Source organism: Gorilla gorilla, chromosome X, assembly GCF_029281585.2.
Source record: "Gorilla gorilla gorilla isolate KB3781 chromosome X, NHGRI_mGorGor1-v2.1_pri, whole genome shotgun sequence".
Taxonomy (NCBI): domain Eukaryota; kingdom Metazoa; phylum Chordata; class Mammalia; order Primates; family Hominidae; genus Gorilla; species Gorilla gorilla.
The window spans coordinates 32435009-32506412 of NC_073247.2; the positions used below are offsets into that span (position 1 = coordinate 32435009).

The 71404-nt window shown below is 43.3% G+C and overlaps 1 protein-coding gene across 3 annotated transcripts; it reads left to right on the forward strand.

Moving 5' to 3' along the window:
* Positions 1 to 1191: 1191 nt before the first annotated feature.
* On the forward strand, positions 1192 to 55595 carry SMS (spermine synthase). 3 transcript variants are annotated; one of them, XM_031005963.3, is made up of 11 exons: positions 1192 to 1468; positions 27938 to 28058; positions 32635 to 32728; positions 33245 to 33309; positions 37809 to 37984; positions 38708 to 38862; positions 39625 to 39714; positions 45061 to 45175; positions 45900 to 45979; positions 53359 to 53474; positions 55075 to 55595. In XM_031005963.3, the coding sequence occupies exons 1-11, from the start codon at positions 1420 to 1422 to the stop codon at positions 55112 to 55114; spliced, it is 1101 nt and encodes a 366-aa protein (XP_030861823.1). In that variant the 5' UTR covers positions 1192 to 1419; the 3' UTR covers positions 55115 to 55595. The 3 variants fall into 3 exon arrangements, with proteins under 3 accessions (XP_030861823.1, XP_030861824.1, XP_004063956.1); XM_031005964.3 differs by lacking the exon at positions 1192 to 1468 and adding an exon at positions 1940 to 1961; XM_004063908.4 differs by lacking the exon at positions 1192 to 1468 and adding an exon at positions 20755 to 20853.
* Positions 55596 to 71404: the final 15809 nt, after the last annotated feature.

Genomic DNA, 71404 nt, shown 5'->3' on the forward strand with positions numbered 1-71404 from the left:
CTGGTGCTGAGTGGGGAAAGGCACACCTGAGGCCCATGGAGCCCTACTGCTCCTGCAACATGCAGGACAAAGACAACTCTATCGTCAGTGACCTGACTCCAGGGGAATGGCAAGAAGTGAAGAACATCCCAGGAAGAAAGAGGAGCTGCAGACTGACATAGCTAACTGAAGGATGAGAATTGCAATAGCTAACAAAATTGAGAATCTAGGACACAGAGAAGAATGGTAAGACATGCAGAATAACAGGTGGCCATGGGTAGACAAAAATTAACGCAGATCCTAGAAAAAGATTCAGTTCTTAACAGAGAAAGTCTGTTCAACAGACCCTTGCTGAACACTTGTGAAGATACTGCCTAGTTTTTGTAGAAAGGTGAAGAACTCAGCAAAACAGCCGTTGCCTGGGGGAAGAGGTGAGTTTAATATCCAGGTTCTTCGTTGCTTTTGTGGAGGCACATGAGTTCATTGATTTAAATTTTGTCTAATCATTACAGCAATTCCTGTGGCTGTGAGAGGCACAAAAGCCTGACACGATGATGGAGGTATTTGCCCAGGGATATTGTCAGTGCAGTAAAGAATAATTTTAGTTCAGACGCTCATGCTGTCTCCCCTTTGCCATCATTTTGTTGAACAGCAGCCATAACCCCAGTGTCAAAAATAAGCCCACCGCAAAGGCTATTGCCATGAATAGAGGCGCCAGTGATGGAGGAGTCCTGCTAGACAAGCAACTCCGGAGTCTGCAGTTTCCTAATTCAATATTAACAACACTGCTGTCCTCTTACTGGCTTCTCCCTCATTTTATTTTGCGTGAAACTGTAGATAACGTAAATGCCCAAGCGCTTTCTATTCAGTCCTCACATGCAAAGCAGACCCTTGCTAATAATGGTAATAATCCGAATGGGTTTAACTGCAGCATTGTAAGAAAAGGCAGGCAGTACTCTTAGACTACAGGGGTGGATCTCATCATTTGATTTTCCCGACTCCGCCAGGAAATAAGAGGGGCCTTGGCTTGGGGAGAGGTGTGTGGGGAGGCGTAAGGGGTGGGCCCCCCGGAAATCCTGCTGCGCTGTTTAAACCTAAGGTGACCTAACGGATGGCGGGAGCGGCCGCGCGAGCCTTGGAGCAGGGCGCGGCCATTGGTGACGCACGCCGGGGAGCACGGCGCCCACGTTTCCACCATTAGCGAGGCCTCACACCCGGCGCTCCAAGTTCGGGGCTGGAGGCGTCCCGGCTTCCTCCCTCCCGGAGGCGGGACCGGCCCCGCCCCCGCGCCCCGGGTCGCTCCCGGCGGCCCCTCCCACCTCCTAGTCCTGGCCTCCCCGGGCGCAGCGCACTCCCAGCCGGCCGCAGCCTGACACGCCGCGCGGCCCCCCAGTCTCCCGCGGCCGCTCCCCCAGGCATGGCACAGGGCCTCGCCTCACTATGGCAGCAGCACGGCACAGCACGCTCGACTTCATGCTCGGCGCCAAAGGTGAGGGCGCCCGCCGCCACCTGCGCGGCCATCCCCGCCGCTCCCGCCGCCTGGCGGGCTGGGGCCGGGGTCGGGCGGGGCGTGCGCCGCGGGCCGAACAATGCGGGCGGCCCGCGCGGCGCCGCACTCTCCCGGACTGCCGCGCACAGCGCGCTGCGGGGCCGCGTGCACCGGCGGTCGGGCGGAGGCCGCGCTCCTGCTGGCTCCGCGCTCCGTCCCGGCCGCAGCTCGGGGCCTGGAGGGGCAGTCCCGGGTGCCCGCCGGCCGCGCCGCCCTTCCGGGCCCTGGCCGTCCACCCGCGCTCCCACGCGGGCTCGCCGCCTTCGCGCTCCCGCTCGGGGAGTCCCCGGGCTGCCGGGCGCGGGCGGACCCCCATGGGACGAGGGTTGCAGGGACTGCGGCGGAGCGAGGCGTTACCCGCGCGGCGAGCCCGGGCTGGGGGCGTGCGCCGAGCGGGGCTGCCCGCGCGACCTTTTCCTGTTCTTGCAGGCGGGTAAATTTCCCTCTTGGGGGCGGGGGTTTCCCCTCGTAGGGAGCTGGGGCTGGGGAAAGGTCTGCGGACGCGCAGCGCTTGCAGAATTCTCAGCCGACTGCGTAGGAGACGGATCCCCCGGAAAGGAACTGGGGGACGGGAAAAGGAAACGATTATTATTATTGGGGGTGGGGAGGCATGAGGTCTGGGCGCGGGAATCGTTTACACCCCGAATCGGGGAGCTATCAAAAGACAGCCGGCCGGGCGCGGTGGCTCACGCCTGTAATCCTAGCACTTTGGGAGGCCGAGGCGGGCGGATCACGAGGTCAGGAGTTCGAGACCAGCCTAGCCAACATGGTGAAACCCCGTCTCTTCTAAAAATACAAAAATTAGCCGGGCGTGGTGGCACGCGCCTGTAATCCCAGCTACTCGGGAGGCTGAGGCAGGACAATCGCTTGAACCTGGGAGGCGGAGGTTGCAGTGAGCCAAGATCGCGCCATTGCACTCCAGCCTGGGTAACAGAGCAAGACCTTGTCTCAAAAAAAAAAACAAAAAAACAAACAAAAAAAAAACCGACCAGAAGAGAGAGGCCTGCTAAAGTCGGAACTGTGTGCAGGAAATTTGAAGGGGAAGGATAATTTGCAGGCTTCTTTTCTCGGGGTGCCTCTGTCGTGGGGGGTGGGAGTCGCGGGAAGGATAGAACTGCCCTTTCTTTTTCTGGTGGCTTTTAAACCTGTGACTGCCGCAGACTTGAATCTGCACTTCCCATAGGTTCCACTTGGAGTGTCTCGCTCATACCTTGCTTTTCCCACTGTTTTCCTCGAATTGGATAGAGCAGGCTTTTCTCTTACCATTTTTAACACTGACTTTTTCTTTCTTTCTGAATTTCTGAGTACTCACTTTGCATTTTCTCCCGCAAATTTAAAGGATCTCCGAAGGCACAAGATCTAGTGAAGACTGAGGATTTGGAGCAACACCTGGGTTTGAGTCTGGCTTCTTCCTGATGGGCTCTGCGTGTGGCCTTGGGTTTATGTTAACCTTTCTGAGCCTTCCCTGTCCATTAAAAAGAAAAAAAAAAGTGTACACCTCTTCGGGCTTTTACTCTTAAGGGGGTAGCTGTGGAGCACACTGTAGGGTTTTTAAGCAATGTCAGTGTATTTAGGTGGTCTGAAGTGACTTAGAGAAAACAAAGCATGTTAATTTTAGTTCCCACATTTCTTAGGTGAGGATGTAGGGCATGGAGACTGCTAGAGATGAAATGGTGCTTGACTGGTGGAGCTGAAGAGCCAAGGTTTCATTGATAACCCTGCCAGCCTTAGGGCTGTATGGTTAATGAAAGCTCTAGCATACTGAATTCAGCGGTGAGGAGAAATAGTGTATTAGGGTCACCCAGCTAGTAAGGGGTGAGTCTGGGAAGTGTCCCTGTTGTGAGCACCTTGTGAACACTCACCTGTATTTATCGTCCATGGATTTTCTTAACTTTTTTTTTTTTTTTATTCTGAGATGGAGTCTCACTCTGTCGCCCAGGTTGGAGTGCAGTGGTGCGATCTCGGCTCACTGTAACTTCCATCTCCTGGGTTCAAACAATTCTTGTGCCTCAGCCTACCAAGTAGCCGGGATTACAGACTCGAGCCACCACGCCCAGCTAATTTTTTTTTTTTTTTTTTAAAGTAGAGACAGGGTTTCACCACGTTGGCCAGGCTGGTCTCAAACTCCTGGCCTCAAGCGATCCGCCTGCCTCAGCCTCCCAAAGGGCTGGGATTACAGGCATGAGCCACCGTGCCGGTGTGTCCATGGGTTTTCTTTTATGCTTTAAGGAGGGTGATCTCAGCATGGAGCCCAAAGACTCTGGCACTTCCCTTTGTCCTTAAACCTCCTTGGCCAAATTTAGATTTAGTCTCTTGAAGTGCTGGTTCACAATAGGATGTTTTTGTTGTTTTGTTAAAGTGGGAAAAGAGCGAATGAAGAAAAAGAGAATTTTAACACTTGGGGCTGACACTGTCTAGGAGAACCAGGATGTATAGTGTGGGAGGGAGGAGGAGAAACTGACGTTTTTGAAGTTGGAAAGGTGTGGAAGTGGCATCTTAATTTAGTTGTGCAAAGAGGAAGTAAAAAGATTGACGATAAAGACGTGTATAGATCAGAATAGAACGTTCTTAAGAGGGAAAGATGAAACAAAAGCTGTTAATATTTTAATTCCCAGTCTGTTCTTAAAGATGAGAAAGCTTTGATGGCAAGGCGAACATTCTAGAAAGAACTATTACGTGTGTGTGTGTGGGGTGGTGGGGAATGTGTGTATGTATGCATCTGTCAGACCTTGAGTCATTACAAGTGTTCTGGGCGTAAGAACTCCGATTCATATTGCATTCTCTTCCATCACTTTATTTGGGGTGAAGCACATCGTCCTGTCAGTATCCACATTTGAAAAATAAAGAGATCCTGGCTAGATTGGGATCTAAGTTCACTTAGTTTTTAGTAAGGGGAACTTGGTGAAAAATCGACTTGTGAGGTCTCCAAAAACACTTAATTGATAATGAGTCAAAAGGCATTACTCTTGGCATGTGAATATTGGATGTGACTCAAGGGTGAGTCAAATGCCTGTGGAGCCTGGATTCATGTTCTTTTCCCCGTTTGTCAGTAATCCTTTCTAATGTTCCAGTTCCATGATGTGATTTTAGTGGAATTAAACTTGAACCACTTAGTTATTATGTTGTTACTGTGTTGGGAACGCAGCAGCCACCAGACCACCAAGAGCAACTGTAGGTTGGGCTTGGTGGTGCTGGTTTAGTGTTCTGGCTGATGAGGTGTAACCCAGGAAATTTTTATTTTTGCTTTTAAAAAAACAACTCATCTGTGGTCATCTTGTAAGTGAAGTATTGGACTATAAGGACTCTTGAGCCCGAAAAACATTTTGTGACTTAGCCTGAGGCTAACAGGAATAAACTTGTCCCATGTTCAGATAGTTTAGGCATATCTGAGTTGGTGGAGGAAATGTGATCTGTTCCTAGCCCTATGTGCTAGGCAGCATGCCTGGGTATCCAGAGAGTGAGTGAGAGGCCGGGCGCGATGCTGCATGCCTGTAATCCCAGCACTCTGGGAGGCGAAGCGCTTGAGCCCAAGAGTTCAAGACCAGGCTGGGCAACATGGGAAAAACCTGTCTCTACAAAAAAAAAAAAAAAAAAAAAAGAAAGAAAAAAAAATTAGCCAGGTGTGGTGGGTTTTCTGCACCTGTAGTCCCAGCTAGTTGGGAGGCTGAGGCGGGAGGATCCCTGAGCCCAGGAAGTGGAGACTGCACTCCAGCCAGCCTGGACAGTGGCGTGAAACTCTCTCAAAAACAAAACAAGGGCCAGGCGTGGTGGCTCATGCCTGTAATCCCAGCACTTTGGGAGGCTGAGGTGCGCAGATCACCTGAGGACGGGAGTTTGAGATCAGCCTGGCCAACATGATGAAACCCTATCTCTACTAAAAATACAAAAATCAGCCGGGTGTTGGTGGCCTGTGTCTGTAGTCCCAGCTACTCTGGAGGCTGAGGCAAGAGAATGGCTTGAACGAGGGAGGTGGAGGTTACGCTGAGTCCAGATTGTGCCACTGCACTCCAGCCTGGGCGACAGAGACTGTGTGTTAAAAAAGCAAAACCCGCACACAAAAACAGTGGTGAGTGAGCTGCTGTAGCCTCTTCTTGCCATGTTGGAGTGGAAGGTCTCTAACAGGCCAGCCAGCTCTGAAAAGGTCTAGCAATCCTATGTCCATTTTTTTCCCCTGGGCTGGGCATATCTTTTGAAGGCAGACCTCCACCAGGGTCTGTATCCTGGAGACAGCTCTGGTACATGGTAGATATTTGGTACACGCTGATTAAATAGACCAAGTTTATGTTACGGTAAAGGTGGAATGCTGGTTCATGTTCATTAGGGGAAAGTGAGACACTCATTTACCTTGTAGAATTATGAGGATGGTCCAGAATTCAGAAACATGGCAGATACTGTTAGGTCTGTCATTTGGACCATTGCTATATGATTTGTGCAGGGACACAAAGAGATTTGTGTCGCTCAAATTCACAAATTCTATAACCTTGTTTAATAATTTAAGAACAGAAGGCTACTTGGGAATTACGGGCTTAGCAGAGAAGGTTTGGGGCAGGGGGTTCTTTTGTACCCTTGACCCTCATCAGGGAAGCCTGTGCACCTCTTCTCAGAGTAAGAATTTTAAATGCGTGAAATAACCCAATCTTCAAAATACAAAACCCCCACCGTGTGGTATGGTTACATGTGCTTTGCTTCCCGCCCCCCCCTCCCCCCCACAATCTCGCTCTGTCGCCCAGAGCTGGAGTGCAATGGCACGATCTCACTGTAACCTCTGCCTCCCAGGTTCAAGCTATTCTCCTGTCTCAGCCTCCAGAGTAGCTGGGATTACAGGCACGCGGCACCACGCCCGGCTAATTTTTGTATTTTTGGTAGAGATGGGGTTTCGCCATGTTGGCCAGGCTGGTCTCGAACTCCTGACCTCATGATCCACCCGCATTGGCCTCTCAAAGTGCTGGGATTACAGGTGTGAGCCACCGCGCCCAGCTCATGTGCTTCTTTATTAACACATCAAATAACAAGATGTGGCAGCAAGGCTAATAACTTTCATAAGTAGAGCTGAGCAAAATTGATATTTAACAAATTGTTAGGCAAGGAGAAAAACCTGATTTTTTGTGACAATGACCAGGTGTAGTTGACCGTGTGTGATTTTTTTGGCCTCCAAGCATAACTGAAGAAAGTGCTAAATTTCTATTAGTGAAAATAAGTCTGTGTGTTTTTTTCCATTCAAGTTCACAATGAATTGTATCCATTGGCCCCTTGGGCATCCATGGACCCCAGGATGAGACCCCCAGGCTGGGGAGGGGGAGGACTGAGACAGCCCGTTCCTTTTAGGGGGTGTAGGTTTCCACCCAAGGCCAATGCTGGAGGCACATGTCCCTAGTTATTCTTCAAAAACAAAAGCGGCTCTTTGAACTATTTGAAAACATAAAAGTTGTACTTAGTAATTGCCACAGGGACTAGGTGCCCTGAGTGCTTTGTGCATTATTTTAGGTAAATCCTCAAAATAACCCTAGGTAGGTCTTGTTATCCCCATTTTAAAGACAAATAAATAGGCGTAATCTTGAGGTTTTTTACTTTTTGAGTGGCAGAGCTGGAATTCAAAGCCATGTTTGTTTGATTGGAAGGCTGGTTCTGCTTCCACGATTCTGAAGCCTCTTAGTTTAAGGCGGTGATTCTCAATGTGGGTGCTTCCCTCTGTGGGTGACATCTGGCAATTTCTGGAGACATTTTTGGTTGTCACAACTGGGGAGATGCTACTAGCATCTAGTACGTCCTGCAGCGCACAGGACAACTCCCCTGCAGCATTGACAGCCCAAAATGTCCATAGTGCCCAGGCAGAGAAACCCTGGTTTAAATTCATACTAGACCATTTCAGTAATTTGGATGACTGATCATCAGCAAAATTTCCCTGGTCCTTCTTGGAAGTGTCAGTTATGCCCACAAATTGTTAGGCAGGGAAGGAGGATGGGCCCTGTCTTTCTCTAAGGTTGGCACTGGGCTCTGTTAGGAGCTTGGTCATTGCTTCCTACTGAACTGAGCCTGTGGTTTGAGGTGACCTTCCCTCCCTGATTTCCTGAACCATCGCTCTTTTTAACCAGCTCCCACGCTCCCCTGTATTTGAGCTGCCTTCTGGTGGAAGCATGTCTTCTTTGTGTGTTTTAAATAGCTATAACTGTCTAAATAATAAAACCTAAACAATGTAGTTCAGATTGCATCTAGCTTTCTCAAGAGTAGAGAAAGCTTCCTTCCTCCCCTCCTTCAGTATTATTATCCTGTCCCACTACACTTTAATCCCCCATTGTGATAACACCGCAGGCACAGACGCTGTTGCTTTAACAATGCAGCCTTTCGGGGCTGATGACTGGGAGTGGGGAATGCATGCTTGGGCCCTACTCTACACGGACTGAATCACAGTTGGTGGAGGGGGCCGTGAGTTCCTGGATTTTGCATTTTTAATCATCTGCCTCACAGTAATTCTGTTGCTGATTAAAGTATGAGAACTCTTCTAGTAGGTTCCTTATTTAAAACAACAACAAAAACTTGTCTGAAACCTTTGGCACACATACCTCACTCAGCCCAACCAGTCAGCCTAGTCAGTCTCATTAAGTCCTGTGGCTTCTGCCTGCCAATGTTCTCAAATTTGTTGCTCATCACCTGTTCCTTACTTTAGTTTCCTGGCTACAGTCTCCCCATTTGTCTCCGTTTGGGGATGGGCTCGATCATTAGGAACTCAACAGGATCCCTGTCCCTTTTCCCATTTAAAAACTCTTCCGTGGGTCCCTATTACCCCATGGATGAAGTCTAAACTCTGTATCAACACATACACGGTCAATTTCTACCCGGTTTTTCCTCTTCCCCCAGTATATTCCTTGTGCTTCCCGGTAGCCAGGAAGCACCTGGACTCAGGATTTGACGGCTTTGGAGAAGACTTTTGTGTGTGCTTTACATAGGAATTCTCATGCGTTAATTGTGTTTGAAAATATTTTATGGGCTGCTTCCGGGAGATCCCTTGTTGGCATTGCCTTCCTTTGGCATGCACTTTTGCTTTGTGATTTTTTTTTAAATGCTCTTTTCCCAATTCTGCAAAAGATTCTTAATTGCACAGGTTATGCTCTATATGACTCCAGGCTGAATAACCTCATGTTGCCGGGAATTAGTTTTGTGGGCTTGCCATTAAAAAATTGAGTAAACCATAATGATTCTTTTTAGATTGTAGTTTCCAAGTTATACCGATTTCCTTAAACCTATGGAGGTAGCATATGGTAAGATTTTAGTTTCTACTTTATATCTGTAATCCTCATCTAGTTCTCATTGGGTAGTTCAGTATTTAAAATGCTTTGGAAGGGATGACAGCTGTTTAAGAAATTGACTCCATAATCAAGGCACTAGGAGTGACCCCCATCCTGGCTAACAAGAGAGGGGTACTTTTTCAAGTAATCTGAAGCCCTGCATGAGACATTCTAATTTAATAACCAGTAGTCAGTCAATGTGTCTTTTTTTTTTTTTTTAGAAAGTCACTTTTGCATTTGCAGTGGAGGAGTTACCAATTGGGAATCTTCTCATCCCCTTAGTATGTAATTTACTCCGTTTTGTTTGAATTGGTAGTTTCAGGCCTTAGCTACCGTCTCAGGAGATAAAGATTGAAATGCTGTGTTCTCTAATAGCTTTAAAAAGTTAGAGCTTTTGATTTTGGATTTCATACCCAGAATATTTGAGATTATGGGCTTTATAATTGCGATCACCATGGTTATGCTAATCTTTCACAGATAAGGATTAGTTACAAAGTTACTAGTATCTGTTTAAAAACATCAATAAAGTTCTTAGTTTAGTTTTTGGAGTCTGCATATTCCAGGTGTTTTAATTGACTATTTCACTGCAGTTGTAACCTAAGCCTGCTGGTGTGCACTGTGGCTCCGACCACCATTTCATGGTATAGACTCAGTTCTTTCGAAAAGTCAGAAAACCTCCTCAATTGAATCTGCAAACCACGTATGTAAACCATGCACAAATGCTCTTTAAAACCCTTACAGCTAGGCACTTTTCCAGACCCCAGGAAAAACAACCCTGCGGCCCTGAGGTGTGGTGGGCCTGGGTTTCATTAAATTGACACCGTCATCTGTGTTCCGGAAGGAGCCACCGAGCTAGCTAGTGGTGATACTGGTGATAAATGTGTTTACGTGCTGAGCCACAGATTCAAAAGGAGCTGGTAAGAGCCAGTAGCATGTTCTAGATTCCTGAACTGACTTGACTCTGGGTAGTTTTACACACACCTTAATTTTTCCCTCTCCATGAAGGTGCTAATGATACTAAAATCCCACACACTGTGTCGTTGGGTGGAATGTCCAATAAAATGTTTGGAAGAGTGTCAAATGATACATAAAATACCTAACACTAATTGCAATACTTAGGGCCGAGTACTTTGAAATTGTGCCAGTGGATAAAGATGCTCAGTTATAAAGAGGTGTGAATTTAACTTACTTGAAGGGTAACGAAAGCTCTGCTGGCAAGAGAAGAGGCAGAAAATAATGGGTTGCCCTGTGTTTTGAAGGTTGGTCTACTTTATTTAAAGGGCTTCCTCCCTAAGTGATTAAAGCAGAATTTTAAAAGGACACTTTGATTTAAGATATCAATTACTTGTGTTGCATGACTCCATTTTTTTCATAAATGAAAATTTCTCCAGTGAGAATCCTGAGCAATTCCTAGAACACTGCTGTATTTAATTCTGAATTCTCCCTTCTAGAAGGACTGTAGATCACAGTGTTCAAACAAGACTTATGTGCCTGTGGGCATTCCAAATTCCTTTGCTGGCCTTAGAGTGCAGAGGTGAATATAGAACTGTTCCTCAGTCCTTTTTCTTAGAGTACAGGTTGAGCATCCCTAATCCGAAATGCTCCAAAATCTGAAACTTTGGGCACCGACATAACACAAAAAAATGCTGATTCGGGATTTCCAGATTAGGGACTTTGAGTCAGTGAGTGTGATGCGGATATTCCAAAGTGGAAAAAAAAAAAAAATCCAAAACACTTTCGGTCCCAAGCATTTTGGATAAAGGATATTCAACGTGTATTTTCAGGGCCAGTGCCTTGGATCATGCTTTGGAAAACAGCAGTGGCATAGTTTTTTGTTTTTGTTTTTCAAAGATGGGGTCTTGCTGTGCTGCTCAGACTGATTTCGAGCTCCTGGACTCAAGGGATCCTCCAGCCTGAGACTCCTGAGTCACTAATGTTACTGGTGCACCCTGCAGTACCTGGCTGAAGTTTTATAAATGGCTTAACACTGAATCTTTTAACTGTATAATGCAGTAGCTAAGTGGCCCAGTTGCATGTGGAATTTTGAGGAAGATGGTCATGGGTTTCTCAGTCCAAGTGTTTGTTCCTACGTGGGGGTTTGTCTAATTTGGAGCTGGAGGCTTGATGTTGAGAAGAGAGAGGAAAGAGCTTACTATTAACTCCCTTTGGTATGAGATGCAAGAATATGAGAGGACTTTTTTTTTAATTTGAGTTCTGGGATGCAGTGCAGAACGTGCAGGTTTGGTACATAGGTATACATGTGCCATGGTGGTCTGCTATACCTATCAACCTGTCATCTAGGTTTTAGACCCTGCATGCATTTGTCCTAATGCTCTCCCTCCCCTTGCCCGCCACCCCCTGATAGGCCCAGGTGTATGATGTTCCCTTCCCTGTGTCCATGTGTTCTCATTGTTCAGCTCCCACTTATGAGTGAGAACATGTGGTGTTTGGTTTTCTGTTCCTGTGTTAGTTTGCTGAGAATGATGGCTTCCAGCATCATCCATGTCCCTGCAAAGGACAGGAACTCATTCTTTTTTATGGTTGCATAGTATCCCATGGTGTATATGTGCCACATTTTCTTTATCCAGTCTATCATAGATGGGCATTTGGGTTGGTTCCAAGTCTTTGTTATTGTAAATAGTGCTTAGTAAACATACGTATGCATGTGTCTTTATAGTAGAATGATTTATAATCTTTTGGGTATATACCCAGTAATGGGATTGCTGGGTCAGATGGTTTTTCCGGTTCTAGATCCTTGAGGAATCACCACACTGTCTTCCACAATAGTTGAACTAATTTACATTCCCACCAACAGTGTAAAAGCATTCCTATTTCTCCACACCTCTCCAGCATTTGTTGTTTCCTGACTTTTTAATAAGGACCATTCTAACTGGCATGAGATGGTATCTCATTGTGGTTTTGATTTACATTTCTCTAATGACCAGTGATGATGAGCTTTTTTCCCACGTTTGTTGGCTGCATAAATGTCTTCTTTTCAGAAGTGTCTGTTCATATCCTTCACCCACTTTTTGATGAGGTTATGTTTTTCTTATAAATTTAGTTCTTTGTGGATTCTGGATATTAGAGCTTTGTCAGATGGGTAGATTGCAAAAATGTTCTCCCATTCTGTAGGTTGCCTGTTCACTCTGATGATAGTTTCTTTAGCTGTGCAGAAGCTCTTTAGTTAAATTAAATCCCATTTGTCAATTTTGGCTTTTGTTGCAGTTGCTTTTGGTGTTTTTTTGTCATGAAATCTTTGCCCTTGCCTATGTCCTGAATGGTATTGCCTAGGTTTTCTTCTAGGGTTTTTATGGTTTGGGGTTTTACATTTAAGTCTTTAATCCATCTTGAGTTAATTTTTTGTATAAGGTGTAAGGAAGGGGTCCAGTTTCTGTTTTCTGCATATGGCTAGCCAGTTTTCCCAGCACCGTTTATTAAATAGGGAATCCTTTCCCCATTGCTTGTTTTTGTCAGGTTTAGGGGCTTTTTTTTTTTTTAAGCATTTTGTGACTGCTAAATTTTTAGTGGAGTTCCTGTAATTTATTTCTTTGAACAAAGGGTCTGGCTTTGCTTCAGAAGGCTGCAGGAACTGTTCAAGTAGTGGTTTGTGCATTTGTCTTTTTACTACATCTGCTCATTTTACACTATGGGGTTAGGGAAATATAAAGAAAGAGGGGATACAACTGTGATACTGTCACAAGTAGATAACCACTTTGATGTGTGGTACAAATGGCTTGCTTATTCTTGTTGCATATATAACAATGTTGTACGTAAAAACACTGGATTTTGGAGCCCAGCTGTTGGGGTTTGAATCCTGGTTCCACTAACTAGTGTGTGTGACCTTGGGCAGGTTGTTAATCTATGTGCCTTACTGTGCTGGCTATACTTTGGTTACCCTTGAATAGCAGCTGTGAGAACAGACATCCTTGCCTTGTTTTTGGACCTTATGGGGAGAGCAGTCTTTTACCATTTTGAGTATTATGCTAACTGTAGGTTTTTTGTAGATACCCTTTATCAAGTTGAGAAAGCTCTCCTCTATTCCCATTTTTGTGTGTTTATCTTGAATGAGTGTTGGATTTTGTCAGGTTCTTTTTTGCATAAATTAATATAAAATGTGGGTTTTTATCTTTAACCTATTATGGTGGATCACGTTTTTTTTTTTTTTTTTTTTTTTGAATGTTGAACTAGCCTTGTATACCTGGAATAAATCTCACTTGGTCATGGCATATTTTTCTATATTGCTGCATCCTATTTGCTAATGATTTTGTCAAGGATTTTTGTGTCTATACTCATGAGGGATATTGGTCCATAGATTTCTTTTTTGGACTGTCTTGGTCTGGTTTTGGTATTAGCATAATACTGGCTTCATAAAATAGGGAGGCCTTCCTTTCTGGAAGAGATTGTGTAGAATTGGTGTTAATTCTTTAAATGTTTGGTAGAACTCTCCAGTGAAACCATCTTTGTCTCAAGATCTCTTTTCTGGAGTGTTTTTTTTTTTTGAGAGACGGTCTTGCTGTGTCACCCAGGCTGAAATGCAGTGGTGTGATCTCAACTCACTGCAGCCTTGACCTCCAGGGCTCAGGCAATTTTCCTGCCTCACCCCCCTCCCCTCCCGCCCCGCAAGGTAGTTGGGACTACAGGTACGCACCATCATCACTGGCTAATTTTTGTATTTTTTTTTTTAGAGACAGGGCTTCCTCATGTTGCCCAGGCTGGTCGCAAGCTCCTGACCTCAAGCAGTTGACGCACCTTGGCCTCCCAAAGTACTGGGATTACAGACATGAGCCACCATGCCTGGCCTCTTTCTGGAGTTTTTAAGCTATAAATTCAGTTTCCTTAACAGTTATAGGACTCTTCAGGTTATTTCATACTCGGTGAGTTGTGGTAGTGTAGCGGGATTGATAAGGCATCAGAGAGACCAATGGGGTTCACGAGGATATTTATTATTTAGGTGCACCGGCCCAGTCGGATTAACATTCAAAGGACTGAGCCCTGAACAAAGAGTTAAGTTACCTTTTAAGCATTTCGTGGGGGCAGGGGGAGATCTGTGCAGGGGGGAGCATATTACAGAAGCAAGAAACAAAGACAGTTATTCAATTAATTGAGACATGCATTACATCATTTCTTACTTTTTAAGGAAAAACATGTTTTACGACTTGAGTTTGTCTGGTGACCTTGCAGCTGCACAGCTAGAGAAACAGGGTCTTCACAATGCCTGGGAAAGGAGGAGAGATAAGGCTCACTAGCCACAGAAAAACAGGCAGTTAATTTTTAAAGGACTCCAGCTCTTTCTCTTTCTCAGCGGGAATTGGGTTTTCTTGCATACAACTGAGTTTCTGCTTACACATTCTTTAAATTTCTTTTAATTCCTATTTCATTAGTTTGTGTTTTTAGAGGAATTGCCCCATTTCATTCTTAAGTTGCCACATTTATGTGTGTAGAGTTGTAGTATTCCCTTATCCTATTGGTGCTTGCAGAGTATCCACAGTGATATCTCCTGTTATTCCTAATATTGGCAATCTGGTTTTTTTCTTTGTAAGTCTTGCTAGAGTTTATCTTAATAATCTTTTCAAAGAAATAGCTCTTTGCTTAATTTTTTTCTCCTCTAGTTTTTATCAATTTTATTGATTTTTTTTTTTATTTGCTGTTATCCTTTCTTTTTGCTTTGGACTTTTCTCTTTTTCTAGGTTCTTTTTTTTTTTTTTTTTTTTTTTGAGACGGAGTCTCGCTCTGTCGCCCAGGCTGGAGTGCAGTGGCGCGATCTCGGCTCACTGCAAGCTCCGCCTCCCGGGTTCACGCCATTCTCCTGCCTCAGCCTCCCGAGTAGCTGGGACTACAGGCGCCTGCCACCACGCCCGGCTAATTTTTAGTATTTTTAGTAGAGACGGGGTTTCACCGTGTTCGCCAGGATGGTCTCGATCTCCTGACCTCGTGATCCACCCGCCTCGGCCTCCCAAAGTGCTGGGATTACAGGCGTGAGCCACCGCGCCCGGCCTTTCTAGGTTCTTGAAGTACTAGTGTGGATTAGGAATTTGAGATTTTAAAGTGGAATTCGGTACTCTTAAGTATTCTTATTCTCTAGTATGCGGTTTCTGTTGATACTAGTTGATAATGTTAGTTCGACGTATTCCTTAAAAAGCAAGAGTCTTAGTTATGTTGGTTGTTAGCTGTTCTTTTTTCAACACAATAAATTGCTAACTTGAATATAGGAAATATTCCTCAGATTATTCTAGTTTCAAATGCTAAGAATGTTCTGAAGTCCTTGGACCAGATTCTGCTCATCTGGCCTGTTTTTGTGTGACCCTCCAGCTAAGAATGATCTTTACATCTTAAAAGGGTTGTAAAGCACACACACCAAAGAATATGTGACAGAAACCTGATTTAGCCAGAACGCTTTACCACGTGGCCCTTTACAGAAAAAGCTTGCCCGTTCCTGCCTTTAGACCATCTAGGTGCAATGATTTTGATTGCCCGTTTCAGAGCCATCTGGAAAAATTTGGAAGTACAGATTTCCAAGCCCTTCGCATGGCTGCCTTCTCATCTGGAATCCATCATAGTGCACGGCCCTCTCCGTGTTTGAGTAGTTTTGACTTGTGTCCTCTGTCTTTCATCTTTATTCTCCAGTGGCACTTACTTGTCCAGCACCTCCTAGGTGCTGAGTAATCTCCTTGGGGGCCCAGTTGAATGTGGACTTGGCTAATAGTACTCTGGTAAAGCCACAGGAAGGGAAGGCAGAGGGACCTCCTCAGCGACATGTGTATCAAGGACGGTCTAATATAAATGTGATATTTTTTTTTGACATCACACAATTCCCAAAGTCCAGACTGTTTTATCTTTGGAAATGCTATTTCATTGTTGATACACATCCTGGCATAGATGCTCAGACAGAACCCTTGAAGTATTGGTTTTTTTGAGACAGTCTTGCTCTGTTGCCCAGGCTGAAGTGCAGTGGCGTGATCTTGGCTCACGGCAACCCCTGCCTTCTGGGTTCAAGGGATTCCCTTGCCCCAGCCTCCCGAGTAGCTGGTATTACAGGCACCCACTACCACGGCTGGCTAATTTTTATATTTTAGCAGAGACGGAGTTTCACCATGTTTGTCAGGCTGGTCTTGAACTCCTGACCTCAAATGATCCGACCGCCTTGGCCTCCTAAAGTGCTGTGACTACAGGCGTGAGCCACTGCGCCCGGCCTTGAATTATTTTTAAACACAAAAATGGTATGACCTGTAAGGGATTCTGCCCAGTTAAGGTTAGTGAGAAGAAAGCTGGATGTTCATGATAGTGCTACAGTGCTCAGAAAGCATATTTCATCCTTCCCAGATAATAAAACTGGCAATCCCATGGTTTCTACTTTGGCAAAGAAATCTTGTTTCCCCTTCTGGACGGAGCTAAAGGAAACCATTGTCATTTGACCAGGGCCAACCTGTGTCCTCTGTTTCAGCCTGCCCCTCTGTGATGAGGGGGTGAATGTAGGTTGGTGGCTGGGTTCGTCTCCACACGTCACATGCCAATTTTGAACTAAAAGTAAGGGCTGGTCACTTTACCTGGTCCAGATGCATTCGTGAGTCATATCCTGTTCCCTGACCTCAAACACTGCAAGTCCCCTCTCAAAACCTTCTTTTTGTTACTTCTCTAACTTCTCCTTTCTGTTGGGTTGTAGCATGACCCCCACCCCTGCTTTTCTGTGGGTTCTGATCTCTTTTCCTAATCCTCTGCCTTGGTTCTCTTCCACAGCTCTGGGCCAGAGTTCCTTCCTCTTCTCAAAAAACATGGTCCTTAAGCTGACGGGGCCCACTGAAGAGCATCGTAGGATACCTTATGTTGTTTGCATGATTCCTTTCAGGAGAGGTCAAGTGGCCTGGTTATTCAGTGTCTCATAGCCACAAACTAATAGATAATATTCCTTCCAGATGAAAGGCAGGCTTTAGTATACTGTCTTTTGTCTGTGCCTTGTTTTCTGAGTCTTGACTCTCATACGGGTTAAATCAGAAGGGTGAGGATGGGTGAGTTTGAATCACTTGACAACCAGCAAGATGCTGCCCTCCCCAGTCCCAGTGTCTGTGGGAAATGCTCTCCCTTGCAGTGGGAATGACAAGGCAGGGCAGTGAAATAATTAGCAACACATTTAAGTTATGCTATAACTTAGCGCATTGAGTTTTAAGAAATAGTCATTGTGGCTGGTACTCTGTAAACATGCCCATATGGCTTCCCTTAGTGCATGTTTGCATGAAAAGAGCTTGGGTGTCATTTCTGTGTTGGTGTTGTCTTTTTCTTCTGTAGTTAATTTTTCTTGTCTGGTTGCTCTTCTCTGTGAACATCAGAAACCATTCTATGAAAAAGTCCTGTAAATTTTTCACGCCACTGTCTCTGTTCTGTCACCCAGGCAGGAGTGCAATGGCAAGATCTCAGCTCACTGCAGCCTCTGCCTCCTGGGCTCAAGCAATTCTCCTGCCTCAGCCTCCCGAGTAGCTGGGACTACAGGCACGCACCACTGCACCTGGCTAATTTTTTTTATTTTTATTTTTATTTTTTTATTTTTTGAGATGGAGTCTTGCTCTTGTCACCCAGACTGGAGTGCAGTGGCGCGATCTCGGCTCACTGCAACCTCCGCCTCCTGTGTTCAAGTGATTCTTCTGCCTCAGCCTCCTGAGTAGCTGGGATTACAGGCATGCGCCACCACGCCTGGCTAATTTTTGTGTTTTTAGTAGAGACGGGGTTTCATCGTGTTGCTCAGGCTGGTCTCGAACTCCTGACCTTGTGATCTGCCCACCTTGGCCTCCTAAAGTGCTGGGATTACAGGTGTGAGCCACCGTGCCCGGTGTATTTTTAGCAGAGACGGAGTTTCGCCATTTTGCCCAGGCCGGTCTCCAGTGATCCTCCAGCCTCAGCCTCCCAAAATGCTGGGAGTACAGGCGTGAACCACCACGCCTGGCCCCTGTCTGTATTTCGCAGCCATACCTCATGGAGGCCTGAGATTGGCTGCAGGCACTTTAGTGTTAGGAAAGCTGTGTGGGAGCTGGGCACCAGCCGCCTCACTGTGCAGTGACAGTGCCTACACACCGCAGCCACTCAGATACTTGGTAGTCTATGATAGATGGGGACAGGTAGAGAAGACCACTCCTTGCAGCCCCTTTACCTGATGCGTGTTGCATCTGAGCCCGTGCCTGGTGGGCAGCTTGTGGTGGAGGAGGAGGAGAAACCAACTACTTTTTTTTTTTTTTTTGCATAAGAATGTATGTATTAGTTTTCTATTGCTGTACAGTAAATTACCACAAATTTAGTCACCTGACACATAATCACAGTTTATGTGGATTAATAATCTGAGAATGGCTCAGCTGGGTCCATTTTTATGTTATTTATTTATTTTGAGACAGAATCTCTTTATGTCACCCAGGCTGGAGTGCAGTGGCACCGTCTCGGCTCACTGCAACCTCCACCTCCTGAGTTCAAGCGATTCTCCTGCCTCACCCTCCCAAGTAGCCAGGGCTACAGGCGCCTGCCACCACACCCGGCTAGTTTTTTTGTATTTAGTAGGGACAGGGTTTCACCGTGTTGGGCAGGCTGGTCTCGAACTCCTGACCTCAAACCTTGGCTTCCCAAAGTGCTGGGATTACAGGTGTGAGCCACCGTGCCCGGCCTTCTTTTTCAAATAATGGCTTTTTTTCCTCTGGGTATATACCCAGTAATGGGACTGCTGGATGCAATGGTAATTCTACTTTTAGTTCTTTAAGGAATCTCCATGCTGTTTTCCATAGTGGTTGTACTAGTTGATATTCCCACCAGCAGTGCAGAAGTGTTTCCTTTCACCACATCCACGCCAACATCTATTATTTCTTTGACTTTTTAATTGTAGTCATTCTTGCAGGAGTAAGGTGGTATCTGATTGTGGTTTTAATTTGCATTTTCCTGACAACCAGTGATGTTGAGCATTTTTTCATGTTTGTTGTCTGTTTATCTTTTGAGAATTGTCTGTTGCCCATGTCCTTTGCCCACTTTTTGATGGGAATATTTGTTTTTTTTTTTTCTTGCTGATTTATTTGAGTTCCTTGTAGATTCTGGATATTAGCCCTTTGTCAGATGCATAGTTTGTAAATATTTTCTCCCACTCTATGGGTTATCTGTTTGATGATTATTTCTTTGGCTGTGCAGAAGCTTTTTAGTTTAATTAGGTCCTATTTATTTATTTTTGTTTTTGTTGCATTTGCTTTTGGGTTCTTGGTCATGAATTCTTTGCCTAAGCCAATGCCTAGAAGAGTTTTTCTGATGTTATCGTTATCTTCTAGAATTTTTATGGCTTCAGGTTTTAGATTTAAGTCTTTGATCCACCTTAAGTTGTTTTTTTGTATAAGGTGAGAGATGAGGATCCAGTTTCTTTCTTCTACGTGTGGCTTGCCAGTGGAGAAACCAACTTCTGAGTCTTCTCCGTTGCCTTGGCAACCTTGCAGTAAGTGGGATTCTGAAGGCTCAGCGTGTTAGTTTGGGATTTTTGGGGAACAGCTTTATTGAGATATGATTCATATGCTATATAACTCCTTTATCGAACATGTACAATTCAGTGGCTTTCAGGATATTTGCAGAGTTGCGTGACCATCATGACAATCGACTTTAGAACATTTTCATCACCTCAAAAACAAACCCTGTGCCCCTTAGCCATCACCCTTATTCCTCCCCGCATTCTTCCCAGCCTCTGGCAACCACTAATCTGCTTTACATCTCTATGAGTTTGCCTTTTCTGTTTTGTTTTTTGAGGTAAAGTTTCGCTCTTGTTGCCCAGGCTGGAGTGCAATTGCGCCATCTCGGCTCACCGCAACCTCCGCCTCTCGGGTTCAAGCGATTCTCCTGCCTCAGCCTCCCAAGTAGCTGGGATTACAAGCATGTGCCATCACACACGGCTAAGGATTTGCCTTTTCTGGACATAACAAATAGAATCACTTATTTCACTTAGCGTAGTGTTTTTAAGGTCCTACCGTGTTGTATGGAGCGTGTATCAGTACTTCGTTCCTTTTATGCCTGAATAGTGCGTGGATAACCACAGTTTGCTTCTCCATCTATAACCTGATGGAAGTTTGGGTCGTTTCTACTTTCTGGCTATTACATATCATGCTACTGTGAACATCTGTGTCAGCTTGGGTTGTGTGTCATGAGCTTCATTTCATCATCATGCAGCTGTTGTAAAAAGGACTAGACATAGGGCTATAAAGCCAGGCTGTTAAGTAAGGCATGCCAAAGGACCACCTGCTTGATCTAGAAATTCATTAAGCTTCTAATATCTGAGAAGTCTAATAGGCAGATCCTTTTTTAAAATTAAGTTAAACTTTTAATTGTAAACTAAAATTTTCATTTGTGAAATTGAAGTCTTTTTTGCATATCACTTGATTTCTGTAATCTGGACCTGCTGCCTGTCAGTCTTCGTGCTTTTGATGGACTTAGCACATTCTGAGTTCAAAAGATGCTCTCAGACCCTTAGGCAGTGCTCAGCCATGGGCTTGGGTGAAAAGGAGACTTGAGGGATGCCGCGCTCTTTGTCATTCTTTTCAGAGGGGTTATGCCAGTGGTGTTGGTGACTCCTGAACAGATACTTCTTTAACTTGGTATAATTTATGTAAATTTTAGTGTACCAGTTCTGAGTTTTGACCAATGCATACAGTTGTGTAACCACCACTAGTATCAAGATTAGAAACATCTGAACGTGGTTTTAAAGCAGCTACCTGATTTCAAATTGGATTGGAATCCAATTTCCTTTCCTCTTTTAGGTTTAGGGGTCTATCAAGAAAAATCAGAAAGCTGCTTTATGTGTGAAGGGAAATTGTGCACAACCTGAGCCTGGCTGTCAGGTTATCTGACGTTAGGATCTGGGGTTTAGGGGAAAGGATGCCTGCGTTTGTGCTTCCCCCTGCGGGGGAGCTGCAGACTGGCTCTATTGCCAGCCAGCTCGCACGCCATCTTCCCGTGGAGAGAGTGCAGATCCCTGAAAGGAGCAGGCAAGAAGGGGCTGGGTATAAGCCTGACCAAAGGTGGGCCCTTGGACTTAGGTGGCAAGTGGTAAGCATGGGTGGGGAAGGCGTGAGTGAGTGTCTGTATGTACCTCTGTGTGTGTGTGTAGGGGCACTGAGAATAAAGTGTGAGTGAGGGCTTGGAGCTCTGGAAATCTCGGCAGTTCTTTGGTGGCTGGGGCTGCAGTTGCTGGAGCAGTAGGTGGGCTTGGAGGTTCGGCTTTGGGTCTTATCACTTGGCATGATGCGATGATGGGGATGACTAAACACCCCTTGGAGCCAGTTCTGGGAGAGACCTAGGAGGGAAAGGGGCTTGATAGTGAGGTATGAAATTTTCAGCCTTCGTAACTAAAAATATGCTTGGCGAGAATAGAAATTCATCTCCCAATTTCACAAGCCAGGTGCTCCTTGACCATGAGAGAGCTGAAAGGAATGTGAATGTAAATCTTCTGTTCCTTTTTTTTTTAATGTATAGATCATGTATACAATAAGGTACATTATCAAACATGTACAGCAGAAGGCTCATTTCAGATCAGAAGTTCTACATTCAGTGAGGGTGGTAGAAATGAAAACATTTTATTTATTTTGCATGTTGCCTATATTTTCTAATTTTAAAAATACACATATTGCTTCTTTCTGTATTAATAAAAGCTTATTTTAAATGACCGTACTAATACAGTTTGTACTGTGGTTAAAATATACATGACCTTGACCATGAGAGAGCTAAATCTTCTGTTCCAACCGCCTCATTTTGCAGAGGACAATGTCAAGGCTCTGGCCTGTGGAATCTGATGGCTCTGCCTGAGGGGAGGGGTGTTGACAACACACAAGACAGTTGGAGTTGTGTAGCCTTCAGAAAGCCCCGTGTGCTCATGGCCTGAGTTTTCTTAGCTAAAGTTTTTGAAGTTGAAAAAACAGCCACAAGCCAAGGTCACAAGTAGAGAGAGGTGTTTTTGTTATTGTTTTTTGTCTTTCTGGATGTGTGAGAATTGCATATTTCCTTAGGGCAGCCTCTAATGGAATTTAGTTTGTTAAGGAGGATGTTAGATTCTCAAAGCTGAAGGAGGAGCAGGAATATTATATGCATGTCTTTTTTTTTTTTTTTTTTTTTTTGGTGCCAGGTTCGATTTTGATTCAGAGTGACTCCCTGGCCTAGTAAGGTTGGCTAGTACAGCTAATCTACTTTATGCACACGGGGCTGCATACCATGTGGATCAGTGATTAAATAGCAGTACAAGACCATGAGGGAAGGAAGGAACTGATGATTCTGGGTTCTATATAGGAACCCTACAAAGTAGTGTTTCTACTTTATGAGGAAGTTAGGTCTGTAAGTGAAAAGTCCTGGCCAGCGAGTTTGGTTGGGGTAGGCTCTGGTGGGAGGCTTGGGGGAGCCTGTTACCGGGAATGTTAAGTGGCTGGTGATGTAACCATCGATGAGAGTAGGGAAGTAACAAGCCTGATTTTGATCCAAGACTTGTGATTGGAACAGTGCTGGAGGCAGGAGGGTGAAGCTTAGGCCTTGATTCTTTTTTTTCCCTTCCTGTCTTCCCTTCCCTTCCCTTTAGTAGTGGTGTATTTAATTTGGACCAGTTTATTCATTTTAAGTTGTTGTTGAACAAACACACAAAGTAGGCAGTGGGCTGGAAATGGGGACATTGCGTTGTTCAGTAGACAAAGGACACGTTTTGCCTTGGGAGAGGTCACTGTGTTTCTGAGCGCTTTGGAAGGCTGACTGATCTACTAGTTACAATATGTTGTTCTTGCCTGGCCATTGAAGTGAATTTTCTGAGAACTTCTGCCAAAGAAGAACATTTCATTGGCCTAATTTGGATGACTATGTCTCCTTCAAAGTAGTGTGATGAGCTCTGTTAGCATTTGAATCTGTCTTCACATTTTCTTCTGATTTGTGGACACTTACGACCTTGCTATCCTGTGTTCTCAAGTTTGGGTATATTCTGACCTCAGGCTCGTTTTCACCTGTGTATAGAGCAGCTAGTAGTTCTCAAGGGATTGTATTGCCCCTCTCCTGCCCTTGGGGCAGTTGGGGTGTGGGGTCTTTTATTGACAAGCAAGGGCATTCCTGACATTTAGTGGGTATGGCTGGGTTACCAAAGTCCTGTGAAAGACAGGGCAGCCTTTCTTACCACGTTGTTAACCTTACCCCTGATATCAAGGAACCCTGATAGAGCAAGTCTGATTTGTTTGGTCATTTTACAAGTTCCATACTAGACAGGCATAAAGGCTGAAATTTGGAATAATTACAAAGCATTTTCTGGGGCATGTGACAGGTTACCCGTGGCTTCAGTTAGTAAAGAGTTCTAACTTTTTTCAGCCCCTCTGTTGAGCATTTTCTATAACTTTTTGGTGAGTTGAGTATAACTGGTATGGAAATGGTAGGGGGTTTCTTTTCCTTTTTTTGTGTTGGGTGATTTGGATTAGTGGTTCTCAACTGTGGCTGGACATTGGAATTTCCCAGGGAGCTTTTGAAAATACTCATGCCTGGGGCCCACCCCCACATTTCTACTTAATTGGCCTAATGTGTGGCATTGGAATTTTTAAAAACTCCTCAGGTGATTATTATTACTTATTTTTTTGAAATAGGGTCTCACTGTTGCCCAGGCTGAAGTGAGGTGGCACAATCATGGGTCACTGCAGCCTTCACCTCCCAGGCTAAGGTGTTCCTCCCATCTCAGCCTCCTGGGTAGCTGGGACTATAGGGGCATGCCACTATGTCCGGCTAATTTTTGTATTTTTGGTAGAGACAGATTTTACCACGTTGCCCAGGCTGGTCTCGAACTCCTGGGCTCAAGCTATCCTCCTGCCTTGACCTCCTCAAGTGTTGGGATTACAGGCGTGAAACACCATGCCTGGCCTCCCTGGGTGAATGATAATGCACAGCTAGGATTGTAAACCACTGGTCTAGATGTTTTTGAACCTCTGCAAAGATACAGTAATAAAGGATGATGAATTCAGCCAAATAAAATAATTTTTTATTTGCCACCAAACATTTATTGAGCACCTGGGATCAAGATGACTAAGTGAGCCACCTCATGCTTTTGCTTTGTTTTCACTTTAAAAGCCCTGATTTGGAAAGAGATACTACTGCGGAGTTTTCAGCTCTAGCTTCCCTTCCTGGAGTGTCTTCCCCAAGGGCTGGGTGACAGGGAGGCCCCAAATCAGGAGGAAGGTGTGGATGAAGGGAGATGAATGGTGGGCAAAATGGTGGTGTCCCCATAAGGCCCTGCAGACACCTTCCTGGCAGGGCTAGCATACTCAGATGCCCACAGGGACCAGGCGGCCGCACAAATGAATAGGGCTTGTGGGTAAATGAGCTTCCAGAAACACGTTCAGCTTTGGCCTGTTTTTACTGAACTTGGCGGGTAAGCCTATAGTGTGGGAACAAGTAATACTTCAAATCGGATTTCTTGTGTAGTTTTTCCTTCAGTTTGAAACCTGGCCGGAGGACTTTCTTTAGCCCACACGGTGCCTTTCTGTTAACTGTGCCAGTTAGAAAAAGGGGATGGCCACTACGCTGGGCTTGGCCAGCAGTCAAAGCCTTTGCATAGATCAGACAAAGATACCCCCTTTCCTTGGCCTAAGGGATGAGGTTCACCCCAGCTCAGCCACCCAGGCCAGGGTCCTCATTCACTGCACAGCCTGGTCAATTACACGCAGGGTGGCCTTGTCTAGATTGTTCGTTCACCAGCATGGGGGTTCGGGTTCTGTTTTGTAATGTGCCAGCAGAACCATCTTGAGGCCATTTACCAGGAGTGATGATTTGTTTTATATGCTTTCAAAACAGAAAACATCTGTTCTAGCCAAAGAGGGATTGCTTAATTTCAGAATGGCTCTTCAGATTCAGGGAAAGTTCTCCCTGGCTCAGTACACTCAAGCCACCTCCACAGTGGGCTGCCCAACCACACTTCAGTGACAAACACAAACTGAACAAGGTTAGTTTATCTTACCAAGTTTGAAATCAGATTTTTTTTTTTTTTTTTTTTTTTTTTGTGAAGTAGAATTCAGTCTTAAATGTTACAGTTCTGGGGATATAATTCAGGCCTTCGCTTTTAATTTCCTGAAACCAATTTCAGAATAGCAAAGCAAGCTAGATTATTTTCTGCCAAACGACTTTCCCAAAGGCACAGTTTTGCTAGGAACAAATGAGAGCTTAAGGATTCATTGGGCCACCACTGCTCGGTGTTTATAGATGCTTGTGCTGCTGTGGGAGTGTGACATGGATTCTGCGCTGGTAGTTTCTCCCTGATGTGGGACTTTTTCTTGGAGGCTCTTTCATTTTGGCCATCTGTAGGGCTTGACCACCCTGACATCCAGCCCTACCCAAGTCCTTGCAAGTTTCAGCTGCATCCTCACTTTGGCTAGCCAGACCCCTGCATTCTGAGGGGGAGGAAACCACTTCTTTGGGGGTGAACACCTGTTGGTGACTTTTGGAAGGGGTTCCTCTAGTTCTTAGGGCTGTCTGAAGTCCCTTTGCTTTTTCTCTTCTTCCTATCTCAATTGCTGATACCCCATGGGTCTCAGGGCTGTGGCCCATTTATTTCTACCTATACCTGTTTGGGGATTTAGGGTTACACTCTGTCATCTAGTTTTGTTCCAGATGTTGTCCATGAGTTTTGGCTGGGCTATCAACTGCTCTGCTTGACAATTCTGAATATTAAATTATGTTTTCACTGCCACTTTTAGTATTCTGTTTGCTATTGTTAAAGTTGAAAACGAATTTTGGGCAGGTGTATTAGCTTGCTAGGGTTGCTGTAACAAAGTACTACAAATTGGATAGTTTACAATGGCAGAGATGTATTCTCTCACAGTTCTGGAGGCCAGAAGTTCCAGATCAAAACGCGACAGGTCCATGCTTCCCCAGAAGGCCCTAGGGGAGAATCCATCCTTGCCTCTTCAGCTTCTGGTGCGCTTCTAGCTGTCCTGGGCTTGGCGTGTTGCTCTTAATCACTCCAATCTCTGCCTCTGTCTTATGTCACCTGCCCCCTTTTCTCCCTGTATCTTCTCTTCTGTCTCTTATAAGGGCACTTGTCATTGGGTTTAGGGTCTGGGTACCTGGATAATCCAGATGCTTTTATCTCAAGATCCTTAACTTAATTACATCTACAAAGACCATTTTCCAAAGAAAGTCACATCCCCAGGTTCTGGAGATTAAGATGTGGATATATCTTTTTGGTGCCACCATTATACCCACTACAGTGGGAGAGGGTGAAATCTTCTGATTTTTAAATGGCAACTGATTTACACTTTTAAAAAGTCTGTGCAGGGACTGGGTGCGGTGGTCCACGCCTGTAATCCCAGCACTTCGGGAGGCTGAGGCAGGTGGATTGCTTGAGCTCAGGAGTTTGAGACCAGCCTGGGCAATATGGTGAAACCCCATCGCTACCAAAAATGTACAAAAATTAGTTGGACATGGGCCGGGCGTGGCGGATCACAAGGTCAGGAGATTGAGACCATCTTGGCTAACACAGTGAAACCCCATCTCTACTACAAATACAAAAAAAAAAAAAAAAAAAAGCCGGGCGTGGTGGCGGGCACCTGTAGTCCCAGCTACTTGGGAGGCTGAGGCAGGAGAACGGTGTGAACCTGGAAGGCGGAGCTTGCAGTGAGCCAAGATCACACCACTGCACTCCAGCCTGGGCTACACAGCCAGACTCTGTCTCAAAAAAAATAAAATAAAATAATAAATAAATAAAAAAACAAATAAATAAAAATTAGTTGGGCATGGTGGTTCGCACCTGTAGTCCCAGCTACTTGGGAGGCTGAAGCAAGAGGATCACTTAAGCCCAGGAAGCAGAGGTTGCAGTGAGCCGAGATTGCGCCAATGCACTTCAACCTGGGCGACAGAGGGAGATCCTGTCTCAAAAAATAAAATAAGTCTGTGCAGGCCAGAATAAGTCATATCTGTCCACTTTGGCCTCTAAACTTCCCGTTTGTAGCCTTCATTCAGTGACCTTGGGAACACAGTTCTAAGTCACTAGAGATAGACTCTTTATGCATAGTGAAAAAATCCTTAACTTCCCAGTTCTAGTTTTGGCACTACTTACTTTATGGCAGAAATTCTCATGTAATTTTCTTGGCAAATCACACTGCAATCAGCTGTGACTCTTTGTTTTTTTCTTTTACCTCTGTTCAGGTCACAGAGATGTTTCATTTTGATATTTACCAGGCTGTTTTTCCCCTCACAGGAGCCAGCCTTCAGAGGGCTGGTGGGAAAGTAAAGAGTAATTCCTCTTGTCATATCTTGGTTCTTTGTTTTACATTTATTAGGGAATGCCTGCTTTGTAGATAGAACTAGAGAAGAAAAAATTGCATTTACCCCTTATTCTGAGTATTGTAATGTTGGATGTTCTTGAAGATCCTGGCTTCAAGTGAACCTGCGGAGGTTAATGTACTTTACCTGGGAACACTGATTGCACTTTTGGGAGTAGGACACTGGGCAGGATGGGAGACAGGAGGATTGGCTTCTGCGACCATGGGGGTGGGGTGGGGAGACCGACAAGCCAGCAGGTTGTCCCATATGGAATCGTTGTCCAGTTTCTACCATTTAGAGCTATGTTAGTGAGGATTACTGTTGGATATTTTTTTCCAGTTATAAAAGCAGCACATCCTTTTTGTAAAACATGGGGAAAAAAAAGCTTGTCATTTATATTACTCATCAGCAGTGGACAGGTATCCCCTTTCTAGTACCATGTGTCCTCATTAATTTATTTAACCGGAAGTGGAATCTCATTTGTTGTACTTGAATTTATTTGCATTTCTTTAATTTCTGCTTAGGGTGAATATTTTGTTATGCTGTCTCTAGGCTGAATATGTCTACATCCTTGGCGCAGCTATTTGTGGTCGGCTTTTGTGTTCTTACCATCGTGTAATCTGGTGGTCTGCGTTGCCTTTCCTTGCAGGGTGGAGAATGTTTATCGCTCATGTCATGACAAGGGATAAATGACACTGACAACTTTGTTCAGGTTTTTTTATTTTTATTTTTATTTATTTATTTATTTATTTATTTATTTAATTAATTTATTTATTTTTAAGCTCAGTCCTCAAACTGTGCCTCATTGGCCTGCCTTCTGAACGTTTCTTTCTGACCATCTTGCCTTCTTCCCCTTGTTCTCCAGCTGATGGTGAGACCATTCTAAAAGGCCTCCAGTCCATTTTCCAGGAGCAGGGGATGGCGGAGTCGGTGCACACCTGGCAGGACCATGGCTATTTAGCAACCTACACAAACAAGAACGGCAGGTGAGCAGTCTCCAGTGCTGTTCTTCATATCTGGTCACTTATGAGCAGAGAGGGTGACAGAGTGGAGGATGGGGGTGGCATCCGGCATTTTTTTTTCTCCTTTGACATCTTTTAGGATGGGAATGGAACTTGGTGCTTCTCAACCATAGCTGCACATCAGAATCTCCTGGTAGCGTTACTGACCACAGGTTCTTAAGCTCTCATGTATATAGAGATTGACAGGAGGCCAAACATGTTTCCCAGACAAGTTTTTTGTTAAGACTGATGCCCAGAGTGGGCATAAGGGAGGCAGCCCAGGAAAAGTTTTGTGGCTTACTCCCCCAAGGGCAGCTGCAGGTGATGTTTTGAAGGGAGTGACGTGAATAGTTCATGAGGTAGATGAGTGTCATTACAGGTACGCACCCAGGGAGTGGTGTGCCGACTCAGTGAGGCCTCCTGCTGATGTATACACCCTGAAGTGGCTGGTGAGCCCCGCTCTTGGCGGGGACTTTAGCGTAATAGTAAGACGGGCAGGATCGCTCACTGGGCTCATGCAAGCGGTAGGTCAACTCCCTGGAGTAAAAAGTTTATGGTAGAACTCAGCCTCTTAAGTCCCTGGAGTAAGACTTACCATAGGAAGCTGCTTATCTTAGTGTTTTCCAGGTCTCTGGTCAGCAGAGATGATATCGGAGGGGCTGGGGTCCAGATGGATGGGTTGGTTGGGGTGCCCACCACCTGTGGGGACCCACTAATTTGCAGCAGAGGCCCGTAGGGGGCATGCCGAGGCCTTCTCGCTGCAGGATGCTGAGCTGCAGATGCCCTTGCTCAGCTCGAAGTAGGGTGGGTGCAGGCTGAGGTTGCCTGCTCTAGGATGGCTAGCAGCAGTGCTGCAGGGCCCCAGGGGCAGCCCGCACAGAGCCTCAAGCAGCGCTTTGCCATCTTCCTGGCTCCTAGAGCCTGGTGTTTCTGTAAGTAAGTGTGTTATTATGGTTGGGGGAAGCCCAGGTCCCTTCTCTACTCTGTTTCTGGAGAGCTTTCACGAAACACTCGTGCATTTCCCCCAGAAATTGAGGTCACAGGGCCTGGACATCTGGATTTCTCCAAAGCCCCAGTGGTTCTATGTGGCCGGGACCAAGAACCCCTGGTGGCATAAGCAGTTTGAAAAGGCAGGCAATGATCTCCTGGGCCCCTACCCTAAGAGTTCTTGAAGCAATAAGTGGATCTGCGGCAGGGCCCAGATTCCATTTCCAGGAAGCTCCCGGGGGATGCTGATGCTGCTGGACAGCTGACCACACTTGGAGTAGCACTGTTATGACTGATTATCAGCTACTGCAGACCATGGTAAAATGCAGAAGAAAACCTAAACTAAGAAATGACTGATAACAAGAAACCAGTCCGTTGAGCTCTTGGTATTTCCTTAAATCTTGGTTTGTATTATATCTGGACTGGCTTAGTATGTAAAACTACTAATTAAGATTCTTAGTAATTTGCACTATTAATTTAGAAATGTAATAGGGCACAGTATATACTGCTCAGGTGATGAGTGCACCAAAATCTCACGAATCAGCACTAAAGAATTTACTCATGTAACCAAACACCACCCGTTCCCCAATAATCTATGGAAATAAAAATTAAAATAAATAAAAATGTGAACTCCAGGATGGGGTGTTTTCGATGGCTTTTATTCTGTTACCTCAGTGGGTACCCAGTACTGGAATTCCACGTGGCTTCCTTAATGTCCCACTTTTTCTCTCTTTGTTTCTCTATTAAAGGAAAAAGTAGCCACCTCCATGATATTCCAGAGACCTAGAGATGAGGGAAACCTGTACTTTTTGAGCTCACTGCCCCTTCCACTATTCTCTCTATAAGTCTCCGTGGCCCACCCCTGTGGCATTAATTGGTGTTCTCTATGCTGATACCTCTCAAAGGCATCCTAACCCCTTCTTCCCCAAGCCCAGGCTTGTATTTCTAACTGTGTAGCAAACCTCCCTGTGTGTTTAGTAGATACCTCAAATGTATCTAAGATGATGATTTCTTCCTCATATGAACACCACCACCAAACCCTCCTCTCCCCTGTGTCCTTTTCTTCCCTGCTGTGACCCAGTTGATGGATGGTCTCTTGGAAGCAGAGGCTGTAGCTGTCCTAGAGCCCTCTGGCTCCTGCAGGATTACACTGAGCCCCTCCCTGTACCTGCCGCCTCTCACTGTTTTTACTGTGGTCCATCTTTTGGGGACTACAGCAAATTGGAACTCATCATCCACCGCCTCCGGTGGCAGGCTCCTCAGCCAGCACCAGGTGAAAAGTTGCACTTCTTATCTCCTAAAGGCCTTTGCAGCTGGGCCCTGCCTACCTCTGTATGACAGTTATTGAAGTTTCTACCATAGGCACCAATTCCAGTTGTACAGGAGACTTAGAATTCTTCCCAGAAGGGGTTTTTGAGTGACAAGAGCTGTTTGGAAACTGCTTTGAAAAGCAATAAACAAAAACAAAAACCCCAAATGAACTGCTTAGGGTTTTTGTTGTTGTTGTTGTTGTTTTTGAGACCGAATCTTGCTCTGTTGTCCAGGCTGGAGTGCAGTGGCACAATCTTGGCTTACTGCAACCTCTGCCTCCTGGGTTCACACAGTTCTCCCACCTCAGCCTTCCAAGTGGCTGGAATTACAGGCACTCACCACCACATCCAGATAATTTTGCGTTTTTAGTAGAGACGTGGTTTCACCACGTTGCCCAGGCTGGTCTCGAACTCCTGGCTCAAGCCACCCACCTGCCTCGGCCTCCCAAAGTGTTGGGATTACAGGCATGAGCCACCGCGCCTGGCCAGCTTAGTTTTTAAGAGTTTTCTACCTGGTCTCCTTCCTCTCTCACTTGGTCAACTGGTACCCACCCCGAGGTGCCTGTCCTGAAACCTCACCTCTTCTACCCATGCATGGGCTTGGGGAAGGGACCTGAGCCACCTTTATTCAGGTTCTCTATTCCCTGCCCCCGGACCCCAGGCACACTTTCCCCCCTCTATTTCTGGTTTTATCCCTAGTAGCACCTTAATCCTTGACACTGCCTTCTAGCGTTCTCTGTGTTCATGCTAGAACCACCCAAGTGGATAAAGGGGACCTTACTTCTCTATTGTTCCTTCCCCCTCTCCTCTCTGCTGCTGGTGAAGGAGGGAAAGGAAAGATGATCCTCTCATTCTGGTGTAGAAGAGTTTGTGGACTCTGGGGAAGAACTTGATTTTTGAGGTCACTTAAGGGCTGAAGGTGAAAAATTAACTAGTTTTGTTTTATTTTAAATTTTTTATAGAGACAGGGTCTCACTCTGTCGCCCAGGCTGGAGTGCAGTGGTGCGATCATGGCTCACTTTGGCCTTGACCTCCCGGGCTTAAGGAATCCTCCTGCCTCATCCTCCCAAGTAGCTGGGACTACAGGCGTGTGCCACCATGCTTAGCTTATTATTTTTAGTTTGTTTTTTTTTTTTTATCCAAGCACACTGTATTCTCTGAACAGAATTGATCTTCTAATTTAGTATTTTTCAAACATTTCTTTACCTATAATTTATAGTAGGAGGTAATCATAACCCTGGAAATAACACATCTGTGTAAATGCAAAACAAATACATGCATAGGCCGGGCATGGTGGCTCACGCTTGTAATCTCAACACTTTGGGAGGCTGAGGCAGGTGGATCACCTGAGGTCAGGAGTTCAAGACCCACCTGGCCAACATGGTGAAACCCCGTCTCTACTAAAAATACAAAATTAGCCAGGTGTGGTGGGACATGCCTGTGGTCCCAGCTACTCGGGAGGCTGAGACAGGAGAATCGCTTGAACCCAGGAAGTGGAGGCTGCAGTGAGCCGAGATCATGTCACTGCACTCCAGCCTGGGCAAGACAGTGAGACTCCATCTCAGAAAAAAAAAAAACCATGCATATAACTAAAACAAAAGTTTCATCAAATACATCTTGGTGCATGTGATACACTCAAATATGTTTATTTCATTAAAAAAGAAAAAGGGCTGGTCAGAAAATTTTCTGTAAAGGTTGCTGTCACATTTTAAAAAATCTTTAAAAATGTAAACCATTCTTACTTAGCTTGCAGGCTTTACAAAAACATACTGTGGGATGGATTAGGTTTGCAGGCAGTTGGCCTGGATTTTCCAGAGTGCCTACTAAATTAATTTACCTACCACCAGCCTGCAGTTAGGAAAAAATGGCTCTGGTTTGAACTCTGAATGTTAACTGAGAAAAACCAGTTTACCCTTCTCCACACTCCCTTCCTCTTAAGGCAGTAGTTACTAAACCTGGCAAAATTACCTAGAGAACCTTTTTAAAAACTAGATTCACAGGACTGCTACTGAATCACTTTCTGGGCCCAAGAACCAGTTTTGAAAACCTTAATATTTGGTAATGCCCTCTAAACCTTCCACAAATGATTGGTAGTTTCTCCCCGCAAGACGCAGCCCTAGTAAGAAAGCAAAAAGCTTAACTGTATACTTTTAGGGAAATAAAGAGCAGTGGTCTTTTAATTGGGTGACATCTCTCTCTCTCTCTCTTTTTTTTTTAATGCCCCGATATAATTCTTAAGCTTAAAATTATATTTTCCTTTGTAGCTTTGCCAATTTGAGAATTTACCCACATGGATTGGTGTTGCTGGACCTTCAGAGTTATGATGGTGATGCGCAAGGCAAAGAAGAGATCGACAGTGTCGGTTTTTCACTTTCATTTACTCAGTGTTTAAGGGTCATAGTATCTGCTTAGCTTAGTGTTAAAATAATGTTCTCTTCATTGCTTACTTTCCAGTTAATTTTAAACTTTCCTCCCTCCACATAAGTGATTTGAGAATAGAAGTAGTTGTTTAGTTGTTTTTAGGAACCTGGGTGTCAGCATTCCCTTTTAACTGCCTTAGTATGAGTAATATTATTTTCCACTGGAGGGAATAGAAAACCTTTAACCAGGATTTTATAGCTGCAGTACCCTTTAGCCTTCCTCTTCCATGTTATTTTGTTGCTAACTTACGGTAAGGTTAGGTCAGCAACATGAAGGGATAGTTGGTATGGGAGAGTGGAATTGGGCCAGGCGTCTACAGGCTGCTAGAGGGTAGGAGGAGGGACAGGTCAATCTTGCACAGCTCTGTCAACATGGCCTCAGTCGTTGGGTCTGTAATTTAGTTCTTCCATGCAGCTTATTCTACAAGCCCATTGATTTTTCTTTTAATTGTAGATTTTGAACAAAGTAGAAGAAAGAATGAAAGAACTGAGTCAGGACAGTACTGGGCGGGTGAAACGGTAAGTCCACTCTTGAATGTCCTTTTATATTTCATCGATTGAAACAGTTATAGTTGGCTGGGCGCGGTAGCTCACACTTGTAATCCCAGCAATTTAGGAGGCCGAGGCAGGCGGATCACTTGAAGTCAGGAGTTTGAGACCAGCCTGGCCAACGTGGCAAAACACCGTCTCTACTAAAAATACAAAAATTAGCTGGGCGTGGTAGTGCATGCCTGTAATTCCAGCTACTTGAAAGGCTGACGCATGTGAATGGCCTGAACCGAGGAGGCAGGAGGCAGAGGTTGCAGTGAGCCGAGATCGCACCGCTGCACTCCTGCCTGGGTGACACAATAAGACTGTCTCAAAAAAAAAAAAAAAAAAAAAAAAAGTCAGAATGGCGGTGTGGTCCCCAGTAGTGTCTGCTTAAGATGTGGAAAAGATCAAACTCAGCACCTCCTTCTGGCAACATGGTGAACTGAACTGCTGGGCCCCTCACACCAAAGCAAGACAGTGTATGAACATTCATGTGCATGGATGCACACACAGAAATGCTAGGTAAAATGAAACTAAGGCAGAAAGGGGATATGGACCAACTCCAAGGAGTTGGAACTGCCTGAAGTGGAGACCCAGGTAGAGCTGCTACCTCATCACAGGGAGCTAGAAAACTCCTGACTTCAGTTCGAGACCAGCCTGACCAACATGGGTGAAACCCCGTCTCTACTAAAAATAGAAAAAGTAGCCAGGCGTGGTGGTACGTGCTTGTAATCCTAGCTTCTCAGGAGGCTGAGGCAGGAGAATCGCTTGAACCCGGGAAGCGGAGGTTGCAGTGAGCTGAGATCGCACCACTGCACTCCATCCTGGGCAACAGAGTGAAACTCGCCTCAAAACAAAACAAAACAAATACCTGACTTCAACCTTTCCAGGAAAGAGAGAAGGTCACTTTTTCTCCTTCAGGCTCTAGGCCCCAGAGTAAAGTTAAGCAATTTTAAGAGACTTCCGACAGGATGGGGTGATAAGAAAATTTGCCTCAAGGCTTTCAAAGAAGAAGACTTTCCAAGATACTAAGAATTGATAGGCCACCAACTTTAAGCTGCCATAGGCAGGTTATTTTAAAGTGATCATGAGGAAAATGAAGCTCTCCCTATCCAGTGGGATGGGCATTAGCCCCACATGGCTATTTAAAGTTAATTAAAATACACAATTCAGTTCCTTAGTCACAATAGCTAGTGGTTAGTGTCTGCCATGTGGGACAGTACAACTACGGAACATTTTCATCATCCAAATTTCTATCGGACCCTGCCGAAGTGTTTGCCAGTGGTGTCAGATTTTAAAAGAATGCAATTTGGACATCGTGGGAAGGAACTAGTGTCTGGTACATCATGGGAATTAAGAAGTGCTTTGGATACACAGCATGCAAATGCAGGACAATTTACTCTTGCCCTGCCTTGGTGGATCCTCATCAGGCCTTAAGGCATAGAAGGCCTGTCCCTTGCTCATAGAATTAACCTCAGTTGCAGAGACCAACACAGAGGGACTTCCTCATTGCTGAGCAACGGAAATACAGGTTTCTCCAGTTCATGGCACTTTCCAGAAGAAGGAATCCTTATTGGCAAGTGTTAGGATGTTTAAGTACTTAATTACTCACCATGCTAAGTTTGATCAGCCCACAAGAAAGCTCCAGAGCAGATGTAAGATAACTAGGTAATTGTTTAACCTCCTGTAGTTAAAGAGGAAAGCAGGAAACTGAAAGTGAAAAGAAGACGCCACAGTATAGAACTGTCTATTTTTTTGAGATCTGTTAGAGTGCTCAGGCTCTTTTGGAGCATCCAAGCTCAGTTTAGGGTCCCCAGCCATGTCTCTCACCCTTCACCTTCCTTTAAAAACACATCCACACCCATATACCCATACCACTTTTTGGACATTTCATCTTTTCCTGTTTGCAGGGTTTTCCTTATCTGCACTCATTTGCAATGAACAGGTTCCCCACTGTCAGAAAGGGTCTTAACTTTATGATAATGAATTGGTCCACATCAAAATGTGGTCTGATTTTTATCAGTTGCCTCTAGGAGTGAGTAAACAGAATACATTTATGGGCCCAGCATTCATGAGAAGTCTGGTTCTTTTCCTTTTTTGGTATAGGAGTTTTCTAAGAGTGGAGTTAAGCTTTAGATCTTCAAAATACCTTGCTTATGTGTGTCACAGTTTTTATTATCTTTTCATGAAATAAGGTTGACGACAGCTAGAAATTGGGTATACCTTGTTGTAAACCCTTTGTTACTGGCCTCAAAAGGACAAGGATTGCTATCTTTTTTTTTTTTTTTTTAAATCTGGAGAATAAAGATCAGAGGTTAAATGTTAGAGATTAAATCATTAACAAATAACCCAGTAACATTATCTGAAATTATTCCCCTTTGATAAGTTAAGTCTGAATTTTCGACTAAGAAGCTATGGGATGTACTTGAATTTATTTTTGTTTTCTACTTTCAAGTGAAAAGGAACAAGAAAACAAGGTCACATAAATTAACTTTGATTTTAAAAGGTTCTTGCAATTTACACAGTATACCTAAGGCCTGGGCTATAATCTACCTGAATTGGTGTAGTCCAGTTTCATTTTTCAGCAGTGAAGGTTGAAACGAGTTTGGTAGGGTGCTGTATAGTACCTCCTGGTAGCCCGTTATAGGGCTACCAGCGAGATGCCCTTTAATGCTAGGTTGAGCACTTCATCAGGGTAATGGCATTTACATCCTGTTAAGATCCTTCTTTCTTTGCTAGTCTTTAAAAAAACCATAGAGTTACAATGTAGGAAAGAGTTCTTCACCTTAGCCAAGGCACTATTGACACAATTGAGAACAGGCACTGTTTATTTTCAGTGGGTTTGTCTGTAGTGCAGTAATTGCCGATAGGTGGCTGGCTGTCAAGGAGAGGGTAGTCTTCCTCCCCTGGAAGTGAGTGACTTTGTCGTTCATCCAGTGCCGTGGGTGGCTCACTCTCACCTCACTCCCCACCATCAGCCGGGGGTGGAAGAGGCTTCCTCCAAGTCCTGTTCGCCTGCTCTCTAGCAGTTGTCCTGATTGGTGCTTCACATTTTACAATTTACAAGAAAAACCCTCTAGAATGCCTCACATTCTGAAAGCTGAATTTGTTCACGTGGAAGGTGAAGAAGTGGTTAAATGAAGAGTTGTCAGGATGACATGAATTTGTGGGAGTTTGCCTTTTCAATCTCAGTGTTCTTTATAGATGTTAGTATTCCCTCATAGAAAGCCTCGTTAACTTGTAACAGGTTTAGACTGTACTCTTGGAAGCTGGTGAGCAGGGAAGGGAAAGAGACTCATAAGAGTAAGTCAGGCCGCATATCCCAGCATTTTACATGTCTACAGCTGTACATCATGGCGTTTTAATGTTAAACACTACTGTGTTTGAGAACACATGACTCACACGCAGTTGTGTTACGTATGCAGTGAGCTCTCCTTTTCTTTGTGTTTGGTTTAGACTTGCCAAGCCCCTTTTCCAGGTCTTTTTTTTCCTGTCATTTAGTGTCCTCTGCTGGTACCTTCTAGTACATTCATCCTGTGAAAAATACCGGGTATTTACAAAAGAATGAATGAAAAAATCATCATTTTACAGCCTCTGTAGTAGTAACTGGTTCAGGCCAGAATCTTCTGCATGCTAAAACCACTGGTAAAGGTTTGTTGGAGGATGAGGACTTTTACCTAGTTTCAGAGGACCACCCCACAGCCTGCTTAGTAATTTCAGAGGGTGAAAAGGTACCTTTGCAAATGGAGAGAGCCCATGAATACCACTTTAACCAAGTGATCACAGACTTAGCATCACCAATAATAGGACAGATACACATCTTGTGTTCCCGATGTGATGCCTGTGTAATATATGTCAACCTGATTCTAACCATGAAGAGTGAGAGATTACCAGGTAAACCCACGAGTCATTTTTCAGCAGAATAGCTGGTCTGTACTTGGAGATATCAGTGTCATGAAACATACCAGTAAAAAAAAAATTCTACGTTACATGAGGATAAAAAAGAAAAAAAAATAGGGAAATGCAGTGTATGAGCCTTTATTCAAGAGCAGAACATCTATAAAGGACATAACTGGCATATAACTGGGGACACTTGAAGATGGACTCTGTACTAGATAACCATATCATACCCATGTGAACTGGTATAAATGTGGTAATGTCCATGTAGTTATGTAGATAGTCTTAAGAGACAGATGCTGCTGGAGCATTTGAAATATGAAGTGTGCAGTGGCCATCTTCTCCTTCAGCTTTTTGTTAGAGAAAATCTAAAGCATGACAGGATTTTTTAAAAAGTGAACTGTGTACAATAGTTGTCAACATTTGGTGGTGGCCCTGATTATATAAAACTAAAAGCCCAAGCTTTGGATTCGTTTTGTGCTTGTCAAAAGTCGGCAGTCATGTGGCTTTCTTTTGCACACTCTTCATCCTAGGTCCACTTGTAAGGCAGTGTTCTAGTAAGGTACATTTCTGTCTTTCTCTTTTTCCAGATTACCACCCATAGTGCGAGGAGGAGCCATCGACAGATATTGGCCCACCGCCGATGGGCGCCTGGTTGAATATGACATAGATGAAGTGGTATATGACGAAGATTCACCTTATCAAAATATAAAAATTCTACACTCGAAGCAGTTTGGAAATATTCTCATCCTTAGTGGGGATGTTAGTAAGTATTCCATCCCTGCCCCGATGACGTAACAAAGTGGTGATGTGTTGAATGATGGTGTTTTCCTGACAATTACTACTGTTGTGGATTTGTTTGAGTTTGTTTTTGACACTGCTGGTTTTTGAGATGCACATTTATGTCATATTAACCTGTGGATTGTCTGGGCTTTCACATAAACTTTGTCTTGACATTGCTTCCTTAGTGATGAGTATTTGGATTGTATTTCAAAAGAAAATGCATATGCATATTAAAAAAAAAAAACCTTTTTGTTACAGAACAATTCAAACCTAAGTAGACAAACTAGTGTGATGAACCCACATGTACTTACCATCCAGTGTGAACAATTACCAACTCCTAGCCAGTCTTATTTTACCTAAACCCCAGTCCACTTTGTCCCTCTCATATTATTTTGAAGCAGCTCACAGACATCATATTATTTCATTTGTAAAGATGTAATTGCTTTTAGTTATTCGGTATATTGACACATTTTTAAGGCTGGATTTTCTTCCCACTGACTAATGTCCATTTGTATTAGGTGTCAGATGATCAGGGTTGATGAAAAAGTCCTCAATGGAAAAAAAGCTTGCAAATTGTTCACAGTTTTAAAAAATTGAAAATGAAAAATTTACATTTTGGTCTAGATCCCAGCTCTTCAGTGTGGTGGGGCCAGGTGGTTTGTGGGTTAAGGTAGACTCACCATTTGGATCTGTTTCTCCTCCCTAGATTTGGCAGAGAGTGATTTGGCATATACCCGGGCCATCATGGGCAGTGGCAAAGAAGATTACACTGGCAAAGATGTACTCATTCTGGGAGGTGGAGACGGAGGCATATTGTGTGAAATAGTCAAACTAAAACCAAAGATGGTCACTATGGTAGAGATATCCTTTGTTGTATAAGAGAACAAGTTCAGTGGGCTTCTTTTGTTTCCTTCCTTTAGTGTCTCACAACTCAAATTAATGTTACCACAGACTAGAGGCAAATGTGTTACCTAGACTGCCTTGAACAGACAATTTAGTAACAGTACCCTTTTATGTGGCCATCAACAAAGAAATAATCAGCTGGGCGCAGTGGCTCATGCCTGTAATCCTAGCACTTTGGGAGGCCGAGGCGGGTGGATCACCTGAGGTCAGGAGTTCAAGACCAGCCTGATCAACATGGCAAAACCCTATCTCTACTAAAATTACAAAAATTAGCCAGGCATGGTGGCGGGCACCTGTAATCCCAGCTACTCGGGAGGCTGAGACAGGAGAATTGCTTGAACCCTAGGTGGCAGAGGTTGCAGTAAGCCAAGATTGCGCCACTTCACTCCAGCCTGGGTGACAGTAAGACTCTGTCTCAAAAACAAACAAATAATCTACCTAGTTGAGGATTAAAGAGCAAAGGACTTTGGTACTGTGTCTGCTGCCCAGCAGTTTCCAAAATGGCTTCTCTAAAGCCATCTCATGAGGAGAAAAGAAGATTAAGTTCCTTTTGAGTGTCCTTAGTGTGAAAATAAAGTCACTGCCTCATTCATCATTTTGTTAAATTTGTGATACCCAAGTTAGTATTATAAAACCTTTGTTTGTCTTAACCCTTTCTTTAAAGTATTACTATTTCAGAATTCTTTGATATACCCAAATTCTCCTTAACCTGTTGCGGACATTGACCAAATGGTGATTGATGGGTGTAAGAAATACATGCGAAAAACGTGTGGCGATGTCTTAGACAATCTTAAAGGAGACTGCTATCAGGTAATTGTTTTCTGGATAATGTAGTTTTAAGTGAACTAATAATATAAGTTATTGATCAGAATTGTGCCTTATTAAGACAGCTTTTAGTATAGTTGGTTGAGAAGATAAATACATCATCTGTCTCTTCATATGAGTTATATGTATATTTGTATTTAGGGTGCACACGTACCAATGATGGGAAAGCACCAACTCCAGATTCTCTGAATTAAATACAATTAATTCTTTTTTTTTAAATTATACTTTCAGTTCTAGGGTACATGTGCAGAATGTACAGGTTTGTTACATAGGTATACACGTGCCATGGTGGTTTGCTGCACCTATCAACCCGTCATCTAGGTTTTAAGCCCTGCGTGCATTAGGTATTTCTCCTAATGCTATCCTTCCCCTAGCCCCCTACCCCCAATCGGCCCCGGTGTGTGATGTTCCCCTCCCTGTGTCCATGTGTTCTCATTGTTCAGCTCACACTTATGAGTGAGAACATGCGGTGTTTGGTTTTCTGTTCTTGTGTTAGTTTGCTGAGAATGATGGTTTCCAGCTTCATCCATGTCCCTGCAGAGGACATGAACTCATTCTTTTTTGTGGCTGCATAGTATTCCATGGCATATATGTGCCACATTTTCTTTATCCAGCCTATCCTTAATGGGCATTTGGGTTGGTTCCAAGTCTTTGCTATTGTGAATAGTGCCGCAATAAATATACGTGTGCATGTGTCTTTATAGTAGAAGGATTTATAATCCTTTGTATGTACACCCGGTAATGTGATCGCTGGGTCAAATGGTATTTCTAGTCCTAGATCCTTGAGGAATCGCTACGCTGTCTTCTACAATGGTTGAACTAATATACACTCCCACCAACAGTATAAAAGTGTTCCTATTTCTCCACATCCTCTCCAGCATCTGTTGCTTCCTGACTTTTTAATGATCGCCATTCTAACTCCAGCCTGGGCTGCAGAGCGAGAATGTCTCAAAAAAAAAAAAAAAAAACTTAATAAAAAAAAAACCTTAATAATAATAATAATAAAAAAGAAATCTTAGTAGTAAAAATCAAGTAGTACACAAAGCTAAAGATTGCTTTTACATATGTACAAAATTTCCAAGTAAAATAATAAGCTAAATCTGGCAACTTAAGTCTATATTATGCTCAAGTAGGATTTAGTTAGAAGTGTAAAGATTTGAATTTTAAGAAATCTGTCAACTTAATTCGTTAGGTGAATAATTTAAAGGAGGAAAATAACAGATGACAAAGAACTTGAGAATATTTAGCAGTCATTTTAAATAAAAACTAATGCATGTAAAATTAGCCAGGTATGGCGGCGTGTGCCTGTAATTCCATCTACATGGAAGGCTGAGGCAGGAGAATCACTTGAACGCGGAAGGTGGAGGTTGCAGTGAGCTGGGATTGCACCACTGCACTCCAGCCTGGGCAACAGAGGGAGACTGTCTCCAAAAAAAAAAAAAAAAAAAAAATATATATATATATATATATATATATATCTATCTCCATCTAACAAATCTGTACATGTACTTCCTGAATCTAAAATAAAAGTTAAATTATAAATTACTTGAATAAAATAAAATTGCAATAGAGATGAAACTACCTGAACGTTAATAGGAACTTAGGTTGTGGTAAATAGGAAAATAGAAAATATAATAGATAGCAAAAGCCATTTCCACTGAAAATAGGAAGAAGATGAGGATGCCTATTATCTTTTTCAACATTATTTTTTGAGGTAGCTGAGATAGTAAAGTAGATGAAAACAGTATAAATCTAATTATTTGTGGATGATGTGAATACTAGAAAATCCAGGAAACTTACATAGGAAATTATTTGAATTAATGAGAATTTGATAAAGTGATTGGATAAAGCCAGCCTAGATTTTTTCTCTATACTAAATGCTAACTCATTTAAATAGGATTTCCTTCCCACCCATTTCCTTTCAAAGTAATCAAGTGTTAAATTCCTAGGAATATATTTAACAAGAATGGTATTGTGAGACTGGTATGAATTATGTTAAGATCGTATTGAAAGACATCAAAGTCTGAATATGTGGAGAGGCATGCTGTATTTCTTGTATTGAAAGAACAGGCCGGGCTTGGTGGCTCACCTGTAATCCCAGCACTTTGGGAGGCCGAGGTGGGTGGATCACTTGAAGTCAGGAGTTGGAGAACAGCCTGGTCAACATGGTGAAATCCCGTCTCTACTAAAAATACAAAAATTAGCCAGACGTGGTGGTGGGTGCTTATAATCCAGCTACTCTGGAGGCTGAGGCAGGAGAATTGCTTGAACCCGGGAGGTGGAGGTTGCAGTGAGCCAAGATTGCACCACTGCACTCCAGCCTGGGTGGCAGAGCAAGACTCCGTCTCAAAAAAAGGAACAATGTCTATTCTTCCCAATTTATTATGAGTAATCCCAAGGAGGGGGGAGGGGTTTAAAAGTAGACCAACTGATTTTGAAGTTGATTTGTAAAAATAAGTATCTAAGAATACCCAAGAAAACTTGAAAAAAGAATCATAGTGTGAAGCGAAATATGTCCTATTTGTTGTTAATGTACTATAAGGCACGATAATCAAATAGGAAGTATGAAAGGAATACACAAGGACCTAGGAATGTCAAAGGAACTTGAGCAGGTCTGAGTATGTATTCCTACACACTGCTAATATGGTCTAAGATACATTTCAGTTGACTTGGGAAAAGGTTTAGTTGAGTTAATGTGTGATGCCGGTATAAGAAGTTATCCATCTGCATGAGAACCAAGTTAGCTAACAATAGAAATAGGAATTTTGGTGACTTAGGCTCTAAATGTAAAAACTAATACATTTAAGACAATTTAGAGTACTTAACCTTGGAGTTCAGAAATCTCTTAAAGATAGGACACTCAAACTGTTAATGGTATTATAATGTTGTCATTACCAAGCCAAAAGTCAGACTAGAAGAAAGACTAGTAACAAGCATGACAGGGAATTGATCCCTTGAATAATGCAGAGTCCCTACAACTTAGAAATGAGGTTAGCTAAATTTAAAAAGGTATAGAGGATATTTACTGGTACTTCTCAGAATAAGTCAAATAACCTGTAAAAAGTACCACAAGACAGGCTGGGTGCGGTGGTTCACGCCTGTAATCCCAGCACTTTGGGAGGCTGAGGTGGGCGGATCACGAGGTCAGGAGATCGAGACCATCCTGGCTAACATAGTGAAACCCCGTCTCCACTAAAAAAATACAAAAAAAAATTAGCTGGGCGTGGTGGCGGGCACCTGTAGTCTCAGCTACTCGGGAGGCTGAGGCAGGAGAATGGCGTGAACCCGGGAGGCAGAGCTTGCAGTGAGCCCAGATCGCATCACTGCACTCCAGCCTGGGCGACAGAGTAAGACTTGTCTCAAAAAAAAAAAAAAAAAAAAAACAAAGTACCACAAGACGGTCAACCCTGTTGGTGGCCCAGGAAGTTCTTGTGAAAACATTAGCAACAGACTTCACAAAATTTAGTAGAGGGGCAATATCCCATGCTGGGGAGGTTGTGGGGAGACAGGTGCTCATATGCATTGCTGGTTGGCGTGTGAATTGCTATCAAAACCGGAACACATGGCTTCTACCCTGTGTTTGAGCACACAGCCCACAGTTAAAAAGGTGTCACTACAAGGTTTTATTATAGCTGTGCTTGTAGTGGCCAAGGCTTGGCAATGACAACAGAAAGAATGTTTTTAGTGGAATGGTGTATTTTTTGAAATGTGTGTTATTACCTGGAGAGATGTTAGGTGAAATGTTCAAGTTCCAAATGATGTGTGGGATTCAAATTTTACAAAAGAGAACATACATTTGTGTTTGTGTGCAAGTATTTGTAAGAATCTGTGTGAATGTATGGAAAAAATATGAGCATATCAAACAGGATTAATACATGGATGGAAAGCAACGGTGGTGTTAGTACCTCCTATATTTTTCCATAGTTGGACTTGTATGATGCATTGAGGCAAGTTATAAAACAATAGGACAGAAAAGTCCCAGTTTCTTAAAATTATAACTGTGAGGCTATAAGAAGAATGATGAGAAATAACATGGGATAGGTTATCTTAGGGAATTGTGGTGAACTTTTTTTTTTTTTTTTTCTTGAGACAAGGTCTTGCTCTGTCACTCAGGCTGGGGCACAGTGGTGTGATGATCATGGCTCACTACAGCCTCGAACTCCCGGGCTCAAGCGATCCTCCCACCTCAACTTCCTGAGTAGCCGGGACTACAGGCAGATACCACTAGGCCCAGCTGATTTTTCTTTTTTTTCTAGAGACGGGGTTTCACCATGTCGCCCAGGCTGCTCTAGTACTCCTGGGCTCCAGTGTTCCGCCCACCTCAACTTCCCAAAGTACTGGGATTACAGGTGTTGGGCCACTGACCCCAGCCTGGCAAACTCTTAAACTCTTGGTTTCTGACTATTATATTTAATTTTTCTTTTACTTAATGTATTTTTTTAATTAGAAAACTAAAAGATGACAGTAACTCCTGTTTAGTTCAGGATGTTGCTTAGATCCAGATGTGTCCCCAGCGTAGAGCCTCAGTACTTCAAAGATACAGCCAACCTCAAACTTCTTTCCTGTGTTAACTATATATGATCTGTATGGGAATTCCAGCTGGTCTCTTTATTGACTCTGATGGTGGGAGCTGTTATATATAGCTTTATTAGCAGCAGCCCAAGTGTTAGAGAAAATTGAGAAATAACATGTTAATAGTTTGAGTAAGATGCAAAAGTGAATCCATAAACAATGAAGTCATTCAGTGCTTAGTATAAAAGAAAAATTAGGCTGGGTACGGTGGCTCATGCCTCTAATCCCAGCACTATGAGAGTCTGAGGTGGGCAGATTGCTTGAGCCCAGGAGTTCAAGACCAGCCTGGGCAACGTAGTGAGACCCTGTCTCTAGAAAAACTTTTTAAAAATAGTTTATTAATTAAAAAAATAAAAATTAAAAGAAGATGATACAAATAGTGATAGGGGAGGCAGTATAGATTAGAGATGAAAGTATGAAGTTGGCTTTCAGATAGTGATAGGTATACTTCGTGGATCTGTGGGCAAGCTGGATAACACCTCAAGTTTGTTTGTGCATTGGTAAAATGGGATGATAATAGTGCCTCTAGGATTGTTGTTTTATTGAAATGAGAAGGCATATAAAGCATATATGGTAAGCACTTAATTTTTGCCGTTAACAGACATAGATGAAAGTTTTTTGGTTCCTGTAGCAGATGCTGTGGATAGCTGTGGATATAAGCCCATACTTGGCGCTTTTTTCCTCCTTCCTTTACTATTGTTTTTTGTTTAACTACATCCACATGTTGGCTCACTCATCTATTCCTGTTCTTTCTGGAAGGTTCTAATAGAAGACTGTATCCCGGTACTGAAGAGGTACGCCAAAGAAGGGAGAGAATTTGATTATGTGATTAATGATTTGACAGCTGTTCCAATCTCCACGTCTCCAGAAGAAGGTAGATTTTTTTAACCAAGATATTTATGATGGAAATGTTTCTCTTGGCACCATGTGAGGGTGAAAGGATCCTAGAGATTGTGTAGTTCTCTCACGTTTTTAAAAAAGGGAGTTAAATTGAGGTCCATAGTGGAAAGATGACTGGATTTGGCTTCAGTTCCTGTTCTGCCACTAAATGAGTGAACTAATTCAGTCATTTGAAACAAAAATGAAGTAAAATGACTCATTACATTAATGAGACAGTAAATCATTTGACAATTTATTTAAATTATGTGATTTTCAACCTGTATTGGTACAAACTGGTCACTTATCTAAGCAACAACAGAGATAATTCCCTTTCTCAAACCAGATGTTTGTTCCAAATCACAGCTAGTTCGTGTTTTTTCTATAAACTCAAGTTCCTGCTGAGTTTGCAGGCTCTGAATTTCTCTCAGGATTTTGCTGCTTGCCCCCTTATTTAAAGCAGTTTTCTTTCACGTTTCAGCCACTGCCTTTGTGTCGAATCTATTGGTATTTTAAGAGCGAGCAGTGCTAGGTGGATGTGATTTTGGCATCCAAAATCAATTTCATTATCGTTCATGAACAAGCTCTTTGAATAGTGGGTCTTACACTCGTGGCTCTTTTTCTTTTTCCTCTTTTGATATTGAGTATTCGAATATTTTACTTCAGATGTTGTGGATACATACAAACCCATATTTATGAAACTTGTTCTTTTAAACATTCAGATTCCACATGGGAGTTTCTCAGACTGATTCTTGACCTCTCAATGAAAGTGTTGAAACAGGATGGGAAATATTTTACACAGGTAGGCTACTTAACAGTTTTTTCCCTCAAAACGCTCTAAGACTTTCCTGTTTTGAAATCTGAATGCACATTTTTGAAATGTATATCTATTAAGGATAGAGTGGCATCATCGGATTATGTTCTTTCAAACAGTAAGCTTCTAAGTTGACCTGTTGTCTGTTGGGAATTAATAAGTTATCAGCCCTGGTCTTTCGCTGTAGTATGAGCTGCTGCCACCAGATGGAGACACAGACTGATTTTCTTTTTTCCCCTCCCCTCATCAACATACACTTGATGACAAAGCTCTGGCTGTACTGTGAACTCCTGCCACCAGATGGAAGCAGATTGTGGTGTTTTTCTCATTCTCTAGGGGATTCTAAACTTAAACTTTAAAGATTACATTAATTGGGGTTAAAAATATACATATATATCTCCTATTGAAATCCTTAACAAAATTTTGAAAATGACAGCAAAGACAGCTAATTGATAATCCAGTCTCTTGGTACAAAATTCCTTGATGCATAAACATAAGATAAGCACTTATGTAGCATTGCACTCTGGATCTCTGAATTATTCTGAGTTTACAGGAAAGTCCCCTCCTCCATTTAAAAAAAAAAAGTACTGCCAGCCTGGACAACATAGTAAGACTCCATCTCTACAAAAAGTTTTAAAAATTAGCTGGGTATGGTGGTGCATGCCTGTAGTCCTAACTCTGGAGGCTAAGGTGGGAGGATTGTTTGAGTCTGGGAGGTTGAAGCTGTAGTGAGCTGTGATCGTGCCACTGCCCTCCAGCCTGGGTGACAGTGAGACCTTGACTCAAAAATAAACACAGTATTAGTATACTGTATTTAAATGTCAGGAACAGGCCAGGTGTGGTGGCTTACGCCTGTAATCCTAGCACTTTGGGAGGCCAAGGCAGTTGGATTATCTGAGGTCAGGAGTTCGAGACCAGCCTGGCCAACATGGTGAAATCCCGTCTCTACTAAAAATACAAAAATTAGCCAGGCATGGTGGCAGCAGCCTGTAATCCCAGCTACTCAGGAGGCTGAGGCAGGAAATTGCTTGAACCTGGGAGGCGGAGGTTGCATTGAGCCGAGATTGCACCACTGTACTCCAGCCTGGGCCATAGAGCAAGACTCTGTCTCAAAAAAAAAAAAAAAAAAAAAAAAAGTCAGGAACAGGTAGAGGTTTTAACTTTAACCTCCTGAGGAGGTGTCTGCCAGCAGACCCTATCCTGGACATTTTATGGAACCTGAGATTACTAATGCTGAAAACAACTTAGCATTTCTGAGAGACATCTTGATTCAGGCTCCAGCCTATCCTGTTGTTCCCCTCTTCCCTCTGCGTGCAAGACCTGCAAGCACATTGTGCTTAATCTTGGACTTTGCGCTTGGCGAAATTGTTCGGAGGCTTTGAGGAGAGCAAAGCACTATCAATGAATGGAGTGTCTCTGCCCCCCACAACATTTAGAAATGATTTTTACAGACATGCTGTAGATGGATATAACTATTCAAAGCAGGAGTCTGCAAACATTGGGCCAAATCTGGCCTCCTGCTTGCATGTTTGTAAAGTTTTCTTGGCATGCAGACATGCCCATTTATTACATAGTGTCTGTGGCTGCTTTTGTACTGAGTAGTTGTAGATACTGTATGATCTGCACAGCCTAAAATATTTTCTATCAGACCCTTTACAGAGAAAGTTTGCTGATCCCTGTCTTATAGGAAACCAGTGAAACCTGCTCAAATGAAGCTTTCTTATTGTAAAGAAGCAAGTTGGACTTATGATGGTTTTTTTTTTTTTTTTTTTTTGAGATGGAGTTGCGCTCTTGTTTCCCAGGCTGGAGTGCAATGGCGCGATCTCAGCTCACCACAACCTCCACCTCCTGGGTTCAAGCCATTCTCCTGCCTCAGCCTCCTGAGTAGCTGGGATTATAGGCATGTGCCACCACGCCCGGCTGATTTTTTGTATTTTTAGTAGAGATGGAGTTTCTCTATGTTGGTCAGGCTGGTCTCGAACTCCCAACCTCAGGTGATAACGCCCCCCTCGGCCTCCCAAAGTGCTGGGATTACAGGCGCGAGCCACTGCGCCTAGCCATGATGGGTACTTTTTAAGCAGAGCATATGGAAATTTTTTCTTTTCATTTTTTTGAGGTAAGTTCTTGGTCTGTAGCCTAGGCTGGAGTGCAGTGGCACAGTGGCACTCATTGCAGCCTCAACCTCCCAGACTGAAGTGATCATCCTGCTTTGCCCTCCCAGAGTGCTGGGATTTCAGGCATCCATTGCCATGCCTGGCTAATTTTTGTAGAGATGAGGTCTCACTATGTTGCCCAGGTTGGCCTTAAACTCCTAGATTCGAGTAATCCTCCTCCATCAGCCTCCTGAAGTGTTGAGATTACAGCCATGAGTGACCGTGCCCAGGCAGAATTTTTTCTTTTAGGTTTCTGCAAATACATAAAAGGAAATCTCAAGCAGCTTAAATTAATCAAGGAAAAATGTGAGGCTCTGGGATCTTGAACAAAAAGAGACTGAAAAAAATTTGGATCCACTACAAACTAGTCAGTCTGTAGTACAAAAGGCAGGACAAAAGAAGACAGCCACACTAAGTCCACCTGTTGTCTACTACAACCGAGTGGCTGTTCTTCGTTTGTTCTGAATATTGGCATGGCAGGCTGCCTCCTATGGAGAGCTGTTATCTTAGTATGAAAGGCTAATAGAATACTTGCTTAGAATACTACCACAGCCCGTTTGTGAATATTAATGACCCAGGCTTTGATATCTTGCCTTTGCCAATAGACTTTTTACCAAAATCAAAAGGATTGTATGCCCAGGGCTATCTTAGTTTCTAAGAATTGTCCAAAAGACATATGACATGTTTTCTGTCCCCATGTTCGTTACAGTTGGAACCACAAAACAGTCTCATTATGTAAACACCTGGGGTTCATTCAGTACATTTGGTGATTGACACTGTCACATGGTAAGATTTATGTGGACCGGCATGTATAGCCTTTTCAAGAAGTGGTAATTAAGTCAAAAAGCAAGTGATTTGACTCAGGATGTATTGATGTAGTTGCCACAGTGCAGTTTTTTTTTAACTGCCAGGTGACACGCTTAGGAGGTAACCCAGATTCTTGGCATGCCCACCCGCTTTGCCCATGTGTGCAGCTTAGAACTGGAGTCAGGTTGGCCGGGTGCGGTGACTCACGCCTGTAATCCCAGCACTTTGGGAGGCCGAGGCAGGCGGATCACGAGATCAGGAGATAAAGATCATCCTGGCTAACATGGTGAAACCCCGTCTCTACTAAAAATACAAAAAATTAGCCAGGCACGGTGGCAGATGCCTGTAGTCCCAGCTACTCGGGAGGCTGAGGCAGGAGAATGGCGTGAACCCAGGAGGCGGAGCTTGCAGTGAGCCGAGATCACGCCACTGCACTCCAGCCTGGGCGACAGAGGGAGACTCCGTCTCAAAAAACAAAACAAAACAAAACAAAAAAACTGGAGTCAGGTTAAGGGTGGGATGAAAATGTTGTGTTTTACAAAAGCTAAATGTTCTCACCCAAAACTGCTAGCTGTGAGTTCGTGATGTCATTGGTGTTACTGTGGCTGCCTGAAGGCAGCCTTGTCAGCATCCCAGGAAGCTGGGGAATGCATCGTGGAGGGACGTGGGAATCAAGGTGGGCCAATAGAATTTGAATTGGGGAGGAAGTGTTTTCATGGAACCTAGGAGGCAGATCCTGGGACTTGACCTTCCTCCCTTCTCTCCCCACAGCCCCATTTAAAAAAAACTGTAAGTTATATTTCTCTCTCCTTTTTGCTTGCCTTCTAGAAGCAACCCATCTTTGGTCTCACTTTTTTCCATTTCTGCATTTTATAGATGGTTCTTACATGTATGATTTCCTAAATCATTATACTATTTAATTTTACTTGCTTTTGAACTGGATAAAAGTTGCTAAGGATGTATTCTTCTGTACCTGTTACTGAGGTGTCATGTGCCTGTAATCCTAACTACTCAGGAGGATTGCTCGAGCCCAGGAGTTCGAGGACAGCCTGGGCAACATAGTGAAGACCCCACCTCTAAAATAAACAAAAGCAAATGTCACCTGTCCACACCTAACATGGGGAAAAGAACTTTCTAGAACTGAAGCTATCGAATTTGGATTTAATCCCATAGTGAAGCCTCAAAGGGTTAAAGAAACCAATGACTAATAAAATCTTGAGTTTGCAGGATTACGGGTAAAAAAAGAAACAGCTTGCTGAAACACTGAAACTCCCTCCACTTAAGAGAGAAAATCATTGGCTAAAATCTGTTAAAACCAATATGGCCAATTAGAATTTGCACAGAACAAGCTTGCTGATGTCACAGCCTAAGTTTCCACCACTTGCTTCATGCTAACCACTTCCCCACCCTCAAGTTTGCACACAAGACCCATTAGTGGGCATAAAGAGATAACTATACACGCCTGAGGATTTTCCAGATCTACCCTTTGCTTTCCATCCACGAATCAATCACCTGCACATCTCAGAACCTACCCTTTAAACTTTTTTTTGTTGTTGTTGTTGAGACAGAGATGGAGTCTCACTCTGTGGCCCAGGCTAGAGTACAGTGGCTTGATCACTGCTCACTGCAACCTTTCCCTCCCGGGTTCAAGCACCTCTCCTGCCTCAGCCTTCTGAGTAGCTGGGATTACAGGTGTGAGCCACCACACCTGGCTAATTTTTGTATTTTTAGAAGAGATGGGATTTCACCATGTTGGCCAGGCTGCTCTCGAACTCCTGACCTGAAGTGATCTGCCTGCCTCGGCCTCCAAAGTGTTAGGATTATAGGTGTGAGCCGCCACACCTGGCCCCTTAAACCTTTTCTAATAAAAGGACTGCCTGTAAGCCCAACACAGGGAGACATATTTAAGCTGGACTCCTGTCTCCTTGTTAGTTGACTTACAATTAAAAGCTTTTCTTAGGCCAGGCACGGTGGCTTATGCCTGTAATCCCAGCATTTGGGGAGGCTAAGGCGGGAGGATTGCTTGAGGCCAGGAGTTTGAGGCTGCACTGAGCTATGTTCACAGCACTGTACCTCAGCCTGGGCAACACAGCAAGACCCTGTCTCTGAAAAGAAATTAAAGTAAGCTTTGCTTTTCTTAAAACCCCAGTGTCCTAATATTGACTTCTAGCACATTGGGCAGTGAGCCCCTTTTTCTTCGATAGTGCCAGGTGTGACCCCACCCCTTGTTCCATCCCTTCTTCTTATCCTTAATGAGTGCTTAATTCTTTGCTATTAGATTTTTATTCTGCATCTCTCATTTGTTTCTCTTAAAAAGAAAAAATGTCATTCCATTTAAATAGACAGGAAAGTGAAATGTATCATGTTACTTTTTTGGGGTAGGTGTCTATTTGTGGTGTGTGTTTTCTGCTTCTTTGAAACTTCTTGACAATGTTGGGAAAGAACAAATTGAAACTTTCCTATTTTCTTACCACAGTCTGTGTAAGGAAGTCTTCCCATATAACCTCTATAAAGAGAGAGTGTGGTGTCAATTTTAAGATGGCAAAGCCATTTACTGTGCACCTTGGTGGCATTTTCATTCTATAGCTTCCCCAGTGGTGATGTGTTCTAAAAACAACTGGGCAGTTTTCTATTTGTGAATCTTAAATTACACGTGTGGTGTTTATATGCTCTTATGGTGAACTTGATGTTGAAACCAAATTACATGCTGGCGAAGGGCACTTTGGCCATGGCCATATCCCACTGCAGGACCCTAGATGATGGGTTACTAAACAGGCTGGCACTGAAGGATGACGTCACGTTGAGTGAATGTGCTAAGTTAAAACCACCAAGGCCAGCTCTCAGAATAGTTCTAACCTCTTGCCCGTGACTAGCTGGCTGGTTGGTTTTGAAAGCCATTCTCAGGAGTTCTTACATCACAGGCTGCCTTTATTTGTAAATAATTTTCATCTTGCATTATACTTGGCTATTTTGAGGCAAATTAAGAGTAACTTTTTTTTTTTTCTGAATTGGAGTTTCGCTCTTGTTGCCCGGGCTGGAGTGCAATGGCGCCATCTCGGCTCACTGCAACCTCCACCTCCTGGGTTCAAGCGGTTCTTCTGCCTCAGCCTCCCGAGTAGCTGGGGTTACAGGCGCATGCCACCACGCCTGGCTAATTTTTGTATTTTTTAGTAGAGACAGGGTTTCACCATGTTGGCCAGGCCGGTCTCAAACTCGTGACCTCAGGTGATCCACCTGCCTCAGCCTCCCAAAGTTCTGGGATTACAGGCCTGAGCTAGCATGCCCAGCGAACAGTAACTTTCTTAAGAAACGGAATCAGCCACCTGGATTCAGTAGTCTTGTGAATACCAACTTCAGAGATTAAAAGGAAATAGGTGGTATTAAATACCAGTTTTGTTTTCTAAATTCATAATGAAAAGCATTTGGGGAAAATTGTGCTAAGAGGATGATAAATGCTTCCCCAGACTTAATCCAAATCTACATTTTAGCAAGATCCCCTATGATATCATGTGTACATTAAGGTGTAAGAAGCATTGCTCTAGAGTTAGGCAAATACTGTATCCATTCAGCAGCTCTGCTATACCTTGGCTGGCATCTCTTGATTATCTTCACCTTTTTTTTCCTTGTGGTCACAGGATGGCTGCTGCAGCTCCAAATATCACATCTAGGTTATAGCTTGGAAGAAAGTTGAAGAGGCCGGTGGCTCTCTCTTTGTTCAGAATCAAAAGCTTTTCCAGCAGCTACCAGCAGACTTCCAGTATATCTCATTGACTACCCCTAGCTGCTGGAGATGCTGAAAATGGGGTGACTGGGAAGGGAGAAATGTTAGAATAATAAAGTTAAGAGAAAGTTTTTGATAAGGTGTGCAACTAGGGGATATCCCTATCGTATATATCCAGAATAAACTTTTGTTCTCTTACACACAGATTCTAGGAAAAAAATGGGGGTGAATATAGTTCTGTGTCAACATTTTAGACTCTTAGGAGAATTGTAGTTTAAACCATTGCGGAAATCAAGAACACTATCTTTTTGATACTTCATTTGTAATATAATGGTGACCGTTATTGAGAAAATTTCCTTTGAATGAGTTATTTGTATGAATCTTTGCAAATTGCATGGTTTTAATTCAGTGAGTATCACTAATAAGAAATTGGTTTCACTGCTTTCTATCATTTCATATTCTAATAATTTGAAATGGCTTGGTAAATGAGGTAGAAGGATAACGAGCTCTAATGGGTCTATAAATAGAATGCAGTGTGATTTGTGAAAATACAGAAGCCTTATCTTGTTTTTAAAGATGAACTTTTATCTAAAGCTAGAATTGTTCTCCTTTATTAAAGACCTTCAGATGAGTGGGGCCCTTGGAAGGACTCAAGAATCCCATTTGCTTATCTCTCTTTGATTTAGGGGAACTGTGTCAATCTGACAGAAGCGCTGTCGCTCTATGAAGAACAGCTGGGGCGCCTGTATTGTCCTGTGGAATTTTCAAAGGAGATCGTCTGTGTCCCTTCATACTTGGAATTGTATCCTTTGACCATGACATTCTGTTGCCAGATCAAAGCACCCAAGTAAATCATATGCCAGTGAAAAAATTTAAATCACAACAATAAAAAATTAGCTTAGCCATAGAGTATATAAAGCCCTGGTTCTCAAGCTTAGGTGCACATTGGAATCCCCTGAGAAGCTTTAAATAAAATCTGAGATTCTAGACTTCCGTTCTCAGAAGTTTTGGGGTCTGGCTTGCCACAGCTTTCTGGGTGCTTTTAATGATCAAGCACTACTGGTCTAAAGCATTGGTTCTCAAAGGCGTTGCCAGACCTGCAGCATCGCTCAAGAACTAGTTAGACATGGACATTCTCAAGCCCCACCCCAACCTGCTGCCCAATCAGAGGAATTCTGGAGGTGGGGGCCCAGTGACCTGTTCTACCAGCCCTCCCAGGGATTTATGTGCAACTGAAAAGTTTGAGAAGCCCTAGTCTAAAATAATCACCCTACCTGTGGCAGGTAAAATGTCTAAAGACGCTCATTCTACTCTTACATTAAAATAACCTGACATTAATACTAGTTTCTACACTTGATGCTAATTTGCAACAGAAATCGAGAACTAGAATGATGTTGGGGACTGCACGGTTAACATTGGTGTTCTCTGTTAGTTCCGCTTAGTAAAGTTAGTCTAGAGAAGTAAAACACAGAGAGAAAAAAGGAAATGAGCATTATCATTGGAAATTTGTGTCGCAACACAGCTGTGGGCTGTAGTCTGCAGATGACAGCTTCCTTATCTGCTGTTGCCAAGTCCAGGTTCCTGTGACGGCAGGGTTTTTTTTGCTGTCAAGGGAGCGACTGCTGCTGGCCTCCAGTGAGGCCTGGTCCCATCAGGCTGGGGCAGAGCCCGACAGGGCAAACTGCCTGCTGAGACCAGATGGCCAGCAAGAGGCAATGAGAACCCTCTAGATCCTCCATGTGAGGAGGGGAGTACTCCGCCTGCTGGGTGGCCGTGTCCCTCCACAGCCTGTACAGAGCTTCAGCATCTCCTACCAACTGTCCACCTTTGTTTAGGGTTCCCCTCAGCATTTTTGTCAGGCCTGTGTTTGCATGTTGGGATATTTGAGAAATCAGTTGATAACATTTGAGGCAAAGGCTTCCACCTGCTAGTTCTTCTCTCTCCCTCCTTCCTTCCCTCTCCTTTCCTCCTCTGACCTTTTTTCCCTCTCCTCCTCCTTCCCTCTCCTCCTCCTTCCCTCTCTTCCCTCCCCCTTCTCTCCCTTGCATCTCCCGCTACCCCAACTTTCCCTCCCTCCCTCCTTTCTCCCTTCCTTCCTTTCCTTCTCATACTAATTCCCTAAAACTTGTGAGACTTTGGAAGCAGTAGTGTTACCTAAGAGAATATTTGTGTTCCTTTAGCCTTCTGTTGTCTACTCAGTACCTCCTTTAGACCTCCCAGGTGGTGAGGATGTCCCCAGGCTGCAGAGTGGCCTTATTCAAAGTCCTTCGTTCTCATTCCCACAGTGCTCTAAGCCATGAAGCTTTTCATCCATCTTTCAATTTGTAGGCCAGCAAACGAATTACAAGTGATGTCTTTTCTTCCTTGAATTACCTGCTTTTATTCCTTGACTCCCTGTCCAGGTGGGTATTTTACACTGTTTGGAAGAAAGCTAAACCCTGAAGATCAGTAGCCCCTAATCACATGTGCTGCAAATAGCCTTCCTGACCTCCGTATGCTGTACATGACATCAAAATGTGTCAGGCAATTGATTGTGAATTCCTTAAAGTTTTCATTTTTTTAATAATTATTTTTAATTTAAAAAAGCAAATGCAAAATGTATATTTTGATGAGCTTAGGGTGTTTTTTTTTGAAAGTCAGCTGAAGGATGGTTAGACAGCACAGCGAAGACTGCTAAATGCACTGACCCCCCCCATTAGAATGTGATTTTTGTTCCTTTTTATTTCTCTGTGGGCTTTTGTTTTTGTTTTTGTTTTGGTAGATCTTCAATTTGGATATTTGGAAGAGTGAACATCGTTGTTTTGCTGGAGGGAAGATCTTGATGGTGTTTCTTTCCCCAAAAATTGACTTAGATATTAAAATTTGGTGCTTATAAGAGAGAGTTAAAAAAATAGGATTGCTTCAATTAAAATTACAAAAGAGACATTTTGTGTGTTCTGTCGTTTTATTTCAGCCCAGTCCCCTCTTTCTGACTTGTGATCTCATAGAGCAATGGTATCTCCTGGTCTGTTTTTAGTTCTGTCACTCGATGTCATTTATCTCTTTATAATAGGATGGCCCTGGGGCCTTTTTTGAACAGTAGTAATGACTTCATTTGCCACCGTGCTAAATGAGACACAACCTATTACATTCACCAGTCCTTCATTATACCATTGACCTGAGGCTAGCAAGAGATTTTGTCTGACTGTAAAGTTGAAAGTCAAAAGCTTATTTCTGTTCCCACTCTTAGCAGTGTATTAGATGTGGAAATAAGTCATTTTGGGTAGCTGCTATGAAACTTCCTGAGCAGATTCTTGGCTGCACCGATGTGTCACAGAATTTATGGAGAGGCCTATGGCAATATGAGCAACTTGAAAACTCCTAAGGAAGTGCAGGTAGCTAACAGCTTGGTGTGGTGTTTGTGGGTAACAATCCACATCAAAAGTGAGCTTTACATTGACTTGGATTGTTAGACATCAGTGGGTTATTCTGTTGTTTTTATAAAAGGTTTATACTGTATCAATGGAATGAGTCATTTATGATGAATTTGCAATAAGCAAAGCATTAAAAATGAAATATTCAGTGTCCATTTTGAGATAGAATTGGTGTCAACACAGAACATTCTTCCTCTCAAGGTAGGAATCAATAGTATGGTATGTAAAAAAAAAAAAAAGAAAAAAAAAATTTTTTTGAGACAGAGTCTTGGTCTGTCACCCAGGCTGGAGCGTAGTGGCCTGACATTTTTTTTCTTAAATGAGTGAATGGTCTACTTTTTCTTTTTCTTTCTTTCTTTCTTTTTTTTTTTTTTTTTTTTTTGAGACAGTCTTGCTGTGTCGCCCAGGCTGGAGCGTAGTGGCACGATCTCTGCTCACTGCAACCTCTGCCTCCCAGGTTCAAGCGATTCTCCTGCCTCAGGCTCCCGGGTAGCTGGGATTACAGGCGCCGGCCACCATACCCGGCTAATTTTTGTATTTTTTAGTAGAGACGGGGTTTTGCCATATTGGCCAAGCTGGTCTTGAACTCCTGACCTCAGGCGATTGGCCCACGTCAGCCTCCCAAAGTGCTAGGATTACAGGTGTGAGCCACCACACCCGGCCGCCTACTTTTTCTTTGTATTAGATTGGCGTGGAAGAAGATGATAGAAGAAAGGAGTTAGTCATGTTGTAATTAGATAGACTTAAATTTTTCTTGTGCACATAGGTTAAAAATAGCATTAGTAGACATTCTCCCCATCACCTCCAACTCTACTATAGTGCTTTGCAAAGCTCTGTGTACTGTGTAAGATATAAAATGATGGTACTGTTACTGTAGAACACTGTTTGGGAGTCAATAGAATTGGATTTTTTTCTACTTTATAAAAGAAACCAGGTATATGTACCTGCTGTCTGGATATCGTGTTTTTAATAACTGGGCATGACTTTGTACTTGAAGACTAGCTTGAGGCTGGGGCAGCAGATCCACTGATAAATCTGTTGACACAAGTCCTGCAAAGACCTGAGAGGTGGAAATGAGTGGATCAGGTTGTGCCAGGCCATGGGAGATAGATTCAGGAGACAGTAAGGGATGTGGAATAGGAAAGAAAGGAATGGAAATCTCTGTCTTTTCATTTTGGGTGATAATAGTGAATTTTGACCCAACTCCCTTCTTTGTATTGGAGAAAGGATGATGTATGTTTTGAACATCTTTGTTACTGTTCTAAAACAAAAGCATGCAAACTGAACTCTGAAAACTGAAAATCCCCTCCGCTTTTGCTGACTTTCAAAGAAATGTTATAAGATCTAGCATTGTTGTTTTACTTTAATGGCTGTAGTGTTATATAGTATTACAGTCTCCTTTATAACTTAAACTGGAATATACTGTAGTATCCTATAGCTGCTTTTTAATTAGAGACAAGACAAATATGACTGTTTAAAATTCCATTTAACACATCAGCAGATGTCAATAATTTAAAAAGTGAAATGCTGCTTTCTCATAGAAGTGTGATTGATTGAATATTTTAGAGACTTGACTAATAATGGTGATCCAGCGGGGCTAGAGGAAGGCTGGGTTGACAGTGTTTTTAATGGGCTGGAGCAGTGCTGATGTCGAAATAAAAATGTGCTAGTACTTCCTGTACAGTCTGCATAGTCACTTCCTTGCTTGCATTAACTATTGCTGACGCAAGACTTTGCATTTCTACCATCTGTCTCAGTAGATTCATCAATTTCATTCTGGTCCCATGACTCCTGGGATAGGGTGGGGAATTGTGGGGGTGTGGGTTTTATGTTAAATATCATTGGCCTGTGTTCAAGGCTCTAGAGCAGGACCAGTCAAAAGTGTAGTTTGTCAACCAGCTCTTTGTTTTCTAAGCGCTGCACTTCAGCTGACCTGTTTTTCACAGCAAGACTCTCATTGAAAGAAGCAGTGTGCTGATTTTTCCCCGTGGCACAAGCTCCTTACCACATCTTGGAGCAGCATTTTTTTGAGACCGAGTTTTACTCTGTCACCCAGGCTGGAGTGCAGTGGCGCGATCTTGGCTCACTGCAACCTCCGCTAGCGTTCAAGCAAATTCTCGTGCCTCAGCTTCCCGAGTAGCTGGGATTATAGGTGTGCGCTACCACACCTGACTATTTTTTTTTTATTTTTAGTAGATACGGGGTTTCACTATCTTGGCCAGGCTGGTTTCCAACTCCTGGCCTCAAGTGATCTGCCCGCCTTAGCCTCCCAAAGTCCTGGGATTACAGGCGTCAGCCACTACGTCTGGCCTTGGAGCAGCAATATGAGTACTACTCTTCCAGAAGCCAGTTGGGCCGCATTATTGAATACCTAGTTCATAGATAAGAGCTGTTATGTGACCTTGAAGAAGTACTCTATCTCCTTCAATTACCTTCTTGCCGCGTGTCTTTGTACTAAATCTTTAACCTTGCTGTTCTTTTGGCTAATAAACCACTTTCATTTACATTATCCTGCTCTGTCTTAAAACAGCTTTGTGAAGGAGATGTTAATAACACTAGGCAGGCTAGCAGTCCAAGTTTGAAATGTGCCTGAGGGTCCCGTGAATCTGGGTTCCAGCATTCTTAATTTCTAACATGGATGCTTCCATCAGAGGTGCTTAACTGTTTTTGTACCTTGGACTCATTCAGCAGCTGCCTGGTGAAACCTGTGAACCCCTTCTCAGAAACATTTTAAATACATAAAATAGGATTCCAAGAAACAAGTTAAATTTTCCAAAAACTTACGATAGAATATTTGTGCTGCTTTATTTGTTATATAGCTAGATCAAGTGGTGGGTCACATACCATAATCGTGAAGTAGTAATACGCATAAGATCTGTAGCAACTGAAATGTGATGAAAACACATTTGATTTGTTGACAAAGTTACAGGAACTGCTGTGTACTAACGTGGTTTGTCACCCGTGTTCATGCTTAAAGGAAATGCTAAATTTCAGTGGGAGTTAGTAAAGATAAAGATAGAAACATTTTCCCATCCAAGTTTATGGGGTCACAGAATTCTGTCCATAGGCCCCAGGTTAAGAAATCCTGACCTACAGTTTTTGCTTCCATTGTTTTCATTGTATTTGAGCGGTGGGGAAGGGTAGGTGGGATCCCTTCACCCTTCTGTCAGAACCTGAAATCAACACTGGCAGATCAGTTCTCCTCAGCCAGAACCATTTAAAATCTCAATTACCTCATGTAGTCATCCTACTGATTTCTGCTTTACTCATTATTTCAAAAATGAAAAATAGAACATGGGCAAGAAATAGCCCAGTGCTTTTGGAAAGCTATTTGAATCCTCTTGGATGTGATTTCCCTGGGAAATTGGATGATAAATGTGACTGGACAGGTAGACTTAGCTCCTGTATCTGGGGGTCCTGGGATGCTCAGGCCAACTAATTAGTGCAGACAGTTTTCCCATGTACCAACCAACCATGTGATCATTTCAGTGAGCAATTTTTTTTATGATGAAGCATCAGGGAATAGACCCTTCTCTGTGCAACTTTGCACAGGAATGTAAAAATAAGTGAATTAGGCAGCCTTTCTAGGAAAGAAGCAGGCCAGGTATATTTTAATGGAAGGCCTCCAATATCCAGAGAAGGGAGGGTTGGGGGTTGCTCCACCCCATTTCCTAAAAAAGACTGGCAGGAGGTCAGTCTCTGTAGCCCTTGGCTTTGACCATAGAGTTACTTATTAGAGATCATTCCTAGTTCCACCTATTAGGGAATACTTTTTTCTTGACTTTGTTCTAAAATAGTCTTAATCTTGGTAAGTGATTATGATGGTAGCTTAGGTTCTTGCTAAGTGATTCAGACTGCTCCTGTCTGTTCATTGCTAAGGGACAGAAACACTCCTTGGACTTGGTCACGCACACAGCTCTACACTACATTCCATGTCCTCTTATACTTTCTAGATGTTCTGTCTTTCTCCAGTTTAAATTTGGCACCTGAAATTCCCCCTCTGTCCATCTTCCCAATGCTAAGGGGGAGCTTTTGCCAACATGTCCTATGCATTGCATGTTCCCTTCAGTGTTTATATTTTATAATCCTCATCCCATATCTACTGACCATATATGTTTACTTTTTATTATTATACTTTAAGTTTTAGGGTACATGTGCACAACCTGCAGGTTTGATATATAGGTATACATGTACCATGTTGGTTTGCTGCACCCATCAACTTGTCATTTACATTAGTTATTTCTCTTAATGCTATCCCTCCCCCAGTCCCCCACCTCATGACAGGCCCCGGTGTGTGATGTTCCCCGCCCTGTGTCCAAGTGTTCTCATTGTTCAGTTCCCACCTATGAGTGAGAACATGGGGTGTTGGGTTTTCTGTCTTTGTGATAGTTTGCTGAGAATGATGGTTTCCAGCTTCATCCATGTCCCTACAAAGGACATGAACTCATCATTTTCTATGGCTGCATAGTATTTCATGGTGTATATGTGCCACATTTTATTAATCCAGTCTATCATCAATGGACATTTGGGTTGGTTCCAAGTCTTTGCTATTGTAAATAGTGCCGCAATAAACATACGTGTGCATGTGTCTTTACAGTAGCATGATTTATAATCCTTTGGGTATATACCCAGTAATGGGATTCCTGGGTCAAACAGTATTTCCAGTTCTAGATCCTTGAGGAATCGCCACACTGTATTCCACAATAGTTGAACTAATTTACACTCTTACCAACAGTGTAAAAGTATTCCTGTTTCTCCATATACTCTCCAGCATCTGTTGTTTCCTGACTTTTTAATGATCGCCATTCTAATTGGCATGAGATGATATCTCATTGTGGTTTTGATTTGCATTTCTCTGATGACCAGTGATGATCATTTTTTCGTGTGTCTGTTGGCTGCATAAATGTCTTCTTTTGAGAAGTGTATGTTCATATCCTTTGTCCACCTTTTGATGGGCTTGTTTGGTTTTTTCCTTGTAAATTTGTTTGAATTCTTTGTGGATTCTGGATATTAGCCCTTTGTCAGTTGGGTAGATTGCAAAAATTTTCTCCCATTCTGTAGGTTGGCTGTTCACTCTGATGGTAGTTTCTTTTGCTGTGCAGAAGCCCTTTAGTTTAATTAGATCTCATTTGTCTTTTTTGGCTTTTGTTGCCATTGCTTTTGTTGTTTTAGACATGAAGTCCTTGCCCATGCCTATGTCCTGAGTGGTATTGCCTAGGTTTTCTTCTAGCGTTTTTATGGTTTTAGGTCTACCATTTAAGTCTTTAATCCATCTTGAATTAATTTTTGTATGAGCTGTAAGGAAGGGATCCAGTTTCAACTTTCTACATATGGCTAGCCAGTTTTCCCAACACCATTTATTAAATAGGGAATCTTTTCCCCATTGCTTGTTTTTGGCAGGTTTGTCAAAGATCAAATGGTTATAGATGAGTGTTATTATTTCTAAGGCCTCTTTTCTGTTCCATTGGTCTATATATCTGTTTTGGTACCAGTACCATGCTGTTTTGGTTACTGTAGCCTTGTATAGTTTGAAGTCAGGTAGCGTGGTGCCTCCAGCTTTGTTCTTTTTGCTTAGGATTGACTTGGCAATGCGGGCTCTTTTTTGGTTCCTTATGAGCTTTAGTTTTTTCCAATTCTGTGAAGAAAGTCATTGGTAGCTTGATGGGGATGGCATTGAATCTATAAATTACCTTGGGCAGTATGGCCATTTTCACGATATTGATTCTTCCTATCCCTGAGCATGGAATGTTCTTCCATTTGTTTGTATCCTCTTTTATTTCGTTGAGCAGTGGTTTATAGTTCTCCTTGAAGAGGTCCTTCACATCCCTTGTAAGTTGGATTCCTAGGTATTTTATTCTCTTTGTAGCAATTGTGAATGGGAGTTCACTCATGATTTGGCTGTTTGTCTATTATTCGTGTATAGGAATGCTTGTGATTTTTGCACATAGATTTCGTGTCCTGAGACTTTGCTGAAGTTGCTTACCAGCTTAAGGAGATTTTGGGCTGAGACGATGGGGTTTTCTAAATATACAATCATGTCATCTGCAAACAGGGACAATTTGAGTTCTTCTTTTCCTAATTGAATACCTTTATTTCTTTCTCTTGCCTGATTGCCCTGGCCAGAACTTCTAACACTATGTTGAATAGGAGTGGCGAGAGAGAGGCATCCCTGTCTTGTGCCAGTTTTCAAAGGGAATGCTTCCAGTTTTTGGCCATTCAGTATGATATTGGCTGTGGGTTTGTCATAAATAGCTCTTATTATTTTGAGAGATTTCGCATCAATACCTGGTTGATTGAGAGCTTGTAGCATGAAGGGCTGTTGAATTTTGTCAAAGGCCTTTTCTGTATCTATTGAGATAATCGTGATTTTTGTCGTTGGTTCTGTTTATGTGATGGATTACATTTATTGATTTGCGTATGTTGAACCAGCCTTGCATCCCAGGGATGAAGCCAACTTGATGGTGGTGGATAACCTTTTTGATGTGCTTCTGGTTTCAGTTTGCCAGTATTTTATTGAGGATTTTTGCATCGATGTTCATCAGGGATATTGGTCTAAAATTCTCTTTTTTTTGTTGTGTCTCTGCCAGGCTTTGGTATCAGGATGATGCTGGCCTCCTAAAATGAGTTAGGGAGGATTCCCTCTTTTTCTATTGTTTGGAATAGTTGCAGAAGGAATGGTACCAACTCCTCTTTGTACCTCTGGTAGAATTCAGCTGTGAATCCATCTGGTCCTGGACTTTTTTTGGTTGGTAGGCTATTAATTATTGCCTCAATTTCAGAGCCTGTTATTGGTCTATTCAGAGATTCAACTTCTTCCTGGTTTAGTCTTGGGAGGGTGTATGTGTCCAGGAATTTATCGATTTCCTCTAGATTTTCTAGTTAATTTGCATAGAGGTGTTTATAGTATTCTCTGATGGTAGTTTGTATTTCTGTGGGATCAGTGGTGATATCCCCTTTATCATTTTTTATTGCTTCTATTTGATTCTTCTCTCTTTTCTTTATTACTCTTGCTAGCAGTCTATCAATTTTGTTGATCCTTTCAAAAAACCAGCTCCTGGATTCATTGATTTTTTTTTTTGAAGGGTTTTTCTTGTCTCTATCTCCTTCAGTTCTGCTCTGATTTTAGTTATTTCTTGCCTTCTGCTAGCTTTTGAATTTGTTTGCTCTTACTTCTTTAGTTATTTTAATTGTGATGTTAGGGTGTTGATTTTAGATCTTCCCTGCTTTCTTTTGTGGGCATTTAGTGCTATAAATTTCCCTCCACACTGCTTTAAATGTGTCCCAAAGATTCTGGTGTGTTGTGTCTTTGTTCTCATTGGTTTCAGAGAACATCTTTATTTCTGCCTTCATTTTGTTACTTACTCAGTAGTCATTCAGGAGCGGGTTATTCAGTTTCCATGTAGTTGAGTGGTTTTGAGTGAGTTTCTTAATCCTGAGTTCTAATTTGATTGCACTGTAGTCTGAGAGATAGGTTGTTGTGATTTCCATTCTTTCACATTTGCTGAGGAGTGCTTTACTTCCAACTATTTGGTCAGTTTTGGAATAAGTGCGATGTGGTGCTGAGAAGAACGTATATTCTGTTGATTTGGGGTGGAGAGTTCTGTAGATGTCTATTAGGTCCGCTTGGTGCAGAGCTGAGTTCAAGTCCTGGATATCCTTGTTAACCTTCTGTCTCATTGATCTGTCTAATATTGGCAGTGGGGTGTTAAAGTCTCCCATTATTATTGTGCGGGGGTCTAAGTCTCTTTGTAGGTCTCTAAGGACTTGCTTTATGAATCTGGGTGCTCCTGTATTGGGTGCATATATATTTAGGATAGTTAGCTCTTCCTGTTGAATTTATCCCTGTACCATTATGTAATGGCCTTCTTTGTCTCTTTTGGTCTTTGTTGGTTTAAAGTCTGTTTTATGAGAGACTAGGATTGCAACCCCTGCTTTTTTTTTGTTTTCCATTTGCTTGGTAGATCTTCATCCCTTTATTTTGAGCCTACGTTCATCTCTGCACATGAGATGGGTCTCCTGAGTACAGCACACTGATGGGTCTTGACTCTTTATCCAATTTGCCAGTCTGTGTCTTTTAATTGGGGCATTTAGCCCATTTATATTTAAGGTTAATATTGTTATGTGTGAATCTGATCCCGTCATTATGATGTTAGCTGGTTATTTTGCCCATTAATTGATGCAGTTTCTTCCTAGCAGCGATCGTCTTAACAATTTGGCATGTTTTTGCAGTGGCTGGTACCAGTTGTTCTTTTCCATGTTTAGTGCTTCCTTCAGGAGCTCTTGTAAGACAGCCTTGGTGGTGACAAAATCTCTCAGGATTTGCTCATCTGTAAAGGATTTTATTTCTCCTTCACTTATGAAGCTTATTTTAGCTGGATATGAAATTCTGGTTTGAAAATTCTTTAAGAATGTTGAATATTGGCCCCCACTCTCTTCTGGCTTGTAGGGTTTCTGCTGAGATACCCGCTGTTAGTCTGATGGGCTTCCTTTTGTGGGTAACCCGACCTTTCTCTCTGGCCGCCCTTAACATTTTTTTCCTTCATTTCAACCTTGGTGAATCTGACAGTTGTGTTTCTTGGGGTTGCTCTTCTTGAGGAGTATCTTTGTGGCGTTCTCTGTATTTCCTGAATTTGAATGTTGGCCTGCCTTGCTAGGTTGGGGAAGTTCTCCTGGATAATATCCTGCAGAGTGTTTTCCAACTTGGTTCCATTCTCCCCATCACTTTCAGGTACACCAATCAGACGTAGATTTGGTCTTTTCACATAGTCCCATATTTCTTGGAGGCTTTGTTCGTTTCTTTTTACTTTGTTTTCTCTAACCTTGTCTTCTTGCTTTATTTCATTCATTTGATTTTCAATCACTGATACCCTTTCTTCCACTTGATCGAATCAGCTATTGAAGCTTGTGCGTGCATCACGAAGTTCCTGTGCCATGGTTTTCAGCTCCATCAGGTCATTTAAGGTCTTCTCTACACTGTTTATTCTAGTTAGCCATTCGTCTAACCATTTTTCATGGTTTTTAGCTTCCTTGTGATCAGTTTGAACATGTTCCTTTAGCTTGGAGAAGTTTGTAATTACCGACTTTCTGAAGTCTACGTCTGTCAGCTCGTCAAAGTTGTTCTCCATCCAGCTTTGTTCTGTTGCTGGCAAGGAGCTGCGATCCTTTGGAGGGGAAGAGGTGCTCTGATTTTTAGAATTTTCAGTTTTTCTTCTCTGATTTCTCCCCATCCTTGTGGCTTTAGCTACCTTTGGTCTTTGATGTTGGTGACTTACAGATGGGGTATTGGTGTAGACGTCCTTCGTGTTGATGATGGTGCTATTCCTTTCTGTTTGTTAGTTTTCCTTCTAAGAGTCAGGTTCCTCAGCTGCAGGTCTGTTGGAGTTTGCTGGAGGTCCACTCCAGACCCTGTTTGCCTGGGTATCACCAGTGGAGGCTGCAGAACAGCAAATATTGCAGAACAGCAAATATTGCTGCCTGTTCCTTCTTCTGGAAGCTTTGTCCTAGAGGGGCACCTGCCTATATGAGGTGTCTGTAGGCCCGTACTGGGAGCTGTCTCCCTGTTAGGCTATACGGGGGTCAGGGATCCACTTGAGGAGGCAGTCTGTCTGTTTTCAGAGCTCAAACGCTGTGCTGGGGGAACAACTGCTCTCTTCAGAGCTGTCAGACAGGGACGTTTAAATCTGCAAAAGCTGTCTGCTGCTGTTTGTTCAGCTATGCCCTGCCCACAGAGGTGGAGTCTATAGAAGCAGTAGGCCTTGCTGAGCTGTGGTGGGCTCCACCCAGTTTGAGCTTCCTGGGCTGCTTTGTTTACCTATTCAAGCTTCAGCAATGTTGGACACCCGTCCCCCAGCCGGGCTGCTGCCTCGCAGTTCTATCTCAGACTGCTGCGCTAGCAGTGAGCAAGGCTCCGTGAGTGTGGGGCCCGCTGAGCCAGGCATGGGAGAGTATCTCCTTGTCTGCTGGTTGCTAAGACCTTGGGAACAGCACAGTATTTGGGTGGGAGTGTCCACTTTTTCCAGGTACAGTCTGTCCTGGCTTCCCTTGGCTAGGAAAGGGAAATCCCCTGACCCCTGGTGCTTCCCGGGTGAGGTGATGCCCCACCCTGCTTCGGCTCGCCCTCCTTGGGCTGCACCCACTGTCCAACCAGTCCCAATGAGATGAACCAGGTACCTTAGTTGGAAATGCAGAAATCACCCGTCTTCTGCATCAGTCACGCTGGGAGCTGCAGACCAGAGCTGTTCCTATTTGGCCATCTTGGAACAGAAGAGCATATGTTTAATTTTTTAATGTCTGAAGAAAATGGTGTGCCTTGGGAAGAATACAGACACCTGGGTTTGGGTTCTGACAGCCACTTAAGAACTGGAGGTTTTTAACTTAAGTGTAGTGAGGGCAGGAGCAGCAAGAACTTCAGCCCAAGTCCAGTTGGCATGAGCTAAAATGGAAGCTCTGAAAGCCACTGGGTCCTTCTTTTGCCTTTGATGCTTCATGCATGTAGTAGGCACTTAGTATTTCCAACCTTAGGAGATTGAAGCGTACCGTAAAAGGGAATTCTTAGAATTGCATTTTCCGTGTAGAACATGGAGGAAACAGGCTGGCTGGAAGAAGTTACCCATAGCTGGGCTTGTTGAAGAAGAAAAGCAGTCTGTGATGATAAAGGGAGAAGTCCCCGCAAATTCATTTTGCTCAAAGGAGCAAAAATGTCTACTTGGCACTAGCAAAGGTGCAGTCCCAGTAATGGTGAAAGTGCTGTGTTGGCGAAAGGGGTCCTCAAAGTCCAGCTCCTTCCTGGTTCTCCTAAGGGCTGAAGAGGAGCAGAAACTAGAAGATGTACAGTGGTCAGACTGGAAAATGGAAAAAGTGGAGGATCTGTAGCCATTTTGACTGTCAGCCATTTCTGTGACTGAGTCTTCTCTCTTTTCTCCTTGTTTGATCTTCACTGACCTGAGTCTTGAATATCTTTATTCCCCACCCATTTGGATGGATTTTCTGCACCAGGCCTCCACTTTGATCCGGGCCAGCCCACAGAGGACTGTCTTTGGCTCAGGTGCCAACACCATTCTGCAGAGGCCAGGGTTCAAGGCCACACAACTCTGATTTTGGTTGCTTGTGTTTAGTTTGAGCCTGGCCCTTGGCTCTCACTTGATGAATCTACTAAGGATTTGTGCATCAAAATAATTAGGCATAGTGATGAATTATAAACGTTTTAAAAATTGGAAATCATGGTCGGGCACGGTAGCTCACGCCTGTAATCCCAGCACTTTGGGAGGCCAAGGCGGGCAGATCATGAGTTCAGGAGATTGAGACCATCCTGGCTATCACAGTGAAACCCCCTGTCTACTAAAAATACAAAAAATTCGCCAGGCATGGTCGTGGGCGCCTGTAATCCCAGCTACCCAGGAGGCTGAGGCAGGAGAATTGCTTGAACCCAGGAGGCGGAGGTTGCAGTGAGCCGAGATCGCGCCACTGCACTCCAGCCTGGGCAACAGAACGAGACTCTGTCTAAAAAAAAAAAAAAAAGAAATCATGAGTATGTATGTATAATTAGTAGGACACAAAGGGGGCTCCTTTTTACTGTTTAGTGGCAAGTGGCTATGGGAGAGGGAGTGCTGAAATTGAAAAACTAGTATTTGATAATCATAATGAAGGCTGAATCAGGCAAGAATCATCCATTGGTGTTAGATCTTAAGGGAAATCTCAGCAAGGATCATATTTACATGGCTTTAAAGTATCTCCCATAGATTGCTTATGAGTTGTGTATCAGTTCCCTATTGCCCCTTTAACAAATTACCAAAAACTTATTTCCTTAAAATAACACAGATTTCTCTTACAGTTCTGGAGAGTCAGAAGTTCAAAATGTGCCTTAGAGGGCTAAAATGAAGGTGTTGGCAGGGTTGGTTCCTTCTGGAGGCTCCTGGGAAAATCTGTGTTCTTTCTTTAATTTCAGTCTCAAAGCCAGCAGTGGAACAGTTTCAAGTCTCTCTGCTCCTGTTGTCACATTGCCTTCCATCTCTGTCTCCTGCGTCCCTCTTGTAAGGCCACTTGTGATTACAAGTCCTACCTAGATGATCCAGGATTCTCTTCCTGCTTCGAAATCCTTAACCACTTCTTCAAAATCCTTTTGCCATATAAAGTAACATTCTTATAAGGCTCTGGAGATTACATGGGGTGGGGCGGGGTGGCAGGGTGGGGGCATTTATTTCACCTACTGCATGTTGCAAGATAAAAGTAACTTTACAGTGCAGAAATTGGACAACATCTTGACCAGGTAATGAAAATCAACATCCACAAGGGCAGGTGGACATCCTGTGCCTCCAGAGGTGACATTCTGAGAAGGGTCTGTCACCACCTATGCAGTATTTGGCTTAGGATCCATTACCTGAATCAAATCATGAAACCTGAGATCCCCAAAGGAAGAATGTTCTATTAACAAAGAGGCCTGGTACAAAAGTATTAATGTCAAAAAAGACAAAGGCTGTGAAAAGATTCCAGATTAAAGGAGGCTAAAGAGGCATGGCAACTAAATGTAATACCTGACCCTATCCTAGATACTGTATTGGAGGAAAAAAAATGCTGTAAAGGACATTATCAGTTGACAAGTTAGAATGTAGTTTAATACAAATATTGTATCCTATTTATTGAAATTCTTATTGCAACTCTGAGCTTGAAGTTATTTCCAAGTAAAATGTTAAACATTTTAAAATAGGGGGAGGAATTCTTTTGGCACAGTTTATCTCCCATCTGCCTGAGGGCCATGCTAGCAAGACTTCTGGACACAGAATTGAAGACCTAAGAGCAATAAGGCTCAAGGGACCCGCGTAACACCCAAAGGAGCATTCTTCTGCTTTACAATGTAGCCCAGGAGGCAGTAAGGTGGCAAGCTCCTCAGGCAGCAGAAGTCCTAGTGGTTAAATTATGTCTTTGAGGCTTTCTGTCTGCTACGCAAGAAACCAAAGCTGCATGGGCTCCCACCAGAGACTACGGAAGCCAGAGGAGCAGGGTCTGCCCATGATGTCTGCGGTAGGAGAAACAAAAAAGGGAGATATGAGCAAGAGGATGGTGTGGCAGCTGCCTATACAGCCGCACTCCAGTCCTGCTGGCTTAGAAATAAAAGGCCCCAGGGAAAGAGCCTGCTTTAAAGACTTCCTGAGCCCGAGCTGCTGCTAAGACACTGCAGATGTTGAAGAGTTTTCTTTTTTTTTTCTTTCCCTGATGTGTGTGGCAGAAGGGAGGGATGAGAGTGGGGTCAAAGACTTGACTTAAGGCAAAGAGCCCCACATTGTAATATTTCAAATTTGAAAATAGGATCTGATTAAAAAGGTTGTCCAATTAGTTTTACAAGGAAAGTGACCGAGGACTTCAAGAGGTTCTGTTGGAACAGTAGTTGTCCTGCTTTCTAGAAGTAGGACTTGGCCAAGCATAGTGGCTCAGGCCTGTAATCCCAGCACTTTGGGAGGCCGAGGCGGGCAGATCACTTGAGGTCAGGAGTTCGAGACCAGCCTGACCAACATGGTGAAATCCTATCTCTACTCAAAATACAAAAAAATTAACCAGGCCTGGTGGTGAGTGCCTGTAATCCCAGCTACTCAGGAGGCTGAGGCAAGAGAATCGCTTGAACCCGGGAGTCAGAGGTTGCAGTGAGCCGAGATCACGCCACTGCACTCCAGCCTGGGCAACAAAGTGAGACTCCGTCTCAAAAAAAAAAATAGAAGTAGGACTAGAAAAACTAGGGCAGTGCTTCTGAAACTTGAGTGCACGTGAAAATCACGTGAGGATCTTGTTAAAACAGTCTGATTCAGTAGTTCGGGAGTAGGGCCCAAGAGGCAGCATTTCTCACAGTCTAATTAGTAGATGTTGATGCTGCCAGTATGTGGACCGCACTTTGAGTAGTACTGAGCTAGAGTAATGGTCAAATGGAAAATTGGATGGGTCACATTGCAGAAAAATGAAGACAGCTGTTGCATGAACCACTGCTGAATTTAAATGTAAATATCAATGTACTGCTCTAAGTGGCCTTGAAAGCAATAGGTGTTGCCATAGTAATTGCTAAAATGTGTGTCTGATTTCCAAGGGTTGGAAATTTTCTCATGTATATGATTAAAAAGCCAATTTGATAACCACCCAAAGCAATGTATAGGTTCAATCCAATCACTACCAAAATACCAATGACATTCTCAACAGAAATAGGAAAAACGGTCCTAAAATTTATATGGAACCACAAAGGACCCCAAATAGTCAAAGCAATCCTGAGCAAAAAGAACGAAGCTGGAGGCATCATACTACTGGACTTCAAAATATACTACAAAGCTGTAGTAGCCAAAACAGCATGGTACTGACATAAAAACAGACATCAACCAGTGGAACAGAATAGAGAACCCAGATGGCTGGGTGCAGTGGCTCATGCCTTTAATCCCAGCACTTTGGGAGGCTGAGGCAGGCAGATCACGAGGTCAGGAGATCGAGACCATCCTGGCTAACACGGTGAAACCCCATCTCTATTGAAAATACAAAAACTTAGCCGGATGCGGTGGCGGGTGCCTGTAGTCCCAGCTACTCGGGAGGCTGAGGCAGGAGAATGGCGTGAACCCAGGAGGCGGAGCTTGCAGTGAGCCGAGATCGTGCCACCACTGCACTCCAGCCTGGGCGAAAGAGCAAGACTCCGTCTCAAAAAAAAAAAAAAAAAAAGAGAACCCAGATATACATCCACACACAGCGAACTCATTTTCAACCAAGGTCCCAAGAACATGCAACAGGGAAAGGACAGTCTCTTCAATACATGGTGCTGGGAAAACTGGATAAACATATGCAAAAGAATGAAAGTAGACCCCATCTCCAAATCAAATCAAAATGGGTTACAGACTTAAGTATAAGATCTGAAACTATGGAACATCTAGAAGAAAACGTTGGGGAAATGGTCAGGATGTTGGTCTGGGCAAAGATTTTTTGTGTAAGACCTCAAAAGCACAGGCAACTGAAGCAAAAATAGAGAAAAAGGATTACATCAAACTAAAAAGCTTCACAGCAAAGGAAACAGAAAAGAGACAACCCACAGAATGGGAGAATATATTTGCAAACTAATGATCTGACAAGGGGTGGATAACTAGACTATGTAAGGGGCTCGAACAACTCAGCAAAAAAATCCATTCAAAAGTGGGCAAAGGACATATCCTCAAAAGAAGACATACAGATGGCCAACAGGCATATGAAAAAATGCTCACTAGCACTAATCATCAGAGAAATGCAAATCAAAACCACAATGAGATATCATCTCACCCTAGTTAAAATGGCTCTTATAAAAAAGGGAATAATGGGTGCTGGTGAG

What these genes read in the sequence shown, in the direction of transcription:
- SMS (XM_031005963.3), top strand. Translation starts at nt 1,420, where the DNA reads ATGGCAGCAGCACGGCACAGCACGCTCGACTTCATGCTCGGCGCCAAA. An exon ending in CTTCATGCTCGGCGCCAAAG is followed by an intron (nt 1,469 to 27,937) that starts GTGAGGGCGCCC and finishes CTTGTTCTCCAG; the next exon opens with CTGATGGTGAGACCATTCTA. An exon ending in CATCCTTAGTGGGGATGTTA is followed by an intron (nt 37,985 to 38,707) that starts GTAAGTATTCCA and finishes TCTCCTCCCTAG; the next exon opens with ATTTGGCAGAGAGTGATTTG.